The sequence below is a fragment of the Callospermophilus lateralis genome, unplaced genomic scaffold, assembly GCF_048772815.1.
Source record: "Callospermophilus lateralis isolate mCalLat2 unplaced genomic scaffold, mCalLat2.hap1 Scaffold_89, whole genome shotgun sequence".
NCBI lineage: Eukaryota > Metazoa > Chordata > Mammalia > Rodentia > Sciuridae > Callospermophilus > Callospermophilus lateralis.
Window position 1 is genome coordinate 1966544 of NW_027517018.1, and position 72089 is coordinate 2038632.

At 37.3% G+C, this 72089-nt stretch overlaps 2 pseudogenes; one reads left to right on the forward strand and one right to left on the reverse strand.

Moving 5' to 3' along the window:
- Window positions 1-14310: 14310 nt before the first annotated feature.
- On the forward strand, window positions 14311-34917 carry LOC143390076 (T-box transcription factor TBX3 pseudogene; annotated as a pseudogene).
- A 24292-nt stretch (window positions 34918-59209) lies between these two features.
- On the reverse strand, window positions 59210-62910 carry LOC143390096 (homeodomain-interacting protein kinase 3 pseudogene; annotated as a pseudogene).
- Window positions 62911-72089: the final 9179 nt, after the last annotated feature.

A 72089-nucleotide genomic window follows, 5' to 3' on the forward strand; every position in this document is an offset into this window, starting at 1 on the left:
GTCTCACCACCCTACAAGGAGGCCATTGTCAGAGGAGGGTGCCACCAACACATATCAATAAATCCTTGTTGGTGGAGTCCACATGGGTCCCTTGGGAAGAAGAATTGAAGAATCGGAGTGGTTCCTGGACCTGGCCATGCATCAAATTCACCTGGACGTTGTGCTAAAAACATGGATTTCCAAGCTTCACTCAGACTCTGCAGATTCGTAGCTCAGGAATCTCACCCCAAGTTCCACAAGAAATTTACCTTTCCTTAAATTTTTGCAAGGTTCTACAGCATAGAATCTTAATTGGAAAGAAACCCTAGAGATGACCTAATCCAACCCTCTAAAATCACACAGCAAAATTGAAGGACACACTAAGACTCAAATTCAGTTGGCTAACTCCCATGCCCAAGCCCCCAAGCTCTTTGCCCTAAGGGCGTGTCTCCAAACTGAACCCATCAGGACTCTGTTACAAGTGCCAGCAACTAAATATAAGTCTGTAGAAGCAAAAATGGTAGGACTTCAGGAATAGCTGGATCCAGGCGGGGACTAAGATGATGTCATTGGGATTCAATCTCTTTCCATCATCTTCCAGCTCTATAATCCTTTGGGTTAGGTCATGCCTACCCAGTCTTTCTCTACCAGGTGGCCTCAATGTTTCTAGGCTACATCCCGGCTACAAACAACCCTCTGTGTCCCAGCAGTAACTGCAGAAATCTTAAGACTCCCTGATTCTGCTTGAATCTCACGTTCATTCCTGAAGAGACCACTATGCTCAGAGGGATGCAACCTGGGGTACCTGGGGTACCCAGGACAGGGTAGGGCTTAACTGCAGACAGAGAGTGGAGAGGGCTGGTTCTCCCAAAGGAAATGGAGCCATTGGTTCCAGAAAGGGACAGGGTAACAGCAAAACAGCATCTCCTGACCTCACAGGGCCAGCAGTGTGCAAAGTCACCTGTAAACCCAGGCCTTATCCAGCAGTCTCCATTCCACTCACAGAAAGTCATTTTAAGACATCGACGTGACATGGAAATGAGCCCGGAAGTGGGGTGCAAAATCATCAGGAGTTTGGTTTTTTTTTAATATTTATTTTTTAGGTGTAGATGGACACAACACAATGCCTTTATTTTTATGTGGTACTGAGGATCGAGCCCGGGTCCTGCCTGTGCTAGGCGAGCGCTCCACTGCTGAGCCACAATCCCAGCCCCATCAGGATTTTTTAACAGACTGGGCTCGTGGCTCAGCAGTAGAGAGCTCACCTAGAACGTGCAAGGCCCTGGGTTCGGTCCACAGCACCACATCAAAATAAACAATACTATTGTGTCCAACTTAAAAAAAAATAAATATTTTTTTAAAATCATCATGAATTTTTAAGATGAAGCAGGTAATTCAAAGAACCCCCTAGCTTGCAGCAGCTGTAGGACCCTCAGAGGGAATCCAGTGCCGTCGCCGATCTGGGAAGCCCGTGTCCTGCACTCTGAAATGATCTGCCTGTTTAAATTGTTCATTGTTTGCCCTTTTTATAAACCCGATCCTGGTTATAACTGCCTCGGGCAGGAACTGGCCCCTCCAGCCTCCTCGGCCTTTCTTTGTGCAGAAGGTTCTGAAGACGCCGCTCACCCCTTAAGCCTCAGACACGCTGCCCAGATTGGGTCCCACTGGAGTCCAGATAGGGGGTTCATCTGTGGGCTTTGAGCCCAAGCTGGGGACAACCATTTTAGTCCTGGCACCACCCAGCTGCCAAGCACCGCAGTCCCTGGATTCCTTTTCTCTCACTTTGTCAGCTGGGCGAGAGGCCATGGATGTGAGGCCTCCCATGTCAATGAGTGCCAGATCCTATTGGAGATGACCATAGCAATATTCTGAGCAGAGAGTGGAGCTGGGTCTTAAGCATCAGGGACCACCATGGATGGTTGCACCGATTGAGCACTGCACAAAGGCCCTGACTTAAAGGAGCCCAGCCAGTCAGCACTCATTTGCTTTTCTGTGAACTTTGGTGCACAGTTGTTAGCCTGGAAGGAGAAGCACAAGAGCATCATGTGGGTTCAATGGTGAAGCTCTGGGGATCCCACATTCCCCCAAAGCAGAAAACCTGTCCATTTGCTCTTTGATCCACCACTGGCCCTTCCCTGCCTGCTTGGTGTTGTAGGAACTGTCTTCCCCGGTCCCTCCGGTAGCACAAAGTCCCACGCCGCTGATCCAGCATTGGCTACATGCTGTTCCCATCAAATTGAATATCTTGCTCCACCAGCACCATGTCACTGCTGCCCTTAGGCAGCATCTGCTCTTGGGAAGCGTGTCCACCCCCACAGGCTGGACTGTGACCCTCCTCTGCCCTCTCCCAGCTCCCCTGCCTCCCTGTCCTAACGACCACACTGTGCTATCTGATGATGGATCCTCCCGTCCAAGCCTGAGCTCTGAGACTGCAGAGGGCACAGCTTCATCTCCAATCTCTGCATCCCCAGAGTCTGGCATGGGATGGGATACAGCAGCTACAGGCCGGGTGCTCTCTGTTTCTTCAGGGATATGCACCTGTGTTCTCACTGGATAATCAAATGACTGGTGTCGATCCACAAAGGACATGCAGTGACTGGCCAAAAGTCACTCTGCTGAAAGTGGCTCTTGGTCCCCAGCCCTCTTTCCCTGGTCCCCAGCTCTTTCCAGTTGCTGAAGGCATCTTCAACTGTTTTCCTAGGACTCTGGAATGAGCCCAAACCCTCCCAGGGTGGATGACGTCACCGCCAACCTCACTAGGGAGACCTGTTCTAAAAAAACATATGTATTTCAACAATGATCAAAGGAAACAGTGAGAATAATTCTTAAGTCAGGATAACTTCCTTATTCACTCTCACCATGTGACAATTCACATGTAACCATCATGAGGGCCTCATCAGACACCCTTTATAAAATATTCAATCTTTGGTATTTTGTTATAACAACACTAAATGAACTAAGAGTCATAGTAAAGAGTAGAGAGTGACATCCTCATCCTATGACCAGTACCAAATTTCTCTTACATAGCTGCAATCAAAACTAAAGGTGACTTCAGCAGTCTCATCTTAAATGTCCATGTTTCCTTCTGCTTCAGCAGTCTGAACTCGATGATAAAATTCAAACTTTTTCAACATTTGAATCTTGACTTAAAAAACTTAAATTTCATTATGTCAATGGTCTAGTTAATAATGATCTCACAGCATTCCATAAGAGTGATTGAATCAAGAAGAAATAAGAATAATGAAATTATATTTTCAGACTGATTTGAACCTGATTGAGAATGTAAATAATCATTATGAAAGGTATATTCTAGAAATAGTATGCATGAAGAAAGTAGCCAATCATATCAACAGTCTATTGAAGATGAACTGTAAAGTGTGAGCTTGATTACCTTAATCTCATCAGTGTTCTTCAAAGACAAGCCAGATGGAAATTGTGACTTGTGGAGTAAAGTTATGTCTCTATTATTCAAAAAGAGATAGTTCATTTACACTAATGCCCCAATATTTAAAGAAGAAATTAAAGAATAAAAGAGTGGTTTTTAAAGAATTAATCTTTTACTTTCAAAATAAGAATTGATTGGATACTTGGTTATTTTTAATGGTGATAACAACATTTTACTTAATAAATGAGATCTCAGTAATAGTTAAGAGAAAAATACCATTTCTCTGTCCCAACATTTTGCTTCAATTTTTTTTCCCAAACTAATTATTATAGTCACTAGTGTATACTGAGTTACCATGTTATCACTGTCTTTCATTGTATATATTTAAAATATGTTTGAAATTTTGCAGATCTATTGGTGGAGGGTAGAATCTAATCATAGAAAATTTCTAGAATAATATTCTCATTCCTGAGAGTATAACATAAGGCACACAGCCTTGACTTGAAAACATAACTCCAAGTCCATAACCCAGGTGAGTACATTTATGTTTTCACTTTAGATTTTCACCTTATAACTCATATCTGTTATAAGATTTCTACATCTATGACAGTTTCAAAGTTTATAATAGATATAAAAATTGGATGGATTTTCATTTAACATTTTTGTTCAACATTCCCCTTTTAACATTTTTAAATTTGATATACTTACATATCTTTATGGATAAAGAGAATTTTCTAATCTTAGCATTACAAAAGTGGAAAAAGATATAGAAAGAATTGCTCAAGGTCATTGCCACAGGTGAGGTTAAATGACAAAAGAGATCTAAGGAAAGGAACATTAAGTGAATGTTAAAATTCTAAAGACTATCAATTGTGGCAAAATTTTCAAAAAAGGCATGGTTAAAATTATTTTACACTTATGAGGAGACAAGAGGAGTATATTGTATAGTTGAAAAAATATATATAAGTTGAAAAAAAGGATATGAATTCTCTGGTTTTCATTATAGTGCTTCATTGGAAACTAAGTTGCTTACAGAAAGGCTGGCACAGGGCAGACTGACTCCTCTCAGACACTGTAGATATCAGGCTGTTTTCCTACAGATATGGAAGCAAAAAAATATGAGTCCCCCAAAAAAGAGAAAAATGATATATTTATATTATCTTATAAATAACAACATAATAGTGTGTGTGTGTGTGTGTGTGTGTGTGTGTGTGTGTGTGTGTGTATATATATATTTGTAGCTGTGTATTGTTTACAACCAGGATATCTTCTGTAAAATGCATCATTAGGAGACTTCAGCATTGTGCACACATCAGGTGTACTTTTACACATGAAGATAATATATAGGTCAACCCTTTGATGTGGGCTCTTGATGTAATCAGGAGATGTGGTTGAGAGAGATGAGGCTTCTGTCAGTCTTAACACACCATACTGCTTCACAAGAAACTTTTTTTTCTAATAATTAGGAGCATATTTTAAAATAATGATGAAAGAGTAAACTATAGTAAAGAGAAAAACTATTAACGTTGTTGATGATCTCTTATTATTAGTATTAAGTATTATATGCTGTACATAAGTAAACTGTAATACTTTTATAGAACTAGACACACTGCAGTGCTCTTTGCACTAGCATCACCATAAACTCGTGAGTAATGTGTTGCCCTATGACCCTGTGATAATTATGTCACTAGATGATGGGGATTTTTCAGCTACATTATAATGTTATGAATCTTTGTCCCTGGTCGTGTAAAAATTGTTTGTATGTGAGAGAGCATTAATAGAATGAATTGAAACTCCTAATCACAATGTGTCCTATGAGTTGTCTTGGGTCCAGAAGGGATTATTCTGCTTTCACTCAATCTGAACCACCACCAGGAAAAAAATTTGGCACTGGGGGCAATCATTTTTTAAAAACCTGCATGTACAGTGCAACAGCTAATATAATAGATCCATGGGGAAAAAAGAAAGAAAAGATTCGGAATGAGTACTGTTTTCAGTATGTTCCAAGAGCTAACTGATAATCTGTTTCAAATAGAGTAATGTTATTACCTTTCATTTTATTTCTCTCTTAATACTGCTTTAAATATTGGATTTTCTTGGGATAAGGGTTCCATGTAAATGATCAAAGTGCACTTCATGAACTGAAATGATTTAAAATCAGCTTTCAGAGTAACACTTCCCAAAATGTTCCTCTGAGATTCAAATTTTCCTGACTCAAGGTATTTCTATTTAAATTCTAAAACCACTTTTAAGAGTAATAATCAAGTAAACACTATTATATTTTGGTTTATTTAATCTGCATTAATTATTTTTCATTAAATGGTAAAATTTAATTCTAGGGGAAATAATCTTGTTAATTGTTTTCATAAAGATGTGCCCTGGAGCAGCTGCATTTAATTTTTCACTAACTATGGGTTTCAGAAAGCTTTTCAATTCTGCCAAATCATTACTTGCTTATATTATTCATTGAAAATGAAAAATATCAAAATGACCTTTTATGATGAGCTTTAATTAAATGTATTTTTCCTCCCAGCTAAAAAACTTACCAGTTTGAGTGTTTACCTGTATTTAATAAATTTTAAAAAGACATGGAAAGCAAGAAGATCCACATTGGCAGAGTACTGGCCAATAAGTGGTCGACAATGTCAAGTCCTTGACTTGCTCTAGAAAAACCTGGTAGCCCTGGACTCCATGCTCACTTCCTTTACTGCTGGAAAGAAATGGTCCTGTTTTGAAAAATACTAGCACTCTTTGGTGACCAAACATTCTATTTAACACAGTTATGTACATATAAAATTGGTGCTACAAAAATTGCTGCAAGAGAGAAAGAAGGAAGGAATTATTGTACACTGAAATGAAGCAAGATACATATTCACTGGTAAAGATCGAAGTCAAGGATCCAATCAGGTGGATTACTCCAATAGTCTTAAAGTATTTGTAGTGTGCACACAGAAGACATACTGGAGAACTAGGTAAAACATTGTGTTACTAACAATTTAATTTTAGCATTTTCTTTTCACCAAACCACATGTTCTTGTAGTATTGCATCTATTATTAACTCCTTTTATTTTTACTATGGTCTAGAATTTTTTTTGTTGTTGTTGCAGAATAGATCAATCTTACTTCAGCTTACTAAATTACTATAAAGTGGACAAGATTTCCTCAAACTTTCTATTTAAAATGTCACTAAAGCTTTCATGACCATTGCAGAATGTACCTTTTCTTGGGTACATATTGCTCACATGCCTTATTTTGTGTTTCTTAATTAAGAAAAAATGTCAAGAGCTGATCTGAGTGCTTTCACTAATAAAATTCAACTGGGGACTCAAGTAATTTTACCATTCTTGTAAATGTGCATTAAGAAATTAAAGTAAAAAAATCTCCTGAAGATTCAATAACAGTGCAGCTTTGAGTTACTTCTGCATTTTAGGGACAACCCTGTATATTAAGATATAAATTAAATACTACAAAATATAAATTACATATTTAAATACCGTGTTAATAATACCATTATATCTTATGAATATCTTTATTTGCAAGGAATTTTTAGCTGGATGACAAATACAAAATGTCAAAACTAACATGTCCTTCTTCATGTAATTCAAGAATATAATAATAATTTTTGTATATGATTATATTCTTTTTATTTGATGATAAGCATCATGTGTTTGTAAGAATCAAACTATATTCTAGCAATTATTTTTAAAAATTCTGGTTATTGACTACAAGCAGATTACAAAATGATTGCATACATACATTCAAGTTTAAAAATTGATAACAATCCTATTTTTAAAATGTAATCTGGAAAATCTAAGAATCTTGTAAAATTAATAAAAATGAAATAATTTATCCAACTTCATCCTGTTCTTGTCATCCCAAAAATGTGTAATTTTGTACATAATAATAAAAACAGAATCCTTCAATTCATTGAAATAATCTATTTTTGTGGAAGAAAATTGAATGTATCAGGAAAATTGAGTTCACGTCTTGAAAGGTAAAAGTTGAAACATCAGAAGGACAAATTTAACGTTAAAAAAAACAACTAATTACTCGCATAGCATAACTGAGAATAAACCTATAGACAGAACGTTTTATGGAGGGAATGGCACACATCTACATTTAAATTTTTCTGTAAACTGTAATTTTGAAAAGTTGCTATTGTTGCAAATACTCAAAAATGATAACAGTTTCTTTTTTAAATTTGGGAGAAAAACCTAAAAATAAAAATAAAAACTTGAGAAAGCTAACCCAACTGCATTTTAAATGTATAACATAATATCACTGAAAAGAAGATGGGAAGGAAAAAACTAGCCTGAATATATATTGAACTTATTATTTTAACTATGAGAATTTGGATAAAAAAATAAATTCATTATTAAGGTTCCTCTTTAAGGGAACGTAAGCTACTAATTCTGTAACTATATTTTTCTTTAAATTTATTTATTTATTTATATTCTGTGAGTTTGTGTGTGTGTGTGTGTGTGTGTGTGTGTGTGTGTGTGTTGCTGTTGATCAGACACAGGGCCTTGGGCATCTGAGGCAAGTACACTACCAAGTGAGCTGTATATATCCATAGCCTTTCTTTAAATTTAAAATCAATAAATTGAAAACATTGTGAATCATGAGAACCAGCTCTGTCACCATTAGAGAAGGAAGCTATAATGTGGAAAGTGGAAAAGAGAATAAATCATGTGTTGAACTATATTCCAAGTTATAATTGGCAATTTAGAACACCTAGGTTCAACATACACAAATTGCTGGAAATCAGACTTAGAAACAATGTGTTTATATATGTGCATGTGATTTCCAAGCTCCATCATTTAAGTGGGCTTAAAAGCAATATAAACTCGGGAGCACTGAGCCCATAGAACCCAGATCTTGGTGTCTAAATATTAATATCTACAAAATGGAAAATGAAGAAATGCCTGAATCTAGAGAGACAATTAAAAATTAATTCTGGAATATTCTGATGTACAAATAAATAAGAACGAGTTTTTAAAAATCAGTGAAAACTAGTTATAAAACAAGAATCAACCTGAAGGGGCTCAAACTGGTAAGATCTAGAGCAATTTGAGACCCCAAAAAAAATAACAATAAGAATCCTAAAGTACAAGAAGGAAAATTAAAAAAAATCAATAAATAGTATGGATTCAAATAAAAAAGCTTCTTCTCAGCAAAGGAAACAATCAGTAATGTGAGGAAAGAGCCTGCAGATTGGGAGAAAATCCTTACCACATGCACTTCAGATAGACCATTAATCTCTAGGATATATAAAGAACTCAAAAAATTAACACCATAAAAATAACCCAATAATAAATGGGCTAAGGTATAGAACTGACACTTCACAGAAGAAGAAATACAATTGATCAACAAATATATGAAAAAGTGTTCAATATCTCTAGCCATTGGAGAAACGCAAATCAAAACTACACGAAGATTTCATCTCACTCCTGTCAGAATGGCAACCAAGAATACAGGCAACAATAAATTTTGGTTAGGATGTGGGCAAAAAGGTACACTAATACATTGTTAATGGGACTGCAAGTTGGTTCAAACATTATGGAAAGCAGTATGCAGATTCCTCAGAAAACATGGAATGGAACCACCATTTGACCCAGCTATTCAACTCCTTGTTTTATACCCATAAGACTTAAAATCAGCATACTGCAGTAATGCAGCCACATTAATGTTTATAGCAGCTCAATTCACAATAGATAAAGATGAAACCAACCTAAGTTTTTTTCAATAGATAAATGGATAAAGAAAATGTGGTATATATATTCAATGGAATATTACTCAGCTTTAAAGAAGAATGAAATTATGGCATCTGCTGGTAAATGGATGGGGTTGGAGAATATCATGCTAAGCAAAATAAGCCAATCCCAAAAAACCAAAAGCCAAATTTTTTTTCTCTAATTTGCAGATGCTAATTCACAATAAGGTTGGGGGAGCCAATAAAGAAGAATACTGTTATCTTAGATTAGGGAGAGGGAAGTAAAGAGAGGGGAGGTAAGGGGATGTGGCGATAGGAAATATAGTAGAATGAAAAAGACATTATTATTTTATGTATATATGTGCCCTCCTGACCAATATGATTCTGCAACATGTACACTCAGAAAAATGAGAAATGATATCCCATCTATGTATGATATGTCAGAGTGCATAAATGCATTCTACTGTCATGTATAACTAATTAAAACAAATTAAACAATAAAAAGGTAAAATAAATAAATAACAGTAACAATTACAATTGTTCAATAAAATAATTTAAGGATCCACACATATAAATAAAAATGGATAGATAATAGTTGGAAGATCTTCCTATCAGTAAAAATTAACTAATAAAAGTCAAAAGAGTAATATACTTGAAAAATAAGTCCAATTTCTGACAACTGTGTTAATCATCATTGATCCAAGCATCAGCCATTAATAGATGCTGAAATTAGTAAGTGAAATTTTGAAGAATAACAAGATATTTATATGATTTCAAAATATTCATGAGAATCTGAGCTAGTAACATTTATATCCAATATTCCAAAGAATATTTATTAATTTTAAAGAATAATATGGTAACTTTACACTGAAGACAACTGACATATTTTATCTCAGTAGTAAAATTTGCATTCTTAAATTTTAAGACACCAGCATTCTGTGCCTATGGATATGAGGTACTGAGTAGGACAGAACCTCTCTTATTTGCAATTCCCTTTCAAAAATGCTCAATCCGAATCTGTTCATAAAGAAACACCAGATAAACCCAAACTGAAGGACATCCTTACAAAATACTTAGGTAAAATTCAAAAATGTCAAATACCAAAATACGAAGAGATACTCAGAGAATGTTTCAGATGAAAGAAAACTAAAGATCTTTGACAAAATAATTTGATATAAGATATGGTATTTAATTTTTCTACCAAGTATTTTACTTTAGAAGTGGATAACTCTGATCTTTTACTTAAATAATAGCATAGTATCAAAGTTAAATTTCTTAAATTTGACAATGGGCAGCCATTATCTGGTATGGTTTGGATCCAGAGTTTCCCCAAAAATTACTGTAGCAAAGGCTTAGTCTGTAATATAGTAATACCCAGATGTGGGCCTTCAGAAAAGTGATTGGATCATGAGGCCTCTAAACTCATCAATGGGTTAATCTATTTAAAGCCTAATGACTACTGGGAAGAACAAGAGAAAATAGAATATAGGAGAATAGTATCTTCAAACTATAGGCAGCTAGGACACGGTTGAAGTAGAAGATAACTGGGGATGTGCCCTTGAAGTTCCTATCTTGTTCATAGCCGCTGTTTTCTGGTTGGCATGAGGTGAACAGCTTTCTCTGCCATGTCTTTCTGCAATGATGTTTTGTCCAAAACTAAGGAGCCAGCCAATAATGGACTGAAAACTCTGAAATTGCAAGCCAAAAGAAATCTTTTCTTGGTTAAGTTGTTTACATCAAGTATATTGGTTACAGTGACTAATATATCATTTAAACTATTGAGACCCTGGATAGGACAAATTTGGGAATCTTGGACATCAGAGCTCCTGGTTCTCAAGTCTTATGCTTTCTGGCTTTTTACCAATGGTCCCCTGATTTATAGACCTTCAGACTTGGACAGAATTAGACTCCCAGCTTTCCTGGATCTTCAGCTTGAAGATAAAAAATGATGGAATTACTTGACCTCTATAATTACTTGAAGTATTTTCCATATAATTATCTTCTTACATATCTGGGTATATACTATTGGTTCTGTTTCTCTGGAGGTCCCTGACTGATAGAGTTGGTATATGTTTTTAAAATTAACAACAATATTACTTAAGATTCCTCATCCTTAAAATTCATGATGATCTCAAAGAATCTTTGTAGGTATAAAATTTTCTAATTCAATAAAACATCTGGTCAGCATTAGACTTCTTGGTTTCAAAATTCACATGGGTCCTCATTCTTACAACTGTATTCCAAAGTTATCCTTATACTACACTGACTGTAATAAGGCAAGAATATTGAATTGAGGAAACTAATTTTTCTTAGTAATAAGATACATGCTGTGCCTGAATTTTATTAGATAAATTACACTTTTCTGCTGCTTTGTTAAATGTTTAGTATTGCCCTAAAATTAAAGAATTTCATTACAACTTGCTTTTTTTATTGTTCCAATTCTTATGTTAGAGGAATAACTCATGTAAGGATTGTCCTTAGCAAATAAAAATAAAAATAAAAAATACAACACAGGTGTTGTGTGTGTTTTTTAAAGGAAATTTTATCTTCCCATAATAATTCTGTTTTCACCTTTAACATACCTTGGGAGCTTGTGAATGTGCTTGGTGCAATACTGATTTCTTAAACCCTGTTTGGATATCTTCAGATTTGCTTCATGAATTTCAGGTTGTGAAGTGCTCAGAAAACAAAGCTCATTATTCTGAGTATTTCTGTTTAAGCTAAGTCAATTTTATGTGAAATTACAATTGTTGATATTAATTGGTAATTTTAAAAGAAAAAAAAGATATCTGTGCAGCTTTAACCCCTTGAGGAAAAAATTAAATAAATAGAAATATGTTATGTGATCCTGAATTTGTTGATACAGAATTCAATAATATAGGACAAATGACTGCATGCCATTGCTGCATGTTTCCTTGTGACTATATGCTTTTCCTTTTGTTTGCTGACCTTAAATTAAAAACATGTAGAGCTTTAAATTGGCTCTTTGGACAGGTAACTACAAAATTTTCTTTATTAAATCTTTGGGAGACAAAATATTGCAACCAATGAAACTGCAGCATATGAAATTTTTTAGAATAGGAAAATTCAAAATATGTATTGAAAGAGCAAACAAGCTTAGAGAAAGTAATTCATCTATTGTTAGGTATAGTAAAGGCACATTTGTCTCCATAGACAATGCAGATTACCCATGATCCAATTTGATTTGTTTTAAAGCCTAAGATAAAATTTCTTTTGCATGACGAAATTGTTTTAAAGCTCAAAATTGTAAAAGTCCTTTAGGAGAAATAGTCCAGCAGTATATTGGCTGATTTCCAATGGAGTGAAAAATGGAAGAGGATATTTCTGAAGTATTAGTGGTGCTAGTGAGGAGCAAAGGAAGTTAGGCACTGGTAGAACCCTAGAGAAAAGAACAAACAGGTCACAAATGAAAAAGTTTCACGTACGTCAGATCTGCACTGGTATGTTTATCCCTTTACTTTTTATTTTTATATTTTTAATTAACTCTGCAACAGTTTCATTTTCTCAGTACAAATAATTTTCATAAAAATGACATCTCCCTTAGGGCCTCAGTCCTTAGCACAAAGAAGAAGGTAGATTGAAATGTGCATAAAGAATTGATCATGACCAGTAGCTCTTGCACTCTATATGCTGCCAGCAGGATATTAGCTAAGATCATCCTAGTCAAATTTCATTGCTTATGTTGATTCATCTGATCTATAAACCCAGAATTTTGGTCAAATCTTCCATCAATTAAGCAGGATTGTGTCAAGACAGTACAGAGAAAAGAATCAATCCTGGTGTTGGCATATGTGTGTATGTGTGTGTGTGTGGGGGGGTGTGTGTGCAAAGGGGAGACAGAGGACAAATTGAATTATTTGAGAAATAACACCAAGACTAGTGTTTCACCAAATTGGGCTTTACAGCCCTGACAAGCTACAATTTAAAACTGATTTGTAAGCCTTCCTCAAGAGCATAGAAAGCTCTTTAAATCTATTCTGTCAACAAATCCTTCAATGATACTTCATTTATGCACCTAGTACTTAATTCTTCACACCACCCTGGCAATAAAATTCTTTTAAAGGTATTTTTTAACAACATAAAATCACAATTATGAGAGAAATCAATTAGGCTGGAGTTATTCATGAACATAAGTATTCAAATAAAAGAAAGCCCACATCATTTCATGATGTAGACAAGTGGGTTCTGTTACAGAACATTTTTGCTTTTGTTCAGTTAAATTTGGTTTTTCTTTCATAGTAAAAAATCTATTGTTTCTAATGAAAAGATAGGAAAAAGAATCAGATATAAGTTTTGTATTTGTTAAATAATCAAAAAAAACGGAAAAGCCAACAAGTCTATGCTAATGTTTTCATATAACTAAGAAGTGTTTCCTTCCTTTTCTATAATTATTATTTTAAAAGCTATTAATTAATTATGTCAAGATAACTGATTTTTTTGCCACAGAGTAGGATAGAAAATATAGCACAATTGCTGTTAAGTGATTCAAGCAACAATAGCCAGTCCATAGCCTGTTTTAAAGACAGATTTAGATAGAGAAATCAGATTTTAGTTTCTGAACTGACCACTGATTATTATTGCTAAGTCTCTTTGCTTTTCAACGTCCAGATTCCCATCTCTGAAACAGAAGAGACTCAAGCAATTGAATCTCTAAAGTTTTTAATAACAAAAGTTTAATTTTCAAACTCTGAAGAAAAAGATTCAGATTTTTAATGCTTTATTGTATAAGTGTATAACCAATATTGAAAATTAAAGATTTTTTTTCAAAATGGTGATACTTTCTTCAGTACCTAGATGACAACTTCAGCTGCTTTATAAACTTGCCAACCTAACTACAAAGCAACTTCCAACAATAAGATCCAAACCAAAAAAAAAAAAAAAAAAAAAGAAAAGAAAAAGAAAATCAACGTAAGAACAGAAATCATAAAAAAGTTTACATTTCCAAGAGAACTGAAAGAGATGGCATGATATTAAAAGAATATATATGAACTAAACATAGTGTGAAAGGAAAAAAATATAGGATATTAACAACCAAATAAAAGAAAAACTAAGGGACAGTAGAGAACCCCAGGTATATAAAGAGTAAAATTTTTTCAAACTGGAGAATGCTTTGTTTTTTTTATAAGCTTATAAGTTTGACCACAGGGAATAATGCAAATGCCTGATCAATTTTAGGGGCATTTAAAATTTTATTTTTTTAGCGGGGCAGCGCATGGCAGCGCAGCGGCCGCCATCTTCTGTCCTGGCGGCAGCGGCGGTGCAGGCGCGGGGTCAGCGCTGCGGCGGCGCCCCTTGCTCGGCCCGGCGGCGGGCGTGGACCAGGCAGGAGCCCGGGGGCCACCCGCCCCTTCGCCGCCCGCGCGCCCGCCAGCTGGGTGCGGAGCGCAGACACCGCCGGGAGCGCCGGACCCGCCCGAGGCCGCCCGCGCTCCCCGGGCGGCGCAGATGGGATAGGCGGCGAAGATGTTTAGCTTCCAAGGGGACTTCAAAACGAGGCCCAAGGTGTCGCTCAGCGGGCGAGCAGGAAGGAAGAAAAGGCTTCTCTTTCACATCGCACTCAGGAAGAAAGAAGGAAAAGAGAGGAAGAAACGCGAAGATTAAAAAATGCAATAATTATTCAGTCATTTATTCGAGGCTACAGAGACAGAAAACAGCAATATTCCCTCCAGAGAAGTGCGTTCGATCACTGCGCACACTCGGCACAGTCTGGTGGCACTTTCTCCATCACTGGTGCCCCCAATCTTACCCTCCTGGTAAGGCAGCTTGTGTTTTTTTTACAAACAAAGCAAAGATGCAAAACGATTGATATGGCTGTATCAGAACTTAATTAAACACAGCTCCCTGTTTGTCAAGCAACTGGACGGATCTGAGAGACCGACATGCTTATTTCAGATAAAGAGGGTCATGAGCCTCTGTTGCAGGTAAACTGTCCCTGTCAGCAACCTGACCAGTGCTGGGCACCTTAAATTTGATTTTCATTTTATTTTGGATGGAAGGACTTTGGAATAGTCTATGTATTGCTCTAGGTAATTCTGGCCTGTAAGACTTACAAGTTAAAACACAGATACAACTATCTTCCAGATAGTATTTCTTGCAAAGATTCCCTGGGATTATCTTGTGAAGTGATAAGCCTTTGAGTTGCCAGTGAATGGACTGGCCAACTCAGAGGATTCCTGGTGGGAGGTGATTCCTTTCTGTAAGGGTTTCTACCACATTCAGTTTGGAAGCCACCTCTTGAGAAATGGGCTTCATCAGGCTCTCTGTCATTTATGAATGAACTCAGTAGGTTTGGGGATTACCAGAAAAAGGTGTGGACTTGCCTTTTCTCTTTGAAGAGCTGGAAAATGAGAAAGAAGTAGAGCTACTGATTTACAAGATCAAAAGTGAGTGACTTATGGGTTGAGTGTATGGCTCAGTGGTAGCATGTGCTCAGTGGGCACAGGCCCTGGGCTGGACCCCAGGGTCAGTACAGTGCTGAAGGTCAGAGGACCTGGACTTGGTACTGCCCTGTGACTGTCTTGCTTGGCATTGGAGTTACTGGATCCACTGTTAGTTGTAAACTGAGGAGGGGTGGGGTGGGGCCTGCCTCCTGGGACTTCCATCTCCACTGGATGTCCAGATGATGGGAGTGCTCTCTTCGTGGCCCGATCTTGGTCTCCTCCAGCCTCAGAAGATACTTCACACACTCATATTCCAGATGTCACCATGGGCTGTTAGTATCTCTAGATTGGCATCTTGTGCAAATTCTAAAAATTCAGGTTTTCTGTGTCAATTTCATGTGATACTAACATTCAGCTTGTAAGTAACTACTTATCCACTTAAATTAGTAAATTTATTTTGAAAATAAAAATCAATTTTTCAAAGCTAAAAAAATATTTTTAAATAAAATGAGGGAACTTATTGAATGCCTTTGTTGAAAAAATATGTAATTAAAGGGATTTTTGTTGTTTCTTATTGTTCTACATTTTCTTGTCAATCTGACATACTGTGGTCATTTTCAAGTAAAAGATCTTATATTTAAATTCATTTAGAAACAACTATCTAGATGAATTAAAATGAGAAAATATGGTTTGTATAAAGATTTAGAATATAGACACAATATTGGGAGAAACCAGAGCACAGGGACCTATTTGATATGCTCCTGGGTTCAATTCCTCACTCTGAAAATTACAGAAAAAAATGCAATCAAGCGGAATAACACTTTGTAGTTCATTTGACAGAGCTGAATAGATAACTAAATGAAGTAAGATTTTCTTTTACATTGTGTAGCATTATATTTATTAAGAGTAAAAAAATTCCCCTTATGATTTTGAAAAAAATAACCTATTATATCAGAGTGATATAATTTTTTCAAAAAAGCTTTCCTTATTGTGAAAATGTATTATTTTAAATGGAATCATTCCTATCCACATGCCCTCCAGTGGAATCCAGGGATCATGAGAAAGAAAGAAAAACCCTCCCTTAGCAGAATCCTGCCTACTGCAGAAATAATCTCAGAGAACCAGTCCATCAGAACAACCTGCCCTACATATAAGAATATTTTTACCTTCAGTTGACTACAGAATTGCCAAATATGAAACTACGACTGTAAGATTAGCTTTACATATTTACTGCTGCCACTTGCCAATCAGAGTTTTCCAGCTTCTGCAAGAAACAAAAGTGCCAAAGAACTCGACTTCAAAATAACTTGCATAGATTTCTCTGCCCTGATCTGACCTTTGTCCTTTCTTCTCCAAACTTCCCAGCAACCATTCTGCCCTAGGTATATATGTCACAGATTGCATTCATATTCTTTATTCTCAAATTTAAAAAAAATGTTCTTATTGAAAATTCATCTCTATTTTTAAAATTTTTGACACTGTCACTAAGTTAATTAAATAAAAACCTTAAATCACTTGTTGAATCTCAATTGCAAAATTATGTCTTAATCCTTTCATATGATGCAAGTATGATAAATGTCATTTAGTTTCATTGTCTTAAAGGACTGTTAAATATAAATTCATGGAGGGACAAATGAAAGTAAGTTTCTAAAAATAAATATTATGAGAGTACTGATTTTTATCAATCCATATCTCTAATATATTTTGATTAAGATTATAGGAAGAAAAAGTAGGTTCTCAGTTTATAAGTAAAAGCAATTAAATAGCTAATTTACCTTCTGTTCAAGAATATTTTAATTGCATACTCTCAATTTTTTTCTATAGAACATAAAACATTCCCATAATTTTTAAGAAAATAATTTAGGTGCTTTTTTCAACTTTTTTTTTTTGTTGTAAGTAATATCATGATATAATTATAGGTGTTAAAATAAGTTTCTTTATTCTAGGAGACTCCAAATGATTTGTATATTTCCACTCCATTCCTGAGCCACTGGTTTCCAGGTGTATCAGGGTATTACCTTGAGTACAAGGCAGCCTCATATTCTGAAATATATATATATATATATATATATATATATATATATATATATATATATATATATTTATTTTAATCATGGGCTAAATCAAGCAGTAAATCACAAAACAGAATTGCTGAAAGAAATGGGGCAATTTTATGGAAATGGAAGGAGACCCTCAATGTTACACAAAATTACATATAAGAGGTTGTGAGGGGAAATGACGGGGGGGACAAGGGAGAGAATTGAACAACAGCAGATGAGGTAGAGAGGAAAGATGGGAGGGGAGGAGAGGGGGGATAGTAGGGGATAGGAAAGGTAGCAGAATACAACAGTCACTAATATGACATTATGTAAAAATGTGAATGTGTATCTGATGTGATTTTGCAATTTGTATTTGGGGTAAAAATGTGAGTTCATAACCCACTTGAATCAAATGTATGAAAGATGGTATGTCATGAGCTTTGTAATGTTTTGAACAACCAATAAAAAAAGAAATGGGGCAAAGGCATAATTCTTAAAAATATATTTTTCTATTATGGAAAAATAAGTGAAAAAATATAATAATTTCTATATTGGCTACAAGAACCTAACCTCTTAGAAAATACACTGCTGAAATGTGACTAACATCTTTGATGATATCACAAATATTTACTGAATATGTACTTAGTGGTGGAGATAGGAATATAATAACCAACTTCAGGATTCACAAAAAATAAAGTTACAAAGCCTGGCAATTGCATAGAATTGGAGAACAAAGCAACTTTTTTAAATACTTGAAAAATTTACCTTATTAAAATAGGAGCTAAGAATTTTCTAATAAAAAGCAATTAGAGCAAATAACTAGGAAACCTGTAATCAAGAAGTAATGACATGTACTTTTCAAGGGCACAGTAACAACAACAAAAAAAAAGAAACAGAAGTTTAGGTGGAAAATAAATCCATAAGTGTTCAAAGGATTGAGAAGAGTATTCTAGAAAAAGTGGTAACTGAGAAAGTGGATTAAAACATGTTTGGACCTACTTGAAACAAAAACAGAATAGGCAGGCAATTATCCACAGAAGGAAGAAACCTAAGTGAAAGAATGGGAAAAAAGACTGAATTCTGCACAAATAAATGGTAGAGAAAGTATCTCTTTAGACCATGGGAAATGTTTAGATATATGAATATTTGAACGAGACAAGCTTTAGATAATCATCTTCCTTATGTTTAACAGTGAATTCATTAATTCATATCTAATAAATAACTAATAATGTGCTATTTAATTCAATACAAATAACGTCTGTCTTCTGTTTCATGATGGCACCCATCTTATTTTCTATAGTTGTTCTTACAGTACAGTGATTTATGAAATTCACTTCATGTCTGTGTATTGAGTTCTCTCATATCTTGTGGTGTCTCATACTGTCAACACAGAAATGTCCAGACTGTGTTGGCCTTGATAGTTTAGAGCAGAGGTTAGGATGGTAGAAGATAGCACAACACTTACTGTTCAGAGTCACATAATTGTGGAATGTGTTTTTGTGAGTTCATGTCTTCATCTTTGAGAAATTAGTTTGTAGAAACAAATTTGAAATTTGAAAAAAAATCTGATAATATAGTTCAGTTATTGATTAAGAAAACATAATTGTCAGAGAAATAAGCTTTGGTTTCTGAATTATAGGAGTGATTACAATTTTTAATGCAAGACCTATGCTAATCTCCAGATGGTCAAGAGTTTGCACTACGCTGTCTATATGTACTATATAAATAAACCTCTTTAACTTTGTCTAATATGTCTTTATTACATAAATTGAAAATATTTATAAAAACAAGGATCTTTTCCTTCATTAGAAGAAATTCAGTACTGAAGAAAGAGAAATCCAGATTATCAAAAGTTAGAAGGAATGCTAGCCATTATTTCCTTTTTATACCCCCAAACACCCTGATGAAATAAAAAAAAATGTTTTTATGCACTCATAGTGATATTAAATAACAAAAGTTACATAGAGAGATGTCTACTCTCTGCTAAAAGTATGGAAGATAATATATGTCAATATATTTCCTCATTGACATATAATTATATATCAACATCCATGTATTATCTTCTATACAATATCTATAATAATATAGTAAGAACTAAGAAAACAGAAACTTTAAATATTTTATGCAACATGTTGCTCAATAGATATTCATTGAAATATACATATAAACCAAATAATTTGTTGTACATAATTGTTAATGTCTTTTTTTTAAAAGAGAGAGAGAAGAAAGACAGAGAAAATTTTTTATTATTTATTTTTCAGTTTTCAGTGGACACAACATCATTATTTTATTTTTATATGGTGCTGAGGATCAAACCCAGCGCCCCGCACAAGTCAGGCAAGCATGTTACCACTTGAACCACATACCCAGCCCTGTTAATGTCTTATATATGAATTTGCATAGGTTTTTTAGGAGCAGCAAATGAATTATGAGTGTTTTCACTACCCCCAAAACAGAGGTGCCATCTCCCTTTGGAATTTCTTTGTGCAAAAGGCCCCAGTCAAAAATTGCCCCAATGTATGGTGACACCTTATTCAAAGGGAAATTCCTTTGCTGGCCAAGGAATTTCCTTAGTTCAAATGTTGGGCTCAAACATCTGTGGCCCATGAGGTAGAGTAAAATTACAGTTGTAAGGTGATAAAAGCTAATTGGGCTGCTTTTACCCTCAGCTTCTTTTTTATTCATCTTGAAGAAGCATTCTCACAATAAATCCCTCTCATGTTTAACCCTATATAATACACATGCAGAGTTTGCTCATGGTATGGTCACGTTTTCTCCACAAAGGCAGGCTGAACCACCAAATCCTGTATTTTTCTCTACTTTTGCATCTGTTCATTTCCGAAAAATAAACGGATTTTTTTTTTCAAATTTCAAGTTTGTTTCTACAAAAGAATTTCTCAAAGATGAAGGCATTAACTCCCAAAAACCACATTCCCCTCATTCACCAGTTTGTATAGTCCTGAAAAGACTGTTGTGCAAGATGTGACATAATTGCCAATTACAAATGTGAAAAATATTAGTAATATTGATTATAATGGTGATAATTTTATATGTGTGTATCTATATATTATACTTGTATATCAGAACACTATACAGACCATTTGTGGTCTCAGAGCAGCTAAAAATAAATAAATAAATAAAACTTAAGGTGATATTGATTCCTAAGTAATCATTTTGAAAAGAATTTACAGTATAAAATATAGCATAATTATTAATAATATAATATCCATCTTTAGAAATGCCTATATGATAGGTATTACAGTGCCCTGTATTTGTTTCCTATTACCATTATAAAAAAATCACCATAGCATGTTTATCTTAAACCTTTGATGGTAAGAATCCCAAAATGAATTTTATAGTGATCAAGGCAAGATGTAGGCAGAGCCAAATTCTTTCTGAGGACAGAAGTAGAAGCTCTTTCTTAGCCATTTCCGCTTTCAGGTGCTCTCTACATTTCTTGGGTTTATGCCCTTTCTTCCATCTTGAAAAAATATAACTCTGATCTTTGCCTTTGTAGTCACATTTTCTTTTCTCTATCTTGACCAGCTCACATTTTTTTCCTCCCGATCTCAAGATCCTTACCTTAATCACGTCTGCAAATTCCCTTTTTCATGGGATATAGTCATCCATTATAGGGATTAGAATGTGAGCATCTGGGTGACAACATTAGTTTATCTACCACAGTCTTTAAGATGTATTACTCCAATTACATACTTAAAAATAAAATGAAATGGAATTTATTCTCCTCATTTTACATTGGAGCTAATGTAGGCACAAATCTAAAAAATGACTGACTCTCTCTATTTCATCTACAATCTCATCTTTTCACTTGAAAAATCTGTTGATTCCAGTCTTTCCTACTGGGAAATTAGGAACACACACACACACAAAAAAAAAATCTACATTTCAGACTTCCCATTTGTTTTCAAAGGTGTGTATTAGGGTGATGAAACTAATGGTCAGCGCTACTCTCTGTATGGTCATCTCTCCAATGGCTCCAACAGCAACATCTCTGAACTTGCAAAAATTCTGGAGAAGCAGGTGGGCTATAGCAACTGTTGAAACAGGGACTTTCTAAAGCTCAGACTCTCTTCCTTCAGTAGAGACTTCTGAGTTTCTCTTTTTGGTGACATATTTTTAAAGTCTCCCCTGTCTCTCATCTTCTCTCTAGACATTTCTGTGGAAAAAGCACTTTAAATTTGCTGTTTTAGTAACTACACTGAAATGTTTTTCTTTGAATAGTTCCTGCTGAGTCCTCTGGTGGTGGCCACAGGGCAACACAACCTTTCAAAAACCTATCCAGTGTGCGTGAATTGTATACTATCCGACAGCACTTCACAAATCAGCCCTTGGTTCCATTCAACTATGACATTAAGTGGAATATAGCTATTAAAAGACTTGGATTCTTGGGTAAGCATTAACTTGGGTAAGCATTATTCTCCCATGACTTGCTCTTGCCACAACAATGCGCAAGCATAATAATGGAAAACAAAATCTAGGTTAGACTAGTCTATGCCATTATTACCTAAAACCAACATTCTAGTTCAATACTAAAAGTAATATAAAGTGTGTGTGTGTGTGTGTGTGTGTGTGTGTGTGTGAGAGAGAGAGAGAGAGAGAGAGAGAGAGTATTTACATTAAACACACACATATACCTAAATGCATGTGCATACATGCACACACACACACACACACACACATTATTGGATGAAAGCTAGCTTGATACAATTAACCTCAACTGAATTAAATCTATGTGGACCACTGCTTTTATCTCAGCCTGGTTATATGGTCCTCTTCTGGAATGTTCCTCCCTCCCGCCCTTTCTTTAGGGCTACGCAACTGCCTTTACCAAACTCTATGGATGCACTTGTTCAATATTGTCTGGTTTGGTTAATCTGCCTGATTGAAATTACACTATAAGCAACTTGAGAGGACAGTTCATACATTGTTCATCTACATACCATATATAATTTCTGAAATATGATAGAAGTTAAAAAATAATCGGCTGACTGTAACAGGCATTCAGTCACACTGTAGATACCTGAGGTCAAGGCCAAATGTGAAGCCTACCGGGGAAATCTGATAAGGCATCCAGGCTTGCTCTGTGTCCTCACCCCATTATTGGACTCAGTCCTTCATCCCATGAGTGGATAGATTTTTTTTATTGCCACTCATTTGTATCCGATTCTAGCATCTACTTTCCACTCTTGTTTTCTATCTCAGAAATAAAATTGCTCATGGAAATCTAGAGCTGTTCAGGTTTGGGACTAGAAATTGAATAAGATGGTTTAAAAAATGGTAGACTATTATGAAGCAATTCAGAAAATAAGTTAAATGAATAAATAAGCATTTATTTTCAGAGTCCCTATAGAAATACTTTTGACAAGAAAAAGAAAACATAAACACAAACAACAAACAAAAAGACAAAATGAATGTATACTGCTACAGAAGCAAGAAGGCAAGCAAGAAGCCAACCTACATCTGCATTCGTTTTGTTTGATAGAATTGCAACTTGAGAACCCTGCTGGCCAAATGAGGCCTCACACAGATCCCATTATGTAATTCACTGATTACTTGGTTCAACCCACTTGAGGCACTAAAATCTTGGCCGTGATATTAGGTTGGTTGGTTAGTCAGGTAGCTTTCTTTAATAATACCTCAAGGGGTTGAAGCTTTTGGAAAGAACAGAACTATTTCTAGCTTAATTGTCATATAAAGTTTTCCGAAAAGCACAGCAGCCACTGACCTTAGGCGGCTTCCTGTGACACACTTTTTGACATCCCTCCCGAGTGTAATAACATACCCTGAACTTGCCGTTTAACAGCTTAAACCCACAGTAGACAGTCCTGTCACTACTGTCATTTTACTTTTCCTGCAAAGAGAAAAATAAAGGTCAGGAGTGTCCCTCAGACTTCTGAACCCCCATTTTTTTCTGTCTGAGTCAACCTCCATTAGCTTCTTTTTTTTCTCACAGAATGGAGATTCTTAGCTCAGAGCAATTCAAACATTTGTCTTCCTCAAAGCCTTGAAATCCCCTCACCTTCATGTTTTCTCCTTCCTTCAAACTATCAAACAATTCCACATGTAATCTTTCTCAAGTTCGTGTTTGTTATATTTTCCTCCCACAAGTTCCATAAAGCAAAGAACATGTATGTATCTTACTGTTTATTGTGCATGGGGACACCTCTATCTTGTTCCTATTCACTTACCAAACTGGTGGTTCTAAGAATCCTATGGTATGTAAAGTCACCTCAATGCAATGTGTGATACTATAGCCTCCTACAGAAGGTGATGAATTCAGGAGAACCACACATCATTTCAACAGTATTTTCACATTTTTTAAAATTCCTAGGAAGGTTAGTCAGAAATTGTGAAAAATGCTAAAATTCCATGAGAACTTGACTTACCGTCATTGCTTTCTGCCTTTTGCAAAACCCAAAACCTACTTTACCCCTCTGGCTGGAATTATTTTCTTTAAAAGAGTCTCATCTGGAGGCTCTTTCCAATCAGCCATAGCCAAATTGGCCAAGTGTTCTGCCAAAGAGTGAAGGCATTCTCATCTGTGCACAGGTAATTCCTTTAAAAACTCATGCCAAAATGAATCGTAGTGATTCCCTGCTCAAATATGTTGGCCTATTTTTCTCAAAATAAATCATTAGAATAGAAAAGAATTGTAGAATAGGGGAGAGAAATGGATTTCAAAGATATGTTTGGTCAGATTTGAAACACTGAATTTAATGGTGCCCCACATTTCCTATAGATAAATTAAAAAAAAAAAACATGTATTAAAGCATCAAATAGGTGTAAGGAATAATGACATAATTCTACCTGCCTACTTCCTTATTGTGAACATGTGAAGTCTTTTAAAAATAGGAGCTATGAAACTATATAAAATTGATTTAGCCTTAATAGAAAGGTGATCTTTGCATCTACCAATTGTATGATCAGGAATTATAAAACAGTATGGGAGGAGAAGATACAATAATCTTCATTTACTTCACAGACTTAAAATGTCTGATGAAGAATTAAATTTGATCTTATGTTTGGCTACCCTCCAAATATAAAATAAATGTAATCTTACTCCCTATTTTTTACATGTCTTCCTTGCTAGAAGATTGTCCCACACAGGGAGTGGTGGCTCATGTCTCTCACCTCAGGGATCGGGAGTCTGAGGCAGGAGATTGAAAGTTCCAGGTTCTCCTGGGCAATTTACTGAGACCCTGCTTCATATTAAAATTGAAAAAGGCCTGAAATATAGCTCAGTGGTAAAGCACACATGGGTTCAATTCCCAGTACCAAAATAATAATAATAATAATAATAATAAATAAATAAAGTTGTCCCATCAGCCTTCTTAGCAGATATCCCTCATTTTTTCCTTCTATCTTTGTTGTATTGGCTATTAGAAATTGGAAACATTGCAGGCATATAGTGAGTATCATATGCTATAGTAAACTTTATATGTTGTGGAATTCTTAGAATAATTGAAAAAATTATCACCTTGATATATCTAGGTACTGATTCTCATTCAATATCTGTGTGGTTTTGTCTGAAGATAAGCCATTGTAATGGTTAAACATGCTGACATCGAACAGTGTAGTACCTGACATATAATAGACAGACTTTGAACTCAGCTTCACACTTTGCACAATAATTTTTATTCTACTTCACCAATAGGCCAGCTGATGATTTCAGTCATGATTCTTAAATCCCATCTCCCCTGGCCCATCATTAAGATATCTTCTTGTATAACTTGAATTTTTGGGTAGCAGGATGGTAAAATATAAGGAGGGAGTTAAATTAAGCATCCAGAAGTAGTATAATAGTCCTCTAAGTTCAAAGAGTATACTTGAGGTTTCTACTCCAAGAAAAATGTTTTTGAGACTTATCACAACACTATAGGGATTGAGTTCAGAAATATTTAAAAAGCACAAAGTTACATGGCAGACAGATAATAACACCTAACTAGGAAGATTGGTTGTTTTTGGGTAAATCATCCAATGTCATTTACAGACATTCATCCTATTATTTATTAAGGTACTAACTTTTACAGGAGTCATTAAGCTTTTGAGTGTTCAGATGTATAAGACATATTTATATGAATTGTTCTTTTTTTATATTCCCAATTTCATTCCTCAAATACCCTCTAAAAGCTATTACATTTTATTGAATTAATTATTGAGCAGTCAAGCTCCATCTTTTTACCATCTTACATTCTAAGGGCATGCTATATTGTCTTAACCATCTTATGTTTTATCCACTTTGTATGCATAGCTTATTATATTTATGAATTTACATTTGCATATGCGATCAATTACAAACCACCAGCACAGAATGCAATATGATATTTTAATTCAATTTCACTTTCAATTGGTTCCACGTTAAATATTAATTCAGTTTAATGTGAGTGCACAATAGTGTAATTACATCAAGCAAGAACAGATGATCTATTTTTTGAACATGTAGAAGATATATATACATGTCTACTTTCTTACTATAAAAAAATACTGAAAGCTGTCATGCATTGAATGCTCTTTTTTGTGTTTCTCTAAGTCACTTCATCAAGGAATAAATTGCGATAGTTTCAAATAAATTTTCACAGAAACATTTGGTCACTTTCCCCCCATAAATTCAAAAATCAAGCCTCTGAGATTATTCTGGGCAGAGGTTGAAAATTGCTTGCAAATCTGGCCTGGAAATTGTCTCTGGATGTGTTTGGTTTATCTGACACACAAAAAAGGGCCTGACATTTTAATATTCGATTACTTGCATAAAAGTATAAAGCAGACATCTTGCACCTGGCCCACACTCCTGCCTGGCAAAAGTTGGCTGGATTTAGGCAGCCAGAGACTGACCCCATTTTAACAGAGGACATATAGGCAGTTTGCTACAGCCCTACTGCATTTCCTAATATGGTGCTTGCGTGATAGCATTTATAATATACTGTATCCTGCCTCATGGGACGATTTGTGTTTGCTTTACTTAAACTTTAATATCCATATTGTTAAAAACACAAAATGCAGAATATTTAAGGAAGAAGAATTGTGCCATTGCTAGCTGAGATGCTATACTAGAACCATGACAAGCAGAGGGACTCTTCTAAAATCTGTGCCCTTTATCTGTTCCTATGATTATCAAGTAAAAGTACCACGCATTTTAGTCAGCTTTGCAACACTGAGCAACATACCCTACAAAAAAAAAACATAGAGGAGGAAATGTTTATTTTGTAATATGGCTTCAGAAATTCAGACCATGATGGCTGTCTTCATAACTTGGGCCTGAGGTGAGAGAGAAAAATATTATAGCATAAGGGCATGGCAGAGGAAAGCAGCTTAGGACATAAGTTCTAGGACAAGAAGAGACAGAGAGAGAGAGCTTCACTCACCCAGGACAAAATATTAACCACAAAGTCACACCACCAGTGACCTACTTCCTCCAGCCACACCCTACCTGCCTTCATAACTGCCAAATTAATCCCTCAGTGTTTTAATCCACTGATTAAGTCACATATTCAGAATTTAATAGTTTCACCTCCAAAAATTCTTGCATTGTCTCACACATGAGCATGTGGGGAACATCTCATATCCAAACCACAACAACATGTTTGTTCTTCAGAATGCTTCACTGTGTCTCAACCCACCACACTTCCCCTACTTTTTTCAATTCAGTTTAATGAGGAACACTGTATTTACAAAACACATTGTATCATTGAGCCAATACTATGTAATACAGCTAAGGGAATTTAAAAGAAATGTTTATTTTTAGCGTCTAGGAGATTGCAGTAGGATGGTAACATAAAACAGGAAATATTTTACATCAGGAAATGCTTGATAATTTTACTGTGTTTTTCCTCAACTCATTACATATGGAAGTGATTTCAGAGAAACTTGTGCATGTTGAGTTTTTCAATAAACAGCTATGAATCTGCAAGTCCATCAGACTGCCTGTGTGAGCTTCATTCCTTTTGTTGAAGAGGTGTCTAGCCTAGGTTTTAAGAGCACAGAGTATGAAAAGAGGGGACCTGGGTTGGGCTCCAGTGGTGCTATTAGTTTTGAGCCCTGGTGTAAGGCACCTATTGCCTCTGGACCTCACCATCAGACCTCTTAAATTCAGACAACTATAACAGCATCTCCCTAATAGGATTGTTCAACAGATTAAATAAGCTAATATTGTAGAAAACTCAGAAGAGGGGCTGACATATAATTAGTATTAGGTAAGATCTTATTAAAAAAAAACCAAAGTATCAATAAATTCCTCAGTACATCCAAATAGGTGATCAGCCTTAAATTTTTATCTTTGATTTCAGGTTCTGACTTGATAACATCAAAATATGTTAAATGTGTAGCAAATAAATTAAAATTGATCTTATTTATTTATTTATTAATCCTTACTGGTATTTGAACTCAGGGGCACTTGACCACTGAGACATATCTGCAGCCATATTTTGTATTTCATTTAGAGAGAGGGTCTCACTTAGTTACTTAGTACCTCTCCATTGTTGAGGTTCGCTTTGAACTCATTATCCTCCTGTTTAGCCTCCTGAGCTGCTAGTATTACAGCAGGCATCAATATGTTTGGTTTTTAGTTGATTTAATTTTTAAGATATCATTAATACTACTGTATACCATTTTTAATTATCAAAAATATAAACTTATACATGGAAATTCATTGTCTAAAATTACATCCCTTAAAGTTTCTATTCAATTTTTAAAATATAAACAGTGCAGCTTATAATTTCCTACATAGCATAAGTTCAGAAATTGGGAGTTTCTTGAAAAACTTATGCTGAAAATATAATGTTGTTAATCAGGAAGCAAAATATCTTATCTGTCTCATCAGTGGTTGTCATAGCTCTTTTCTAAAATAATTCTACTGTGAACTTTATCAACATTTTAAAAAGTTACTAATTATGTTGTGTTCTTTCTGGGGACTCAACTTCAAATAAAGTGTTACTTCTTTAAAACTGTTCTCATATACTTTGTAGTTAATATGGTTTTGATATCCTCAGATATTAAAAATATTCTTCCTAGACAATTTTAATTTGCTGCTAATCTAGGGTGATAAAATATCCAAAAATGTTGAAATGCCTTACAAAAACCAGTGACCTAATTTTATATGGAAATATAATTTTAAACTAGTGTAGTTCTGATCTAGATTGTATTTTTCCTGCAAAAATTGATTTTGAAATGAACACCATGAATCCTTAAGAATTATTTACAAAGAGGACTTGGTTCAAAATTTATAAATGAATACATGATGGAGTAGGAAAATAATACAGACTGTATCTGTCTTAATGCCTTTATTTAAAGGAAAAGAACTTTAAAAAAACATTGTAAGTTGTCTGAAGTTTATTCAACAAGGCAGTGAACAACTTAAAATGGATGTAAATAAGTCTACTGCCTAGTTTGTCATTAAAAATATTTAATGTATAGTAAAATGTTAAACAATTCTCTAGTCTAGAAACTAGAACAGTATTTGGATACTATGCATAGCAATATTTTATTTACTACTTTGTAAAAACACTGGAAATCATTAACATTGATGACCTTTTAACAGAAAAACACTAATCATAAAAAATTATTGTCAGATTAAAGAGTTATATTGGCCCATAGATTCATAATATTTTCTGCAGTTATTTTTAATATTAAAGATTTTACACTCAAATATCTCAGTAAATGAATCTCAAATATTTTTAATTGAGGGACAGTTTTATTCTTTCAAAACACTCTAAATTTAGCTTTCTATCTCATTAAATACACCATCATTTTCATATCTTCCACCATATCTCAAGATTTTTAAAGTAGTGATACACACACACACACACACACATACACACAAGCAGACTCATTGTTTAAAGGACACATTAGTCATACAGAAATTAAGTGCAACATGAAGGAAAAAGAGATGCTTTTCATTACAAATAGTCTTTGATATATCAAAATTTAATGAAAAGTTATGAAATATAGGGAACCATAAAAAAATTAAGTTAGTTTATTATCCATCCACCACTGATAGCACTATAAATATTTTGCCAATTATTCTCACAGCATATTTATCATCTATGTGTATTCCTGTATATGTCTCTGTGTGTGTTATATATTAACAGAGGATGACATAGTAAAATCTCAATGCATGACAGTTGACTTCTTTGTTCAAGGAGGATATGTGTACTTTTTAAGACTTGAAATACTTTCTGGAGGATAAATATACTTTTTCTACAATTTTAAAGGGAGTTTCATAGTTACTTATGTCTGTTCTACATTTAAACAATTTGATAAAGTGTTTATAATGTTTTACATTTAAAATAATGGATTTGTTTATATTAATTTACATCCAGATACAACTGGCCACATTTTATGAATTTATAATTTTGGTCTAATCATTCATTTTGTTAGATATTCACAGGACTGTTCTCTAGGTGATGAGGAACCTACCCAGTCCTCCCTCCCCTTCTTACTTGCAGTTCTAAAATTGATAGTAGAGTTGTTGGAAATGCAATATCCTGTGATGAGGAGGCTGGGGACAGCACACTGGGTTCTGTTGCAGTAATCTCATTCCTAAAAAGTGCACAGACTTCAACACTTTGTCTCAGCATTTTATGTTGTCTAAGGGCATAAAATCCAGGCGAACAACTTAATGAGGTCTCTCTGCTGTGATACAAGTGGGCCATCTATAGATGAGGCTCTTCCTGTATGAGTCAGCTTTCCTTAGCCTCAGGAACCAGTTTAAGATGAATTTTAAGCTTTTGTTGTTGCTTAAATGTAGCTGTAAGCACTAAATCTACTTCATGTAACTTGTTGTGAGCATGGGTCTTTTGTCTTTGCAGAGAAGTTGGTAACCATTTCAGTTAATCTGCTAAAGGACATCAGGAGACTGCTTTTTATTCATGCATTTAATAAATATTTTAGTGTATGCAGTTTGTGAAAGTAATTTTCCTAGATGGTGAAATTAAAAAGAGATTAAAACAAACAAACAAACAAATCAATAAACAAACACTGCCAGAGCAACAGTTAACACTTCCCCATCATAATTTACATTCTGATAAATATATATGATGAACAACAAGATAAGTTAATATATGATATGGCATTCAGGGTTGATTACTACTATGAATAAAAATAAGGTAGAATAAACAAGAATTATCAAAAAACATTGTTTCTGAGGTAGTTTATGAAAGATTTTCCAATGAGGCAACATTTGATCAGAGATGTCAATGAAGAGATGAAATTAGCAATATTTCTACCATGAATCCTATAGTGCCATAGAAGGCAATGGTGGTAATAGCCACATAAGTGAGAAGCAGATGGTTTTTCAGTGAAGTCTTCGGGAAAGAACCCAGCTGTGGCTTACATATTGCTTGCCATTTTGTGAAATACTGGTCAAGGGACTAAAGTAAGGCAGGCCTAGATTCCTCACTCATAGAAAGCATGGTATGAGATGCTATGAAATAAGACTATCTTACAGTACTACATTTGTGATAATTTGTTACACAGCAATTGTAAGCTAATATACATCTTATCACCTGAATGTGGTGAGTTGACAAAACATATACCTAAAAATGTAGAAGTGGCTTTGGAATTGGGCTATGAGCAAAGTCTAGAAAATGACTGAGGATCATTATGTAGAAATACTAAATTTACTTGAATGAACCATTAATAAGTGTATGGTGGGTTGAGGTCTCAAAAATCATGTGAGGTACACTTTTTGTACAGTGACAGAAAGCTTAGTAAAATTGCCTCCTGCAGTTATATGGAAAAGTAGTGGATTTCTAAGCAAAATATGGAAGGTGCATTTGATTTTTTTCTCAATACAGCAAAATGTGAAAAATAAAAAGATCACTTGGATTAATAGAAAGAAAAGCAGAAAAAGTACAGGTCTTGATGGTTTTCAAAGTATTTTGCCTCTCAGGTGGCAAAAGAATTACAATTCAGAAATGTCTTCTAAAATCATTGCATAGTAAAACCTAAGGGTGTATATATAAAAAGTCTTTCACCAGAACTTCAGAAATATCAAAAGGTCAGTGTATTCAGTTACACTAAGGGTCCTTACAGAGATCAATAAGGTTCCTGGCAGGTCCTCTAAATCAATCCCAAGATGGAGGGGCTTGGATTTAAGCCCTCTGAGCAGAAGATGAAAGGGAATTACATCAAAATTTTTATGACTGCATTTTTATTATTTTTAATAATGAATTACACCCCACTGAAATCCCTAGCAGATCCAAAAATTTCTTGAGAAAATGATTTTAGCAGACATATTGCCAGCTTACACCAAAAGAGACAGAATGATCATAGACTACTCAGAAACAATCAGAAGCTACCTTAACTGAGAAAGGATGACTGACAGAATGAAACCAAGACACAAGATGGCAGAGTGGAAAGTTGTGGAGAATTTATGTAAACCTTGAAATCTAATAAAGAATGTCCAACATTTACCCAGCTAGACTTCTGGACTGTTATTAAACAGGGACTCCCTGTTTTTCCCTCCCATTTCCCACTTCTTCAACTGGAACATAATACCTCATGTTCAATGCTTGCCCTGCCATTGAACAGCACTTTGTTTGATGACTTGTCTCTCTTGCTTAGAAATCAGTTTTGTTTGGGAGTTATACTTTAATAAATATACTCATAAATCTAATTTGCTCCAGTTTGACTTACGTGATGAAATTTAGATGAAGCAAATGAAATGAGGCTTGGGAGAATCTTAGGATTTAGTGGCTGGATTTTGCATGTGGGAAGAATTGGATAGATCTATGCTAATGAAGCAGGACTTAGGATCTGGGTCCTTGCCCTTCCTGCCTCTCTTTCCCACCATCTGCAACAGTTAGAAAAATCACTGGGCTATACTATTAGTAACTCCTTTAATCTGGCAAGTTTAACTTTCTTTTCAGAGAGTCTCAGGTTTTCAAGATTTAAACAAAAAGAAAGAAAAAATGCATGACAATCTGGTTCTTGCTTTTAGTAGAAATAGTTAGCTTGATTACTAACAGCAGCTACAGTATTGTTAGTCTTTAAAGTTTCAAAACCTAACTGTTGTTTCAACAACTAAAACAAATATATAATGAGTGCTGAACTTGAAAAGGGATTGCATAGAGTAAATATGCATGCTGGGAATTGTCATTATCATCATTGTGGTTTCATGATAAAGCCCACAAATTACTTATTTTGGAAATTTGACTTTGATCTGAAGCATACTGAAATAAGATTTGGAAGAACCTTGGGAGACAGTGGCTGCATTTTGCCTGTAGGAAGAGTGTGAATAGATAGGGCAATCATCTCAGTGTGAAAAATAAACACAGGTTGGGATGAGTCTCCATTAAAGCCATTTAGAAGCCAGAAAATATCATCTCATTATAATGATGTATGTCATTGCAAAATCTTTCTCTTTAAATGACTTACCATTTCCCTGAAGAACCTAACACTTTGTCAAGTAAAGAAAGATGGTGGTCAAGGAGGAAACTAATTCATGGGGTCCATATGAGGGATAAAAAAATAAAAGAGCTAAAATATCCTGAAGAAACAGAATGTATTAGAATGAGAAATGAATGAATCAAACAGTAAAGGTGAGTAGGAGCCCTTCTTGATCTGTGATGTAAAATTAGGGAACAATTAGAGTAGAGCATCACAGCTTCACTGAGAGTCAATTTGGGGTGGTGCGCTGCAGGGTTTTTCTCTTGTGTGTGAAATGATCATTCAGTAGAATGGTGTGTCTGACCTCAACTGTGAGGCAAGCAAACAGAACAAAACAACATGCGACTGTGTACACCCCATGCATGGGGTCTGTTATTTAATGTGGATTTGTTATGCAATTCAAAAATGCCTCAGTAAAAATTTTTTGGTTCTAAAAATTTGAAAACAACACCCCAAGGCTGCACAGACAGATCCTCATGCTTCTCCTTCCAAATAAACAACAAAGGCAAACTAAGGGTTGCAGTTGCCTACTCTGAGCAGGCTTTTTAAATTTTTTCTGGGCAGGACACTTGAAACATATTTTTAAGATTTTTTTTCCATTTTATTTTTAATGACAAACTGCACTGTGACTGGAGCAGAAAGGGAGAAATAAACCTTTCGAACTATAAACTCTTTTTGTGCCATAAAGAATCATTCAACTGCAAAAAGGAATAAAAAATACTTAATTTTAAAAATATCATAATTATATTGAAAGGTGTTGGACTAGATCTGTGTCCCAGCGAGGCCGAGAGCAAGGAAGAGCACGGCCCCGAGGCCTGCAACTCGGCCAAGATCACCACCACCACGTCGGAGGAGCCGTGTCGCGACAAGGGCAGCCCGGCCATCAAGGCTCACCTCTTTGCGGCGGAGCCAGGCGGCCGTCCCCGGGACAGCGGGCGACTGGACAAGGCGTCGCAGGACTCGCGTCACAGTCCGGCCACCATTTCCTCCAGCACTCGCGGTCTGGGCGCCGACGAGCGCCGGAGTCCTGGCCGCGAGGGCGCGGCCACGGCCAAGGTCGAGGAGGCGCGCGCCCTGCCAGGCAAGGAGGCGTTCGCGCCGCTCACGGTGCAGACCGACGTGGCCGCGCACCTGGCCCAGGGCCCCCTGCCCGGCCTGGGCTTTGCGCCGGGCCTGGCCGGCCAGCAGTTCTTCAACGGGCACCCACTGTTCCTGCATCCTGGCCAGTTCGCCATGGGGGGCGCCTTCTCCAGCATGGCCGCGGGCATGGGGCCCCTGCTGGCCACCGTTTCCGGGGCTTCTACTGGCGTCTCGGGCCTGGATTCCTCGGCCATGGCCTCTGCTGCCGCTGCGCAGGGACTGTCTGGGGCATCCGCGGCCACCCTGCCCTTCCACCTCCAGCAGCACGTCCAGGCCTCTCAGGGCCTGGCCATGTCGCCTTTCGGAAGCCTCTTCCCTTACCCCTACACGTACATGGCCACAGCAGCTGCCGCCTCCTCGGCTGCGGCCTCCAGCTCCGTGCACCGCCACCCATTCCTCAGCCTGAACAGCATGCGCCTGCGGCTGCGCTACAGCCCCTACTCCACCCTGGTGCCGGTCCCTGACAGCGGCAGCCTGCTGGCCACGGCGCTGCCTTCCATGGCGCCGGCCACGGGGCCCCTGGACTGCAAGGCCGCCGCCCTGGCTTCCAGCCCTGCCTCGGTGGCCGTGGACTTGGGCTCGGAACTGAACAGCCTTTCCTCCACGCTCTCTTCCAGCTCTGTGTCCTTGTCGCCCAAACTCTGCTCCGAGAAGGAGGCGGCCACCAGCGAACTTCAGAGTATCCAGCTATTGGTCAGTGGCTTGGAAGCCAAGCCCGACAGGTCCCGCAGCGCGTCCCCCTAGACCCCCTCCAGAAAAGTCTCTTCATTCCAGTTCAGTCAAATCTGCAGCGCACTTTGTTGGATGTAAACGAAACCACGGGCCGTGGGGTTACTCCCTTCCTTTTGCAGTGGTGTCTGGGAAGGGGCACCGGGCTCCCTTGAGAGAATGTCCGAGAGACAGACCCTGTCCTCTTGGCAAGGTTTATAGATCTCGGATCTGTCTCAGATTCGGGGGGCTCAGAAACCACTGTTGCATCGAGCCACCTGGTGGAAGCATCTGTGTCCTGAGACTGCCATCCAGGCTGGTCTGGAAGCTGTGGCCCAGGAAGAGGTAGCTGAGCCCTCCTGGGGGGAGAGGTGTTGAGAGGCATTTCCCTCAATGTGGATTTATATGATCTATTTTTTTTTCCTTTCACCGTGTCAAGTGGAAACGAATAAAATTTTTAAAAATCGGGGGCAAATGCATACATTAAACATGATTATTTGTGAAGAGTGAAAAACTTCATAGTGACTTGCATATTGGTTCTCAATAAATTACTGAGCAGCCTTGTTTGGGGAGGGAGGTCCCTGCCATTCTTGTTTAGTCTATATTAAGGAAATCTGTGTATTTTTAATATTCTTGTGATGTTTTAAGAGCCGCTATAGGTCTCTTCTTGCATGTTCCACAGTAGTATATTTGTGGTTTTTATTTTGAACGCTTGCTTTTAGAGAAAACAACACAACCCCATCCCCTCTCAACCTGTGCTCTCAAGTCTGCAACCCCAAGGAAGTGGGGGGTGGGGGGGACACAGAAGAGGGGTGGGGGAAATAAAAACTGAATTTATTTTATCTGAGCTCTGTAGCTGGATTGATGTCCCTCTTCGTCAGTTTGTTCTTTCCTGTATACGCAATAACAAGGTTTAAAAAAAAATAAAGAAGAAGCGAGACTATTAGACAAAGTATTTATGTAATTATTTGATAACTCATGTAAATAGGTGGAATATGAAAATGCTTGGAAAATTAAACTTTAATTTATTGACATTGTACATAGCTCTGTGTAAATATGATTGCAATTGTCAGGTTTTGTTCTTGTTTTCTTTTAGTCGATTTTATTTCCAGGTCACAGAATTGCTGTTCACACTTAGAAAACAGACTTTCTGCACCTACAACTACACACTTTCAAAAGAGTTATCTGCAAAATTTATTTTTCTTTTTTAATGTCAAGAGTTGGGATGGGGGGGACTGTTTCCTATTTTAGCCAAATTTTGGGAGGAGTTAGCACTTCCCAGCTCCACTTGAAATTCCTGAAAATATAACACCCTGAGAGTGGTCCTGGGATTGGTGTGGGCTGGGGGGAGTGCAGAGACTGTGGTTTGACTTCCCAACTTTCCTTTCATATTTGTATCTGCTAGTCTCTGATTTCCTCCAAATGAATTGGAATTTTAACTACTGTTGTCAATCTTGATGGCATTTTGAATTGGTGCCTATAGAGAGAGTCTCAGTTCAAAAGTCAGGTGCTAAGGGATGGTTTAAAGACAAAAATCCATGAAGGTATATTTTGTGTTATAGTTGGCGAGTTCTTTGGTTTTCTGTATTTTTTTCCTCTTTAAAACATCACTGAAATTTCAATAAATTTTTATTAAAATGTTAAAAAAAAGAAAGGTGTTGGACTGGATTTAATCCTTTCCATTCCCAAATATTGGACTCAGTTCAGTTTCAAAAGCAATTAAAAATGTGGCAAATCCTTGGTCAATTTTTTTACCCTTAAAAAGGGTCAGTTCTGAAGTTGTTGTTACATTTTAATGGGTTCAGACTCAGTTTATGCAAGAGACAATCAAATGTTTGCTTTTAAAAGCCCTATAAAAATGTAAGAGCTTTTAACCTTTTGAATGCATTAATAAAATGCTAATAACATCATGGCCGAGATCACATTTGGAGGTCCCCAAAACTCCAAATGACTGTTGTGAAAAGAAAACAGAATTTTAATCAAATGATCTGTTATTTTAATGGCCACTTACAAAACAGGAGATTTATTGAGAAGCATAAAGTTTGTTTGCATGAGTGGAGGGAAAGCTTTTAAGAATTACCTTCTCCTGGTTCCCTCCACTCCCAGTTGCCTGCAACATAATACAACCAAGTATTTGCCAATGTGACTGAGTCTGCAGTCTTATTTCTCACAGAAAATAAAAAGAGAGGCTGGAGAGTGAAGATGGTGGTGCCAATTTGTCTGCCCAAGCTCTGAGTTTTGGATGCAGATTTTTTTCTGTCTTTCTTTCAGCTGAGAAGGATTTAGTGCAAATGTTTCTCCCTTCAGGGTGAGATATCCAATATCCATCCTGAGACCAGTCATCAGGCCAAACTTGCATGCAAAACTGCACAGGAGGGAAAAATTAAGTCTTCGGGTAACATTCTTGTCAAAATTTGCCACAGATCGCTAGTTTCCACTGGGCAATTATGGCTCTTTTTACCATTTCTGATTTTAAAACACATTGATTTTTTAAAAGTTATTCCTGATAACTTGAGAACCTTCGATCCTTTCCCCTTCCCCCAACTCTTCTTCCTCCCCTTTGAATCTCTGTTCCTCATTTCTTTCTATCCTGTCTAGAAGTGCTATCCAGTGACCCCTGGTTCTGATTAAAGTTTCTCAGGTGACCCCTGAATGCATTTTATTGCATGGCTGGTCATAAAATCTGCTTAAACAGCTGACTTATCCAAACTCCTGACTCTTCTGTGGATAGACCCACAGTCAATCCCCCCTCAGACAGAGAAGCCACACCAAGTAAACCAGGGAAAGACAGAGAAGGCTGGAAGGCAGTCCTGGCCAGAACCAGAGAGCCTCCGGCGGGTGAGACAGAATGGTTTGGAAAGAAAGCTGACACCTGCAAGTGTCCAGAGGAAGCTGATTTAATACTGTGTAGGGGGGGACACCAAGAGTAGAAACACAGGTAAAACAAGAAACAAAACCCTAAATCATATGTTGCAACACTGAAATAGCTTGCAAGGTAATATAAGATACTACAGTGTGACTCTTGATTCTCCCAAAGGTGTTAAAGGCTTGGTCACCAGAGTGGCACTATTGGGAATTAGGGCCTAGTGCAGGTCTTTAGGTCCATACCCTTGGAAGGGGATTATAGGACCTGGGCCCCCTCCTTACCCTCTCTCTTGCTTCCTGTTCATGAGGTGAGCAGCTTTGCTTTGCTTCATGCTCCTGTCCTAAGAGGTCCTGTCTCACCCCAGGACCCAAGCAACTACGGCCTGGAATGTCAAAAATTGCAAGTCACAACAAAACTTTTCTATTTGTAAGTTGATCATCTCAGGTATTTTGTTATAGTGATGGAAAACACAAGGAGAAGGTGAGGCATCACTAACTCAGGTGAGTGTAAGATGATCCCCAGGAAGACATTTACTCAGATCTTGGAAGCAGAGAGGTTGCTGGAAGCCTTACCAAATTTCTGTATTTACTACATTTGGATAAAAATACATATAATTTTTTTTACACGATTCAGAAAACAATTTACTGTTAGCTTCAACTTAGCTGTTTGTTTTCATGAGCTGCTGGGTGCTGAAGGGAAACAAATCTGTAACATTCACCACCCTCCATGGACAGATTGCAGGGGCAGGGAAGAAGTGGTAACACTTGTCAGAATGGCCAGAGAAGTCAGCCTTGAAAAGGAGCATGGTGCTATTCGTAACCCAAGAGTACCAAGCCCTGGGCTCTCCCTGAAACTAAGACTCTAAGACTGTGTGTGTGTGTGTGTGTGTGTGTGTGTGTGTGTGTGTGAAGTCCAGTTTAACATTTGAAAGTAAGAAGTGTTTTAAATTTCATTCCCACTCACAAAGTATGAAAATAAATAAGTAGGGCCAGTTTTGATCCCTGAGCCAGAGTTGGACACAGTGAATGCTGGCTGAGGGGAGTCCACTTCAGCCTGGTTTTGACCTGCATTGTCCTGATGATTAGTGATGTGGAGCGATTTTTCACACACTTGTTGTCTATTTATAGCTTGTTTTAGAGAAACATCTCATTAGGTCTATTACCAATTTCAAAAATTGGATTATTACTGTTATTTTGCTGTTTGATTTCTTATAGATTCTGGATATCAACATTTGTCAGAGGTATGGTGTGCCAATATTTCCTGCCATTCTGTAAGTTTGTTTCTTAACTTTGTCATTTGCTTCTTTCACTGTCCAGGAGCTTTTTAGTTTGAAGGAATCTCATTCTTCTCTTTTTATTTGTGTTGCCTGTCATTTTGGGGTCTTGTCCAAAATATCCTTGCCTGTTTCAGTGTCTCAAAGTGTCCCACTTGTTTTCTTCGAGTACCTTCACAGTTTTAGGTCTCACATTGGGTCTTGGATTTATGCTGGGTTGAATTTTGTAACTAATGACAGCTATGGGTCTAGTTTCATGCCTCTGCTCTCTGAAGAGACTGCCCGTTCTGCAGCATGAGTGTGTGGCAACCTTATTGAAGATCAGCTGGCTACAGAGACTTGTGCTTACTTCTAGAATCTCCATTCTGTTCTCTTTGTCCTGTGTCTGCTTGTTTATGCCCATACCATGCTGTTTTAATTACTATTGTTTTTTAACATCTTTAGGGTATTTGTGGTCACACATGAATTCTTTCCTGCTTCTGGAAGAATGTCATTGGTATTTTAATGGGCATGGCCTTGAATCTACAGGTCACAATAATGTTTATGCATATTCATGAATATGGGGTGTCTTCCAGGTTTTCTCTCTTCTTTCTTTAATGTTTTCTAGCTTTTTCTCTCCTGAGGCATTCTGGCTATTCTCAGTCTTTTGTGGTTCCATATAAATTTTAAGATTTTTTTTTTGTATTTTGATAGGAATTGCATTTTAGCTGTAGATCAATTTGGGTACTATGGTCATTTAAACAATATTGATTCTTCTGATTCGAGAACATGGGATATGTCTTGTGTGTGTGTGTGTGTGTGTGTGTGTGTGTGTGTGTGTGTGTCCTCTACAATCTCTTTAATCAGTGATTTATATAATTTTCATTGTAGAGCTCTTTTACTTCCTTAGATAAATTTATTTCTAAATATTCTATTTTTTAGCAATTGTGAATGGAATTGCTGGCTCAATTTACTTTTAACAATTTAATTAATAGTATATAGTGAACTCTTTTTGTATGTTGATTTTGTATTCTGAAACTGTACTGAATTCATTTGTCAGTTCTAATGGCTTTTCAATGGAGTATTTAGGATTTTCGATAGATGAAATCATGTCATCTGTAAACATGGATAATTTTAATTTTCCTTTCCAATTTCTTTCTTTTTCTTATCTCATTGCTCTTGCTAAGATTTCCAGTACTATATTAAATAAGAGTGATGAAAGTGGACATCCTTCCTTGTCCTGTACCTACCCTTAGAGGAAACACTTTTAGATCTTTGCACATCTTATAATCGAAACAATTGTGCATTCTGTTATTTTCCATTCTAAAAATTGTTGCCTCTCTCTTTTTTTCTTTCTTTTATCTATCACTTGAGCTACATGGTGAAATCTGACTCCTCTTTGGAATGTAGTCATAGATGTCTCTAGCCAGTTCAGTTTTTGTTTGTTGGTTTTAGTTCCTATTTGCATCTTGTTTTAGTCACCCTTTTCATTGCTGTGACCAAAAGACCTGACAAGAACAATATAGAGAAGGAAAAGTTTATTTTGTTCAGAATTTCAGAGATTCAGTCTGTGGTTGGACTACTCCTTAGCTCTGGGCCCAAGGTGAGGCTGGACCTCCTCATCAGAGCTTGTGGCAAAGGAAGGCAGCTCAGAACATGACAGTTGGAGAGCAGAGAAAATGCTCCATGTACCAAGGACAAATATAAATCCCAAAGGCACATCCCCAGTTACCTCTTCTTCAGCCACACTTTACCTGTCCACAATTACTGCCCAGTTAATCCATATCTGAGGGATTAATCCTCTGATTAGGTTATACCTCTTATAATCTAATCATTTTTCCTCTGAAGATTCTCACATTGTCTTACACATGAGCTTTTGGGGGACACCTCATGTCTAACCACAACTCCTAGTGACTTCCCCTGCACTGTGTAGCCCCAGCCAACAGTTAGCCAGAAGAAATGCTCAAGCATCTCAAGACATAGTCTCCTGACCTCCATAAGTGAATCTGCAGGTAAGAGAGCACATTCATCCACTTCCAAGTCTTTCTCAGGCTGTACTTTTCACCAGCCCTTTTCTAGCTTCCTTAAGCACATGAACAGCCTCACAGTCAGCCAGGTGTGCAGAGATCATTGACCTCTCTTCGGTCTGACTAGAGTGTGTGCAGTTTCAGCAAGGAATAAGTTTGTGCCAACCACAAGTGGAGCCCCAGGCTAAAAGAGACAAGCTGTTGGCCCTCCTCTGCCCTCTGGCCTCCCACAAGTCACTGATAATGATGATACCATTGCAGTGGGCACCACACACACCTCCACACTGGTGGAAAGAGTGCTACTTCCTACTCACTGCATGCCAGCTCTCACAGAGCATCATGCTGGCAGATGTCGGGGAGCAGGTAGTGTGAAGCCCTAGGCCAGAAGCAACTGAACTTAGCTTTTTCTAGAACAATCATTCTCTGATTGCTACATGCCTTTGGTTGGTTTCCAGAAGCCAAAAATTACCATTTCTGTTAATTTCCCCAGTTTTAGGTGGCTTTTTGAGAGCAGATTTGCCAAATCCCACAATTGGCCAAAGCTAGAAGTTAATTCTCTTTACACAAAATGTCTTTAAATTTACCCATATAATTGCCATTCCTGGTGCTCTTCTTCTTTTGTATGAATCCAAATGTCCATCTGGAATAATTCCTTAAATTGCAGGTCTGGTGTGACAAATTCTTTTAGTTTTTTTTTTTATATATCTGAAAATATCTTCATTGAACTTTTGGTTTTGAAAAATATTTTTACTGAATAAAGGATTCAATGGTTGGCAGTTTTTTTTTTCCTTTTTAAAAAATACTTCAAAGATTTGCTCTAGTGTTTTCTCACTTTCATTACTTCTGATGAAAATGTAATACAGTCAGCCCTGCAATGCCAGTGCTGGGGAGGCAGAGGCAGGAGACTGAAGCTTGAGACCAGCCTCAGGGACTTAGCAAGACCCTGTCTCAAAGTTTAAAAAGAAAGAAAGAAGAAGAAAAAATAATATCTTCTCTTTTTCCTTTGTATGTAATGTGTCTTGTTTGGCATGTATGTGTGTGTGTTTGTGTGTTGCTGTGGACTGAATCCAGGCCTCTGCTCTGCTAGGGCTAGCATTCTACCACTGAGCTACATCTCCAGCCCTTTCTATGTTGCATTTTGATAGAGGGGTTTTCTAGGTTGCCCAGGCCAGTCTCTAACTTGCAGTCTTCCTGCCATAGCTTCTCGAGTCACTGAACTTACAGGCATGCACAATCAGACCAAGCTTATTTGGCTATTTTAAATAAATTTTTCTTTTCTTTTATTTTTTTTTAGAGAGAGAGAGAGAGAGAATTTTAGTATTTATCTTTTTTAAGTTTTTGACAGACACAACATCATTTTTTGTATGTGGTGCTAAGGATCGAACCTGGGCTGCACGCATGCCAGACGGGCGCGCTACCGCTTGAGCCACATCCCCAGCCCCAAATAAATTTTTTTTATTCATATTTTTAAGAAATTTAAGTTTGATAGTTCTTGGTGTAGTTCTTTTCATATTTTTTTTTAATTCTTTGAGATTCTTAGATATGTAAGTTTTATACTTTTCATCACATTTGAAATTGTTTTGGCCATTATTTTGGCATTACTTTTTCAGTGTTTTTACTGTTTCTTTCCTACTTTGAAGATTAGAATTGTGTTTATACCTGGCTTTTTGAATTGTTTGTTGAGAGAATTTAATAATATTGTTTTGTTTTTCTTTTTTCAAAAACACAAATCCTGAATCTCATGTAGTATCTTTCCATTTCAGAATGTTGGTGATTTGCTAAATTTTTGACTTGAATACTGTGTGAGCCAAATCAAACAGGTCTGCAAGGGGAATTCATCCTGTAGGGTCAGAGGTTAGGATTTATGCCGTAGATGGTTCTTGGATTATAGGTGGACACTTCTATGTTTTGTGTCTTGGAAGGCTACTGTCATGCTTTCTCCTTGGAGGCATAGGCATGACCTCTACTTATTTCTGGGTCATCCAGGCTACCAAGGAGAGCATAGGGTTTATATGAGACATTTAAGCACGTTTAGGAAATGAAGACAGAAAACCCTTTATCACTAGCAGAGACTAATGGATCACTGGTCTCTGTGAATATAAACAGTGCTTCAGTAAAGGGATCTGCAATGTGACAATTGAAAATTAGGAAGGATGAAGCATGAGGACATTAAAATAAAATTCCCTGAAGTTGATTTTAATGGAGGTAAATTAAATGTACACTTAGGTGCTCTCTGTAAGACCAGAATATTTTCAACATTTCAGCTATCCAAATTTTCCACCAAAATAATTAGTTGGACCATGGATCCCGATTAATGAGGAAGAGAGGAAGTTTTGTCCCAACCTGTTCATCGGAAGTATGCATAGTGTGACATTCATCTAAATGCAAAGCCTTGTCTACTAAGGCAGAGTCTGAGAATGAGCTCAAAACAGTAGATTTTATTTTTTCTCTATTTCTATGCTTCTTTAAGAAAAGAAAACAATGAAATAATTGTTCTATATTTTATAAAGCGTGCACTATATTATAATACTGAAGAAATAATTGAGATGATTTATAGGATTTCAAAATAAGGCACAAAAGGGGGAAATAAGTTTCGAATTACAAATCTACTTAATCCTTGATTTGTCTCTGACAGTCTGTTCACCCTGCTATCGTCTGTTACTGGAGCCCTATTCCTAAGTATGCCCTGCTTTTAGTTTTCCTAGATGGTATAAAGATACATGGGATTAAGTAGACAGCAGTAGGCACACCATGTAACAACTATGAACACCATATCCTCTCAAGAGTATACAGAGAGAACAATTTTCTGGGTCCAAATATTAACATCTGGAGTCCAAGGCTTCTTTTTTATATTATTATTCTGAAAACAACAATAAAGTGTCATTCTATTGAGTCAGCAACTATCTTGTGTGTATCATTCAAACCATGTCATTCTCCCTTCTCCCTCCCTCTCCCACTCTCTCTTTTTTTTTTTTTTTGAGTGTGTGTGTGTGGTACTAGGGATGGAACTCAGGGCATTTTACATGCTAGGCAGGTGCTCTACTACTGAGCTACATTCCCAGCCTCATATTTACCCCTCATCTCAAAAGTTTTTGTTCATTAAGTTTCTCAGAGTTCAAAAACATGAACTTCAAAACATACTATTAACACAATACTAAGAGTATGGGGAGCACTTTTGCAGGATAGGATCACAGTGTGTGCAATACCACAGCCAACATGGCTTGTCACTCACAGAGTGCGGTGCTGTTCAGAATAAACAAATGAGACATGATCATTTCTCCCTGGAAATTCCAGGCTCTTGTGTGCCCCAAGAATACCATAGATGGCAGTTTCTCCAGCACTGTCACAGTGCCCTGCTTCCAAAGAATGTGACAACCATGGAGGGCACAGCTGTGCCATCATCACAAGTTTAAATTTTACACTGGTGGTATCATAGCCATGGAATATAGTCTCTTAAAAATATCACAGCTGAGTTTTCAGATTGCATAAATTGTTAATAAGAAGTGAGCTCCATGGGATTGGCTGGGACTGCTGACATTCAAGGACACATGATGAGGGAGTCTGCTTTGTTGAGGCCTCAGCTGCACACAATGTGTGGGACTATAATACCCATTGCCTCACTTGGCCTCACGACAGTCCTTGAGCTGAGCAATATTGTCCTTACCCCATAGATGAGCAACTGAGGATCTGAAGAGGTTAAGTTGCTTCCCAACACACCTGTTAAGTGACAGCTGAAGGAGGCTCACCAGGTCCCACTGACTCCAAAGCATGTGCTTTTTCCATTACAACTGGAATGTTTGGAATTCAGATTAAATTTCATCTGGGCCTGAATTAGAGACCTGCTCTGGGCATCTCTCAGAAGCCAAATAAAACAGAGGATAATTAAAACAGCTGATTCAACTCCTAACGAGGCACAGCACACCTTAGTAGCAAGGAGCAGACCCCACTGTTGGACTCAAAGCCACAGCACCACCAGGAGGTCTGTTCCCATATGTTCTGCTCACAGATGCTGGGGTCACTGAGCCTCAGTCATGAGGTTGTACATGAACTAATTTTCCACTCAGGTGTTTGGTGGCCAAACACCTTCTGAGGAAGAGCAGACCACACATTTTATGTGTGCAGAAGGACGTGAGGTGAGAAGTGGAGTGAGACCAGGTAGGAGTTGAAGGAAGCCTGTCTCACCTTCTGCTTGTGTCAAACCCTCGACACAGTATTGAAAAAAGGGAAAAGATTCTCATGTTCCCTCCTTTGGGTAGTGCAGACACAAAGGGCTGCAGTTTGTGGTCGTGTCCTTGATTTGAAAGATGTCTGCCTGAAGATAATCATGCTGTTATACTGTGTTCTAGAGTAAGTTGATGATCTGAGTCACTTTAAAGTGAAGCACTGGCAATAGGTCTTCCGTGAGTCACTTATTTTAACAATTTTGATAACACTGTACATGCAAAGTACAGTTTGAGAACTTAAGAGATTTCTTCCTCTCCTGAAATTTGCCCTTTGAGCATCACTAAGTTTGAAGCATAAATCATGGAATTGACTAAAATTGATACTAGACAGAAAGCTGTACACAAACCTAGAGGACAACAGTGAATTATTCTGTGTCACTGGCTTTCCCATTCCACTGAATTCCGGAAGCATCCTGTAACTAGATCTAGAAGGCACCACAGATGGCAAGGGTTAAAGGACAAGAGCCAAATTCCTGCCCATAGTTGGTAAAGCGTGAAGTTTCATTTTTAAAAAAGCAACATTTTTCAAGGCTTCTGAAAAATCACTCTCCTCTTAAGGAGGCAGCACCAAGGACTGTCACAAGGAGAAAATTCCGTGGACTTGGCAGCCACGCTGTGCAGTGAGAGATGGAGGGTCTGGCTCTGCACCAAGGAGGCCAAAGTGATCACTGTGACATTCTGCAAGCACCAATGGATCCTTTGTCCTAGCGCTCGCTCTTCTGGGAGATTTGCCAGAAGATTCACGTGTGCACATATGTGCACACACAGCAACACGATGATTCAGGAAATTCAGTCATATGGGAAGATCAAAAGCACAGTAGGCAATTTCTGTGACTCTGGCATTGTTCAGCAATCCTTCAATGTCCACATACAAATATGAAGGCCACTGAAAGAGTATGCAGATGGAAGAAAACAAGAAACTTGAAAAAGCGTACCAAGGCAGCTTATTTTTCTCCCCTTGTCCTTCCACCTACCACGAGCTGTCCTGGTGCATTGTCAATCATTCTATCGCACCCCTTTGAAGTATGACTCTGTCCCTGATTCCCACAGAGTGTGTGCCAGCCTGGACTGATCTCACCTCTTTGAGCCTTCTGCCCTCCAGTGCACTCACAAGTGTTTGGACATATACTGGTGACTGGAGGGAATACGATCCCAGACCCAAGTGGAGTTGGCTACTAGACCACGCCATGTGTCTGGCACTGAACAAGAATGAATTGCCAACTGAAAATCAACCAGGTGACCTCAGTTTTCTTGGGGGAAGTAAAAAGAACAGCCATGTGTTTAATGAGAGAATAATGAAAAGATAACCCCTCTCCACACAAAGATCATTCAGCTGAAAATTGGGCCATATTTGGAGTTAGAAAAAGATGTTTAGTGGGTAGCCTTAGCAGAAGGGCCTCATAAGGTGGTCCTGCTACTGTGGTCTTTACAGATAAATTTTAAGGACATGTGGAGTCAGGGAGGAAGTGAATATTCAATTTAGAACATTTTAAAAAATATATTTAATATCTGCTTCTCTCATCATGTGTGTGGATTTTACAGGTTTTGTTGTGAATAGCTTCTCATCACATGTTGAAGAGGGAGATAATCATAATTAAACCTTATGTTATGCAGAACAGAAAGAAATGACTTGGCAAAGGTCATGTGGCAACGTGGTGTCCTAGGCAGCCAGGGAACTGACGATCTGGATGTGGTTGTGAGCTGTGCACTCCAGTGTGCCGGTCAGGAAGCCAGGCTAAGACTTCCCCAGTCACTGCTTGCACTTCCTCTAGGCATGGGTGTGGGGCATGATCATGGTGTCACCAAGAGGAAGTTGAACGTGGGTGGTAACAACATGAGCAAACTTAATGGAAGACATTTACAAATTACTGTTACTAATATGAAGATAGGAATGGGATGGGGAAGGATGAACTGCCCTTCAGTCCTGGTTTAGCATTGAACAGATACAAAACTGACGCCTAGCCAACAACCAATCCTTTGCAAAAGTGTTGAGTCAGGTAAGGGTGGGTGCTCTTTCAGGATATCCTCCAGGGACTTACTTCTCAGGCTTCTCTTGTGGTCCACATGGCTGTGTGGTAAGCCCATACTTAGAACCTAGCATACTGCTTAGCAGCAGGAGTTAAATATTCAAATAATTTTGGAAATAAAATATGAAATCCATAATTTCTGCACAATGAATGAGACATTTTCAGATCTTACCCAAATTTAGAGGTATTTTTTCCTACCAGAATTAAAGAATACAAACCCATCTCCACCCACAATACAGAAGAGAGTTAAGACTGAAAACTCAGATGAAACAGAAAAGCTGTAGAATCAGTATCCTCCAGAATCTCCTTATGAGTGTAGTTGCATAAAAATAAAAACAAGAAAATCCGAAAAAAAAAATCCTGCATTTACTGTATGAACTTTGAAATATTTAAAACAGAGAAACAAAGTACTTTCTGTAGTAGTACAGTTCTGAGGCACATGGATATACACATTTAAACATAAGGTACAGAACAAGAACTTCACTAGGGTTAGGAAAAGTGTACCAAAGGAAAAACACAACCCAAAGTACATAGGATAGACACATCTCCCCTGGCCAGATCTGTACAAGTGTCTTCCCCAGTTCCCCATGAAGGAGGATTAAACGTTAATGTTCTGTGTAGTTTTTATGTTTGTTTCTATTATATAAAAGAATTTATTGCAAAATATTCCAAGCATATAAAAAGTTGTATAGGATCACCAGTTGTATTTCAGCACCTTGTGTTAGACCTAATTCTTTGTCAGAAAGAAGACAGAGCAGGAAAATGGACAGCCTGCAAAGGAAATTCTCCTCCCCCACAATTGAATTTCCTCCCCTTTCTGCACAGTATAACCTGAAATGATGTGGGTTTGTTTGATTGTTTGTTGTTGGTACTGGGGACTGAACCCAGGGGTGCTTTACCCCTAAGCCATATTCTCCAGCACTTTTTATGTTTTATTTTGAGATAGGTCTCATTAAGTTGCTGAGGCTGGCCTCTAACCCCAAATCACTGGGATTATAGGTGGGCACCACCACATTATATTCATATTTTATTATATGTGAAAGTATCCAAATCATTATGTAGTAATTGTTTGTTCATTTTAAAACTCTGCCTAAATGGTTCATTTTTACATTTTTTAAAATTTGTTTTTAGCCTTGCGCAGTTTCCAACAGTTAGCCAAGGTGGGTTATATGTATCTAGTTTAATCACTGTAAACACTGAAATTATCTTGTATGTGTGTTTGGAGGCAGGTAATACCTTTAAAAATGGTGCACTACTATTATTTTTAGTCTTTGTTGTACATTTTATTTTACTGTTTTATTTTGAATTTCCTTGATTATAGTGAGATTGATTTTCTTTTCTGTGATATTCCTGATCATGTTCTTTGCCCATTTTTCCTCTAGGTTGTTTGACTTCATGAAATTAATTTGAAGGAGTTTTTTTTTTTTACATATTCTAGATACCAATTCTTTGACAATTATTTGCCTTGCAAATAACTTCTTTTTAGCTCATCTGTGTCTTAATTTCTGGTCTGCTGTATTTAATGGTAAGGCCCAGCTCTATTTCTTGAATCAGCCCTATTCTCCATACATAGGTGAAGATCAAAAAAAGCAGTACAGCACCTTCACTTGACCTTTCCCATCAACCCTATTCCAGTTTGTGCTGACACACATTGCTTCTGACCCATGGCTCCATTTCCTTTCTTTAGCTTCACATATGATGTTTTGTTTGACATTTGAACTTAAATTTTATATATATATATATATATATATATATATATATATATATATATATATACATTTACATTCTGTCTTCTTAAAAATTTTGTCAAGCACTCAATCTGTGTCATCTCTGAGATTTTTGAGGTCTTAAGTAGCTCGCTTCCCATGCTCTGTAACCGTGGTAAACCAGGTCCCGTGGTCTAGATTGGAGCTTCCTATCAAATGCTCAGGGTTCCTCCCTGATTTTTCTTTGGTTGTACATCTGTGTCTTAAACCATCATGCTCATGTGTTCTATTGCTTCTTTAGCATCTCTTTCCTTACTCTCCATTAGCCTAAAAGAGTTTAAGCTTCATAAGAAGAAGAAATCTTTTTTTTTTCCACCATGGTATTCTTGATATTTTTTGAATGAATGAACAAATCCAGATAATATGCTTTTTGCATAACATCTGATCTTTGGTAATCTAACTCTAGCACAAGTCTTTCCAGTTGAAGTTCAATGCCATCCTTGTACCATAATACACAGTGAGTCAATCTTAATCATTTTTGTTCTTATTTCATTCTCATAAAACCCTGATAAGTTTACTAAACACATTCTTTGTTGAGCTTCCATAAATATGTTGATTCTATATCCCCTTTTGATTCAGGTGAGTTTGTGGTGCTCCCTGGCCTTGAGGTTAGGCGCTGCAGTTTCCACCTTGTTAGTTGGAACAATTGTTCATGGTGTCTGAACCATCATATAAGAAGTTCAGCTATCCTGAGGCCACCATGGTGTGAGGAAACTCAAGCCATATGTGGAAGTCACATGGTCACATGTAGGAGCTCTAGGTGACAGCCCCAGCTGAGTCCTGCTTTTGATTTATCTTAGACCAATTGCCAGACATGTAAAGAGTCTCAAATGATTATGACCTTCAGCTGTCAAGTCATACCCAGCCATTTAAGTGTCTTCAGCTGAGGCCACATATGCAGCAGAGCAGAAGCAGGCCATATTTTCTGTGCTTTGCTGAAAGTCAAAATGTACTTGGACAAGGGGCATGTCATACTGATGCTGAAGGCCAAAATTCTGCTATTTATAGTGGACAAATTGAATCAACCATATCATTAATTAAGAATTATAACCAAGTTTATGATTGTTGGGATTAACTATGAATGAAAATTCAACCCAAAATGTGAACTATCCAAAGAAAAAATATTGCTTTCAATATTTTTTGGCTATTATCACATGTTAGGACAAATAGGAAGAAACATTTTTAAATAGAAGACTCTAGCAAATATGTTTTGAAGATTTCCTATTTGAAGAAATTACTATGGAAGTACACTTCATCAAGTTGCCCAACATAACAAGACCCTTTGGCCCAATAGCATCTGGGAGCTTATATAATGAAGACCCAAAACCTCATTAAAATGCAAGGACCTACTGTTGATCAACATCAGAATACCTGGTGAAGATTCTTAATATAGAAATGATGAAGAGTCAGTACAAATGAACCAATATCCAGGACATATTCATGCTTGTCCCTAAGTCCTCCTCTAACACCAGTGGGACACTATTGGCCCATGCTATAAATATCTCTTAGAGGCATTTTGTTCTAGTAGTTGTTCTCTTTGAAACTCTCTTCTCCTTGGGAATCTGTGATTCCTGCCAACTATCTAGCTTTATATTCTTCTCTATGGGTAGACATGTGTAACTTGATGGCCTATGGATGTTCTAGCATTTCTGAAAATTGAATTTAATTTTAGACAGTAAGATATATGAGAACTTTTTCTGATTTATTCAACATTGTCTATCCACACTTAATAGATTGCCTAATGTAGGGAGGCAGTCACTATTGACTGAAGAGATGAGTGAATGAATAGATGAGTGGATAAAGTAATTTCAAAACCATCTCCCTCCCAGCAGCACTCCCCGTGGTTTTGGAATGCAGTTGTCATCTCCATTTCCCCAAGTCAGGACCCTCAGTGACCTCTTAGACCTTCTATGAGCCCCAACACACTCAATTGTTCATCAGTCTTTCTGTTCTACTTTTGGACTGTCTGTCCCTTTTCTCCATTGCCATGACCATTACCCTAGTTTATCACCACCTCCTTTGTCTTGCACATAGCTATCAGAGGGGTAAACACGAGCTGTCTATATCACATCCTACCCAGCACTGCCAGCTAGCTGCAGGACCTAAGACTAATCACACGGGCCTTGCTGTGAGTTGTGGCACTTCAATGCATTGTCCTAGGTAAATGGTTTAGAATAGAGGCTTGGTGACAGTGACCGTTATTATCACTCAGTGCTTTTGTTTTCAGAACCCACTATTCTTCAGTGAATCCACTTTTCCCATAGGTAAACAGAAGCAAGTCCACACAGAAGGGTCCAGTTGCCAGCATGCAAGGCCTTTCCCATCTGATGGCTCACTGGTCCAGAGTCATTTCCTATTCTTCTCCTTCTGAATTCTAGTGATGCTGAATCCCTTTGCATTCTCTGTACCTGCCATCCTTCTTCGTACAGTCGCATACACTGTTGTCATCTCTTTGCAAACTCCTCTTATCGTTTAGATCTCAGCTGTAACACTGTGTTCACTGCTGAACCTTTCCTGACACCTCTAAGTAATGCTAGGTTCTTCCCTGAAAATGTCCCTTAACTTTGTGCCTATGCCACTTACAGCAACTGCTTCAAGTGGTATAATCTTCCTGTATTATTAATTGTTAAGGTAGCATTTCTCTATATTAATGAAATTGTATACTCATTTTAGAAGTAGTAGTTATTCTCTTTTCTGGCATATAGTATGCTATGCTTAATAATTATTTGTTGAATAAATAAGTCATGCTGTCATTAAATCATTAGGAATGACCTTTATTATTGATAGGTGAATAATATTTTGAACAAAGGAAAACCTTGCCATCACTATTCATGACTCTGCTGACAGCCAATAGTCTCTATGTTTTGTTATATAGTTTACCTTCATATATTGCAGGATTCAAATTTCTGACAGATCACTTTTCTTATTTCTGAAGAATTTCTTCTAACATTTTTTTGCAAACCAGATCTACTGACTGCAAATTTCCCCAATTTTTGTGTGAGAAAATTTTTATTTCCTTTTACTTTTGAAAGATAATCTCATACCATTTTTAAAAACTAGATTAATAGGAGGAATGTCAAGAAAGTAGAGGAAGGCAATCGGGGAGGGAGGAGGAGGTTAAGGGGACATACTGAGGATTGAAATGGAGCCAATGATGTTATATGCATTTATGAGTATGAAAAAATGAACCCTGTAACTATGTAAAACTGCAATGTACCAATAAAACACAAACTAAAAAAAGAATTCTAAAATGGGTTTTTCCCCCAACCATTAAATACACTTCACTCTTCTCTTAGTAATGGTTTCTGGGAAGTCCAATGTAATTCTTACTTTTGCTATTCTTTAGGTAGAATTTTTCCCCTCTAGTTTCTTTCAAGATTTCTTCTGTATCTTTGATTTTCTCCAGTTTGAATACTATATGTGCTGGTCTACATTTTGGTTTTGATCTTTCTTGATATTCTCTGCACTTTCTTGATCTTTGGTTTGGTATCTGTCATTAATTAATGAGCATATTGTTGAGCATATTTTTAATGAGCATATTCTTGAGCTGTGAGTTTCCCAAGTACTTTTCAAGCTTTTCCCCCTTAGGTGAGTGAGAAATCCTCAGTCATGATTGCCTCAAATATTTATTCTGTCCCTTCTTCTACTCTCTTTCTACGATTCCCATTATGTACTTGCTATACATGTTGTAGTTTGTCCATGGTTTTTGGATATTCTGTTGTCTTTTCCATTCCTTTTTCTCTGTATATTTTAGAAGTTCTACTGACATTTCTTCAAATTCACAGATTATTTCTTCAGTTGTGCTCATTTTTTTGAAGAACCAATCATAGGGATTCTCTACTCTTGCTAGTGTTTTTGATTTCTAGATCTCCTTTTGATTCTTAATATACACACCTACACCTAAATCACCTATCTGTCCTTGCATGTTATCCACTGAAAATGCATTAAAAATCTTTCTTGATTACAGATTCTTGCATATTAGTCATAGTTGTTTTAAATTTTCAGTCTAATAAGTTCAACCTCCCTGATGAGAGTCTGGTTTTGATGCTTGCTCTGTTTCTTCAAACTATGTTTTCTGACCTTTAGTATACTTTTACAACTTTTTGTTGAGATCAAAACATAATATACTGAATAATGAAACATGGGTAAATAAGTATCTTGTGAAATTTTTATGTTCCTCAGACTTGGAGTTAGGCTGTGCTTCATTTTGATGTACTTGTAGGTATTATGGGTCAAAATTTCCTTTGGTATCCTTGTATCTGTTCTCTGTTTTCTTTTTGTTTCCCTAGAGGTTTCTTCTTAGATGGAGTCTAAGACCTGTAATTCTGTGGGTTGTATTCCCTAGTTGTCTTCCACGGATTGTATTGATGCAATGGTAAGGTGTGGGGAGAAAGGTACTTTCCTATGGTGTCCTGTTATTAGGTCTGTGGTTTTTAATGAGCATGTTCTTGAGCTGTAATTTTCCCAAGTTCTTTTCAAGCTTTTTCCCCTTAGGTGAGTGAGAAATGCTAGAGGGGACTGGAGTCAGATATTTCCCTTCTCCCAGGTCAGTTAGGTTTTGGTAAAACCCCAGCTGTTTAGACTCAGGTAAAATGATTTCTCTGAGAGCAGGCCTTGTTAATGCTCTGGTTGAATTTAAATGGCAAATTTTATCCTTTCCTGCTGGAAACATAAGGGTTTTATCAGATTTTCCCCTACCCTGTTAGGGCTCTTGGAGGTAAACTTACTAAAGCATAGGTGCTCCCCTAAGACTGGGCTCCTCTGGAGTTTTTAACTCGCAAACTTGTCCACAGAGATCCTCAGCAATCTGTCAGTCATAGTGTAAAACTTCCTGTGTTGGTACCAGTTCTTTAGAAGCTTTGATTCCTGCACTTTGGCTCTTCTAACTTGTGATTCTCTGTCATTCCGGCCTTTCCAATTTGGGGCAGGGGTTTGCCACATGACCCCAATTTTCTGATGGATACAAGAAGAATTGCTTATTTTCATTTTGTTCACATTTTTTCCCTTCTTTTCATGATAAAATTGACATTTTCCAAGTTCCCTACATGCTGAGCTAGAAAACAGAAATCTAGTTTGTGATATCAAAAATTATAAACCATGCTCATGTAGTTGCTAATAGTTTGTTCTCTAAGATAATAGTGACCATTTATTTGTTCAACCGTGCCTAAATGACATGGTTGCTGAGAGATGGGTAAATAAAATCCCAATGTCATCTATAATCTGTGTTGAGTGTTGGTAACACTCTGTCAGATAAGTATTGTCTTTTAGCAGCCTTACTTATATTCATCGTGATGTGAGAACAGAAATTCTGAAATCAGTAGCTGCTTAATAGCCTAAAAGAATTCTTATTCTGGTAAGCTAAATTCCACAGGATGACTTTTTTCCTGGTAAATGATAGGGCAGCTCAGGAATGCCTGCCTTTTGGAAGAAAGTAATCCCAAAAAAGCTGGAGTCCTTCCTTAAAAAAATATTTTTGATAAATACATCTTTCATTAGTCAACTACAACACAGACCATGTCATACAGTTCTCTGGATAGCAACTTCAATTTTTTAATATATGTTTTTTTTTCTTTTTTACCACAAATCTGGATGTTTGAATAGAATAGAGTGCTTTCTATTGTGTTAATCTTTGCTAATGCTCCAACAAGGACATCACCAATATACAAACTGCATACAAAATCTAGAAAGCAGTGTCGCAGTGAGGTACTGGGAAATCCCCGAGGTGCCAGAGTCTGAAATGAAGTGTGATTTTACTCATAATATTATCATAAAACAACAATAGCTGTTCATCATTTTAATGAACTCAGATTGTACTGAGTTTTTCTACCCAGCAGGATAAGGAAGAATTTTTGATTGGATGTGTGTTCGTGGATGGTATGACTCTGGTGTTGACTGTCAGTCAATGCATGAAGGTCTAACTGGTTTGAGACCACTTGAACCTCAATCATGTGCGTGGAATTCTATTTTTTTTTATATTAACTTATCCTGTATTAGGAGGGAAATTAGCAAAAATAGACCAAAGTTCTGCCTAGTGTTTCTTAAAAGCCCAAATTTAGGAGAATTCATTGGTTATGGAGTTTGCTGAGAAGGTAGAAAGAACATTTGATAATATGCACACAATGGAAATGATTTCCATTATATTGCTGTCCCCTTGAGCTAGGACAATGGAAAGAGAAGTCAGAGATCTGTGAACTCTTGGAACGGAAGAGACCTATATCCTGGTTCTTAGGGGCCACAAGAATGTTCTGGAACCTGCAAGAGGAAATGGCTGAGCAGTCTTCAGCAGGCAGCCTCAGCAAGAAAGGATTCTATGCTATGCACATGACAGGAACAGGAGGAACCTGTTGGTATTGAAAAGGCCTTGTGCACAGCAGACATTCTAATGGACAGGAATGTGGCAGAAAGAGCAAAGTCAAGATGCCCATCCCCCAACCTTCACCCTATAGAAGAGCTAAGAACTGTGGTATAACCCAGGATGGAGAAGTTCAGAAAAACTGATGCCTATGGTTTTCTTCTTGTGAGCCAGAGGTTTAAAACTAAATTGATTTGGTGGTGCCTATGGGGTTTACAACATTTCTTTTATAGGAAATTTATATATATTTTCACTTTTATTGGATCCTTATGCTCTTCTTTAAAACCAAATATAAAACAAACCTATCATTCAAATGATTTGAGAGAATGTTTATCTAAGTCTCTTTTAACAGAAATTGTAATCTTCACAAAATTAATAGTCATAGAACATGGAAATCTTCAGCATCTTATTCTTTTTTTGCTGCAAAATCTACTGTAGATTAGACCCCCATCTAATGAACTGAATATAAAACTGCAGAAACCCACAGGAACAAGGAAAATAATGACAAATAAGGAGCTCAGAGGAATACTATGACCCCTAAGATACCTAAGTCCTTCTGTTGGAACTTTTTTTTTGCAATATATATATTTTAATTCAAAGTGAATCAACAGTAATACACCATAAATTCTTATTTTTGACACTCACCAAAATAGTCACCTGGAAAACCCGCTTTTTGTGACAAAGTACAGAAGGCTTGGTCACATTTAAATCACTGAGAACTAGAGAGAAATACTATCGCAAACTGTAATAGACATTACATCCATAAAAATTTTCCCAGTCCTTATTGTAATATTGCACAGTGCAATTGCTACATGGCAAACTAGTGTAGCATAGAAGTCAAAGCAAAAACAAACAAATCAAAGAAAGAAAGCCACAAGTCTAAAATTGTTAAACAGTTAACAGTTCAAACTTGGTAATCAAATCTATATCATTGGGTTCATTTAAACAAATCTTCCTACACCTTGCAGTGTATGATTTAACTTTCACTTAACACAAACCAAGTTTAAAATTAGTAGTAGAGATTTAAAAAATGAAAAGTTTTTGCTAACATAGTAATGTTTAATTAAACACCCTGAAAGAAAAAAAACATTAATATCAGGATATTTGATAAAAAAAATAATTTGCAAATTAAAATAGTATGCAAATATGCAACCTGGAAATCATGCAGTGTTTTATTTAAGAAAGCATTAAACCAAAGAAAACTGTTAAAAATGGTTTTAAATAGGGTATAAATCCAGATTCCGTGTCAATATGCTAAATTTAGACTTTAGCAGGATTTTGAAAAGTTTAAACACTTTAAAAAGCCCATGATTGCATTAAGAGCAGTGTGAGTTAAATGCGATATGCCTTTAACAATATTATTACTGTAGTATGAAAATGTCGACCTTTACCATTTAGTCAATTGTTTACAAGACTACCTCGGCCTTGGAACTTAAATAACAGAATATACACCATTTCAGGGTAGCAAACACAGCCCTGAACAAAAAGAAAACTGCACTGGTTTTGTACCTGTGAGATATGATCAATCTTTTGCACTTGGTGTTTCTGAAACATCCGTTGCCAGCATTGATTCTTTTCTAAGAAGTGAGCAGATACCAGTAATCTGCTGGACCATATAAATTAAATTAGAAGGCTGTGGAGGGCAGCAAATTTACTTAAATAGTGACTCCATAAACATGTCATCTGTAAATAATCTTTTAAATTAATCTTAGTCTACTCCTTTTTAAGTGTATTATATATATATATATATATATATATATATATATATATATATATATATATATAAAATGCATAGAATTGATTACTAAAAACACTGAAACTTGTGGGGAAAATTAAGTCCTTCATTTTCAGTGTGACTAAAAATGTACTGCTGGTTTTTATTTTATGATCTAATACTGTAATTTTTAAAATCAATTTCAGGTACATTTATTTCATTGATGATTATTAAATAAAACACTGCTTGTATTAATGGAGTAAAGAAAAGTTTATCCATTATTAGCTTATCATCAATGCTGTCCTAGAGCTGTCCTAGTGGTATGCAATTCATTTATTAAACAAACGCTGTAAATCCAAAACATTTGGAGAGTTTTACACTCAAATGCTTCGTACTGTTTATTCCAGTAAATGTTATAAGATTATATTCCAGATTTTTAAGGAAAAAAAGTTAAGTCAAGCCTGCAAGATACAGCTTTCTCAAGTGTCTACAATGCCAGTATGAAAATAAAAAATTAAGTTACATTGATACATCCAAGTTTTTTATATGCAGTGATGAACACAAACATTAATAGAGATAAAATACTGATGCAAATAACACACCCCAAAATAACATATGCAATTATTTTCCATCATTTACAATACAGTAGTTACAATGACACTTCAAACAGAAAAGCAAAGTAAAAAAATCAAAACCCCAACTTCTATTTCATGTAATTAGACTTATACAGAAATTAGAAGGCTAAATAACAACTAGTTAATCACCTAATTTCACAGCTATCTGAAGTGGCAATCGTTATATAGCAGCTTATCTATGATACATTCAAGATAAATGATACAATTTATTACTTGTCTGTAAGCTAAAACACAGCCTCAGTTTAATACCTTTCCTTAAATTCCACCTCTACACTACAATATACTTGAGGTCTATGCAAAAAGTAGCTACCTTTTATATAGGAAATGGATGATTAAGTCTTTGGTGCTGTAAAAGCAACTTCATTTAAACATCACCACCATCACCACCAAGGGGGAAAAGGGGGGGAGGGGACCCAAGACACACTTCCTAGGAAAAAAAGCATGTAATTTCTGTCCCTGACTGAATGTATTAAATAAGCAACACCACCAACAAGCAAAACAAGTACTACAATGTAAAAATACTATAAAAAATAACCAAAAAACTCAAAAACCCTCTCACATGCATAAATGAAAATTGCACACAAAGAACTCACATCTTTTCAAGCTTCAATAGTAAATATTCTGCTACTATTTATTAAATACTGCATGGTTTGTCCAAGCTAAGATGAAACCACATCATGAATCAATGAGCATTTTGCATTTTCTTTCATTATCTACTCAATGTCATGCCTACTGCACCTCTAAACATTTTATTAAGTCCAATTATACAGCAAACACTTCCAAAATAAACTTAGATTGTATTGCAGTTTCACTTAACAGTATATAAAATGCTGTGCTGTGACAGTTATCAACTATCCATTAGATACTGTATCAATTTTTCTTAAGCACTACTAACTGCTTGCTTTTCTTGAAGCTAGATCATTCTGAAAAAATCAGACAGCAGAATTCAGCTATAGCAAACATGGTGCCCCCTTAATAAGGAAAAAACAGCTACTATCTGAAATCATACCACACAAAACCAAAAATGAACACTACTCTATCAAAAGAAAACTAAAGAGTAGGTCTGAATTTTAAGTGCTGCAGTCCTCAACATTTATAGATAGGTAATAACATTAACAACCTCAAATATTTAAGGCACTATGTGTGGGAACGGTTTACAATGCACCTGAGATTATTAGAACAACATTAAGAGCAAAGTCTAGGCAACGTTTTGCCCATGCAAAAGACACATGCAAATGTAAAGAACAATAGCTCAATTTCTCAGGTTAGGTGACCCAACATTTATATACTAAGACACAGATAATACAATTCACTTGTATGCTGTAATTCTGACATATGTGCATCTGTTGCTCTAAGTCTGTACACAGAATGGCTTCCCAAATGTGGACGTGTCTTGCACTAGTTAGAAGGCAATTTTATAAAAAATAGCAGGAGCAAAACTTGACTTCTGCTCCCATAAGTCACCTGTCTAGAGTTACTACATAAGAAGATAACATGACCAAAGACAAGTTATACCAAATATGCAAAACACATTAAAAGTGAGATTTTTTAAAGCTCAATGTTGTTTAAATTGCACCCAAGTCTACATGATTCAAAAATAATTTTCTTGTGCCATGGCTAATTTTTATTAAATACCATGTTTTTATTTTTAATCATATGTTTGTATCATTGAGCTTCCTCAATATACTTTTTTTTTCACATATATGGATACTGACTGAGTTTTGTTGGACTCAATGGAAATCCAGTATATGCAGGTGATGCTGCAATGTAAGAATGTGGTGGGAAGATTGGTTTGTATTGAGTCTGATGAATGGTTGGGGATGGTAACAGATGGGGATTTATGCCCACTGGGACTTGGTGAACTATGCCACTGGGATGGGAGATATTATAAGTTGGATGCTGTAACATAGGTCTTGAGGTACATGGAGAGGCTAAGAGGTGAGCCACTGGTGCAGCACTACTGAGGGTAGCTGACGATGGGTATGGAAGCAGAGTAGGCTGTCCTCCAAGGTGCGTATTTCCAGCCAGGTGGGCATGTACTGCTGTATGGTTAGAACTTTCATGAGAAAGAGTGAATGGATTACTGGTAACACTAGTAGGGATATAAGCTTGCTGTCTTCGATGCCCAAAATTTCCATTCCACTCTTGATGCCCAGATCCAAAGTGTTGAACTTGGCTCAAGTTCAAATGCTGCTGCTGGAATGCTGATGTCAATTTTTGCTGACGATTACCCACTGTGGAAGCCTGGTTTAATCTTCCAGGGGCAGATCGTCCTTTTATTAATGGCTGGCATGTAGAATCTGTGTTTGCCATATGCTCATCGGCATTTAATCCATTTTCTATTGCCATTGGTGGCACCACAACAGTACAAACAGCTGGCTTGGTTTCTATGTCAGCAGAAGTTGCCATGTCTGTGTTTTGATGAGTGTCCTCCACAAAACTGCTCTCTGCAAATGGACTGTCATGCCCTGAAGAGTCTGATGTTGGAGAGCCATCAACAATATCACAACCACTTTCTTGTTCTTCATCTGACATACTGTTCGGTCTCTTGCAAGGGGATGGGCTGGACTGCCCTGAGGAGCTGGTGCTCAGAGTACTATCAGGACTACTTAATGAACACATCCGATCAATATTCAAAGTGCTCTGACAAGCTTCACAATCTAGATTACCTTTACATTCTCTGAGCGAATGTCTTGGTGAAGTCTCTTCCTCATCAGTGTCACTGCTGATAGTGATCACACTCACTGCAGGACTCCGGGAATCGGCGATGATGATGGTTTGCCGCTGCTTTTCTGAAACTGATGAATCAGAGTCCTGTCTGACAGACGCTTCACAGCAATCTCTTGCCTCTACTTCTGAGTTATGATTGTCCTGTGTTTCTACACAACTTACTTCCTCAACATCTTTTCCATTTATTATCTTTGGAGAAATAAATGCTGAATGTGGGATACTGGTATTCTGCAATGAATTACTCCTGTTCTGACACAGTTTATTTTTCTTGGTAGTGGCAGGCTGAGGCCAGACAACAAGTGCAATGCCCACACTAATTGGCTGAGGGGCTGATAAAGTTATCTGATTTGTTAGAAGAGGCTGTGGCATCACTGAGTTGTAATGATTGCTGTGTGAAATCATTTTCCCCCAGTATCCAAGCCTTTGTGAAGCAGCCACACCCTCAGAAGTTAGTGTAGCAGTAGCAGGAGCCATGGGTGTTACCTGCTGCCAGGCAGGTACCAGCATCTGCTGTGTTCTACCAGACCATGTCTGAGAGAGAACTCCTGGTCGGATCTGTAGAGGCTGCACAGCTGGGGCCTGAGTTACAAGTGGAACTGTATTGTCCACCCTTATTGAATAACTGGTGGGTTTACCCTGTGCTGCAGGAATACCTTGAATAGCTGGGGGACAGATAATCAGTGTCTGCTGAAAAGCATCACCACGACCAAACTGTGCAGTTCCCGCCTGCAGGGTTATCCCGTGGTGTACAACAGAGTGAGCAGACGTGGTTAATGCCTGACTTCTTAATGTTCCAATTTTAGTAAAATTTGCTGTCAGAGTAGCAGTGCCACTTGAAGCAACTGGTCTTAAAAGTGAAGTTTTGTTGTGATGATTTGGGTCACATGAATTTGGGTGGGACTTACAAATATCCATAATATGAAAACAAGACTTCACATGGTTGCTATGAGGAAAATCTAAAAGATGTTTCATATTAACAAAAGGATGGTTCAACGTCTCAACTGGAGTAATTCTTAAATCTGCATCAATCAGCAACATTTTCTTCAATAGGCTAACAAATTCTCTTCTATCCGCTTTCTCAGCCAAAAGATCACTTCCTTCCAAATTTATCACTATGTTCACATGCGCTATATCATCTAGACTGTTTAATATGTACTTTCTGGCTTCTTTAGACTTCATTCCTGTCTCAGCTTCATGTTCTTCCAGTGTCTTTAATCTCCAACCAGAATGAGACATATCTGTTTCTCTGCAAAAAAATCTTGTGGACTTCGTACCCACATTTAATAACTGTTCTCCTGGTAAACCTTGAGTCTGAGAAATATATCGAATCTGATCATACTCCAAGGTTCCCAGATAGAGCGGCCATCCAAGGAATAATTCTGCAATCACACATCCCAATGACCACATGTCTATGGCTTCACAAAATGGCAACCCCAATATTATCTCTGGAGCTCTGTAGTACTGAGATTGTAGATACATTGAACAAACAGTCTTTGAAACATGACTGGCTGACCCAAAGTCTATTACTTTAACCTTGTATGGCTGCCGAACAGGATCCACCAACATAATATTCTCTGGTTTGAGGTCAGCATAAATTAAACCAAGACTTTTCAATTTTTTCAGTGCAGTGGCCACTTGTTGAAGAATGGGCCAAATCACTTTTAGTGGCATAGGACTGAATTTATTTTGTTTCAGAAAGTCATACAAATTTTGTTCCAGCATCTCAAAGACTAAGCAAGTATGGTTATGGTGCTGAAAGCATTCATAAGCTCTTACAAAGTTATATTCATCAGCATTTTCAGTACTGAGCCTTGCTAATATGCTCACTTCTATTTGACCTTGACGTGCATAAGAAGGGTGATTCTTCAAAATTTTAATTGCTACAATTTCATTTGTCCCTCTTTTCCAGCATTTAACTACCTGGTCAAAAGTGCCTTGGCCAAGAAAATCAAGGACTTCATACGTATTTTTCATGGAGCATAAGACTTCATGCTGTACTAATTGATAGTCACCTTCTCCAGTGGTACAATTCTGTTTTGATCCTGTGATCGTTGTCACAACTGTCACCGGATTTCCCATGTTGGTTTGCAACATTGCAGGAAGTATGGACAATTCATCGACAATCTGCATTGCGCTGCTGTGATTATCCAACTCCTCACTCTTGCGCTTCAATCCACATCGCTGGGGGCCTTCTAGGAAATGTAACCTGTTTTGCCACGCCCCAATCTGAGGTGCCTCTGCTCGAGCTTGCTGAGCTTGAGCTGCTATATCCTTTGTAGCACCTGCAGTATTTTTTAAAACAACACTAGTCTGCAATGAAAAGTTCTGTCCTCGGGGGTCTATTAAATGGTATCTTTGACTGAAAAGCACTACCCTTTGTGGGAGGATGAGAATTTCCAAAGTTTCTACCATTCACATAGGTCCGTGGATAGCTTCTTTCCTGGAAAACACAACTGCTTGGCTCTACCTTGAGTTTCTTCACACTACAAAAGGCACTTGACTGAGTTTGATAATTATATGGTGGGTAGACCAAGACTTGTGAGGCCATACCTTCCTAGAGGCCCGCGCTCTCCCCTCTTCGGGCGGCCGCAGCCCTGAGCATGTCCGGGGTGGGTCGTGGGGCCGGGCCGGGAACTGGGAGCCAGGCACTTCAGCAAGCGGCACCACCCAGCCCAGGCTCAGCCCCTCTCCGCGGCCGCTGCCATCTTGTCCTGGCGGCTGAGAGGAAACCGCGAAACACCCTCCCCCGACCGCGGCTGCTTCTGCTGCTCTGGCTGAACGCCGGGCCCGTCTCCCTCATCTTCCTTCCCGGGGATCTGGGGTGGGAACAGCTAGACTGGGGCCAGGGAGAGTGAGAAGCCGGCCGGCCGACCTCCGGCAACTGGGCCTACGAATGGCGCAGGATGCGGGGCCCACGGCGGTTGGGCCCCATTCCTGAAGTCCCCAGGGCTGCGAGAGGAGGAAAAGGAAGACAGCCGGAGAGGCGGCGACAGCGAGGCCCGCAGCTCGGTCTCGGGGCGCCGCGCTGCCGGCAGTAGTCACCAAGGCAGCTGCTGCCGGCCGCCCCAACCTCGGGCCCCTCCTCCGCGCCTGCCGATCTCGGCCGCCACCTCCTGTTGGACCTTTTTGACTCCTAGGAATTCAGAATGTTTCCAACAAGGATTTCAGTTTGCCATAGACTTCAACTATACCATGCAGCTGTGACCCTTCACTTAGTAGATCCACATGCTAATATGAATCAAATAGCAAGGCATAGACGTTCATCACGGGTGCCTTTGAGAGTAATTTTATAGCATAGCCAAGACAACAGCTTTCATTCTGTCCACAAGACGATGAGAGACTGCTTGTGAATTTTATCAGTTTCATTTTATTTATTTTTAACTGACAAGAAAGAATATATATTTATGGTATGCAAGATGTTATACATATGTGAGTATATGTGTATATACACACACATACACGTGTACACACAAAGTGGAATGACTAAATCAAGGTAAGTTAAATTATGTGAATTACTTCACATCCTTTTTTTTTTTAGTAGTGTGAACTTAAAATCTATTCTCAGCAATTTTCAAATCTCCATTATATTTTTCTTATAGTCACCATGGTGATAGCTACCATGAATTTAATTCACTGAAATCTTGTGTCCTTCAACCGACAAATTCCAGATATTTTCACTGCCCTAGTCTCCAGTAGTAACCCTTCACTAGGTATATACCATATGTTTTTATCCACCCATCAACGATAGACACTTAGTTTGATTCCATGTTGTAGCTATTGTGAATAATGCTATAAATAGCAGGAGAATGCAGATAACTCTTTGATATACTGATCTCACACAACTGGAATATATACCTGGGAGGGAGTTACATGATAGTTATACTTTTAATTTTTTCAGGAGCCTCTATACTATTTTCCCTAATATGCGCACTGCCCCCAATCTATATAAGTGTTCTAATTTGCCCAGTTTAACTGGGCTGACATCAAGGCCAAAGAAGGACATTTCCAAACAGGGGTGGTGAGCAGAGATTTGGTCAATGCAGTTTTATGAATGAAATATAAATGAATTGTTAATATGAAAATTTGGAGGCCCTTATTTCACACCCAGAAGAAACAAACACGGTGCACCTGCTTCTGTAATCCTTACATAAGTGAAGGAAGAGCTGTGACTTAGAATTTTGGGGGTTTCTTTGGCTTCTGTCTGTCCCCAAAGAAAACGCACACACACACACACACACACACACACACACACACACCTGTTAAAGCACTTGCTTTCTGCTCCAGAGATGGGTAAGTATGGAATAGAATCCCTGGGTGCCCTCAGACATTGCCTAACAACTAAAAAGTGGCAAACACAGCAGGTCTCCGGGTTCCCAGCAAGGAGGCAATAGTTCATTAAGAAAGCATCTTGTGGACTGGGGCTGTGGCTCAGTGGTAGAGCACTTGCCTTGCACCTGTGAGGCCCTGGGTTCCATCCTCAGCACCACATAAAAATAAATAAATAAAGCTATTGTGCCCAACTACAATAAATTATTCTGTAAAAGAAAGAAAGCATCTTGCACCTGCAGTGATGGCTCTTCTGTGCTCATCTGTGTGTCAGAGGTTGTCCTTGCATGACTCTGTGAGTGTGATGCTGTGGAGAAAGAAAGCATGATGCTTTCCCAAATCCCAGAGAAAGGTTCTGCAATTCCACTGAGTCAGGCCAGTTTTCCAAGGCTTGGTCCCATCAAGACCAAGAGTGCCTCCAGCTTAGAGGTGGAGAGCAGAGATTAGGTCAGTGGATTTTAAAAAAATGAAACAAACCAAAATTTTGGAGATTACAAATCATGCAAAATTTAAACCCCTCCAAAGGGTCATACAACTGTAGTACAGTATGGCATTTGGCTGAGGTAAGGGAAGTCAATGAATTTTAACCATTGCTAACTCTTAGAGTTATTTATTCTCTCCTTTGCAAATTATTAAATTACTATTAGTAGTAGTATTAAATTCTGTAAATTCTATTTTTATACATCTGCTCCTTTGTGTTCCTTAGCTTTTGTGATGGTTTGTATGTGAGGTGTCCCCAAAGCTCATGTGTGAGACAATGCAAGAAGGTTCAGAGGAAAACTGATTGGGTAATGACAGCTTGACCCAAACTGTGAACTAATCCCAACGGGATTAACTGGGTGGTAACTGGAGGCCTGAAGATGTGATTGGAGGAGTGGGCATTGGGGCGCATGCCTTTGGAGTGTATATTTTGTATCTGGTTAGAGGAGTCTCTGCTTCCTGATCCTTATGGGAGCTGCTGCCCTGTACCATACTCTTCCACCATGATGTTCAGCCCCACCTGAAGCCCCAAGGAATGGAGCCAGCTGTGTATGGACTCAGATCTCTGAAATCATGAGCCCCTAAATAAACTCTTCCTTCTTGACAGTTGTTCTGAGCAGGTCTTTCAGTCAGAGCAGTGAAAACAGCTGACTAAGACAGCTTTGGTTTCCAGCTACTCATAGGGAGTTGATTTGTCATTTTTCCTGGTTCATTGGTAAGGCATTTAAAACCATATTTAAAGCATCAGATTTGTCTGGGAACAGCTTTGCTTACATTTGAAGGTGGGATAGTGTGCGTGTTTGCTTGCACAATATAGGTATATTTGGTACTGTTTATTATTACTACTTTGTTAAGTATTTATTATTATATTCTTCACTCTTATCTTTTTTTGCAAACACAAAACATTTTGAAGTTGAAATATTTTTGTTTTCTGTTCTGTTTTCTGTCCCGTCCTGTTATTTTCCTTTTTCCTTCTATAAAGGCAAACACTATCATGAATTTGGTGTTAATCTGGCAATTCTGTATTTTTAAACTTTTACAAGTTCACAAACCCAGGAACAATATTCAGTATTGCCTTGTGTTTTTTAAACCACCATACAAATGTTACCATACTGATATATACTCATGCACATTTTATTCAATGCTATTTTTAAAAACTCTGCTAATAGACCTATAGATCAATGAGTGTAGAGATGTACACATATTGACATACAGCAATCATTTACTTTTAGCTGCAGTATAGTATTCTATCTTATGACTAAGACAGTTATTTAAATTGTATACTTATTAATAGTTCTTTTGCCCTGTTTTTCTGCCTTTAGTTATGATTTTGGTTTAAATATCTCATTCATTGGTATTACAATGCTGGATTTTTTTCCTTTAAATCTTTTCTGACTAACTATGGATAATGAACTTTATCTGTATGTACTACTGTGTGTGCTGATATGCTTAGCTTAATGTTTTATATTAACTATGTACCCTCACATTTTCTTATTTCTATTGATTTTATTGCATTTTCTAAATTTTTTATTTTCCCTTGGTGGATTTGAAATTATATTCTATTTATATTCTTTTGGTGGTTACCCTCAAATTTGTAACTAAAACTTAATTTAACCAAATTTAAGAAAGTCTAAAATTAACCATTTTCTTTATCTTCATCACAAAGGCCTTAGAATTATTTCACTCCATGCTTTTATTTTCCATGTTATTTTGTCTAGATTTTGGTCAAATTTGATTTTTAAATAAGCCATTTTAGCAACTGTTTTTATAATTCCTTATAAAAAATTACAAACATCACAAATGAATAAGCTACCTTGAAGAAAAAGTCATTGAATACACAAATGGAAATTTTTTTACATTCAAAATGATAATAAATTAATCTTAAAGAGAGTAAATATATTCAAAGTATTAAAAATAAAAGAAATAATAAAAGACATTAGGGAAAAACAGAAGAGTATGAACAAGTCATTTAATGTTGATAGTCATTAAAATAAAATGATTACATAGATGGGTGGAACAGCAGACCAGATCCTGCTAAAGAAATTGCAAATAAATTGGAAAATAGATCTGAGAAAGTCATTCAAAATACAACAAAGAGATTTTAGAAGATATGAAGGATGATGCACTCACCAATTCCAATACATTTATAAATGCAGAATTTTATCATGCTTTTATTTCATTATTTGAGATTAACATGTAATTTTTCCCTTTCATTCCAAAGTGGTGAATCACATTGGTTGATTTTTGAATATTTAATCGAACTTGCATTCCTAAAATAAACTCAACTACAGTGTTAAGTATTAGACTTTGTATATAATTTTATTAGATTTGCTAGTATTTTGTTTAGAAGTTTCATGTGTTTATTTATAAAAATTAGCCTGCAATTTTTTTGTGATTTCATTTTTTTGTAATGTCTCCTTTTGAAACTGTTGTAAAGATTATATTGGTCTCATAAAATAAGTTGAGAAGCATTTCCTCTTTCTTTATTCTTCCTTAGAATTTTTATAATGTTACTATTATTTTTTAAATCATTGTAATTATTGACCCTTACTGCCATCTGAACTTGAGGGTCTTTTGTGGGGAAAATTACACATTCAATTTCTTGAAAAGATATAAAAATTACTTATATGTTTTAATTATTTGTGTCAATTTTGATAATTTTTATGTGCACATTTCTTCTGAATTTTCAAATTTATTAGAATAAAATCATTGATGATACTCTCTAAGGATTTATTTGAGGACTGGGGCAATGAGAGAGTGCTTGCCTTTGAGGAGAAAGGCCCTGTGTTCTCCTTATCCTGCCAGAATGGGAAGGAGGGAGGGAGGGAGGAAGTGAGCAAGGAGGAAAGAGATATGGATAAATCTACAGGTTGATATCAATGTTCCCTTATTGCCCAATATCAGTGATTTATTCTTCTCTTATTCTTTCTCAGACTCTCTAAGAATTTATTGCTTCTCTTGGTCTAATTGAAGTACCTACTTTTAACTTCACAAATGTTCTCCATTATACCTTTTTCCCCTACAATATTAATTTTCAACTCTTCCCTTTATTGTTTTCTTTCTTCAATTTTCTTAGTGTTCAATCTGCAGAATTTTGAGATTTTTGAAATGGATATTTGGATCACAGTTTTTTAGTCCTTTTCTCCTACTATATCTCAAGACTATAAAATCCTCATTAAGTACTCACTTAACTGCATTCTGTAAGTTGGGTATATGGAATTTTCACTGTCATGTAGTTCACAATGTTTCTAATTTACATCTTAATTTCTTCCTTGACCAATGGTTAATGGAACTGAACAGCTTAATTTCCAAGCATTCATTTTTTTTTATTGAAGCTTAGCTTAATTCCATTTGAATTCTAGCTTAATGACTTAATTGACTAGTGTCAATACTTTAGAAACTTGTTTATGACTCAGCCTATGGTCTCATTAACATTGTGGGTAAGTTCACCTATGAGTTTGGAAGAACATACAATCTGCCACTATTGACTTCAGTGTTCTGCGTTTGTCAGTTGGGTCAAGTGTTTTCCAGGTATCTATTTTTTTTATTTTTTTTTATTTGTCAATGGACTTTTATTTTATTTATTTGTATGTGGTGCTGAGAATCAAACCCAGTGCCTCATAGATGCTAGGCAAGTGCTCTACCACTGAGCCACAACCCCAGCCCCAAGATATCCATCTTTTTAACAAATTTCTGTTTTTCTTTTCTTGCCTCATATGGAGATAGGTATATTAAATATCCTTTATGATTGTATATTTTTCCTTTTGGTTTATCCAATTTCTGAGGTTTATTTTTGGAAGCCTCATTAATAGATACATATAAAGTTAAAATATATTTTCCTATAACATTGATTTTACTGTCCTTACTAAATATTCTTCTTCATCTCTAACATACTTCTTATTTTTAAGGCTATGTTATGGGATGCTAATATCTTTTCGCTACTGCTTGCATGAAGTGTTCTTTTCATTTATTTGCTCTTCACTTCTCTTTGACTCTCCTAGCAGCCTACAGTGGCAGAGCACTTAAGGCCTTTGTATTGGTATAGTCAGACTATTTGTTTTTAATAAAATTATTAATATATAGTACTGTGTTGCTTAAACACAGGGGTGTCTTCTGAGAAGTGCAACATTAGGTGATTCATCATTGTGCAAACATCCATGCACGTACTTACACAAATCTAGATGGCATGGGTAGATCATTTGATGTGGGCTCGTGATGCAATCAAGATGAGCTGTGTGAGGCAGTGTGTTGAGCACAGCATACCATCTTACAGTAAGCTTTTATATTGTTTATAAGTAGGTGTATACTCCAAGAAACAATGAAAAGCACATGACATGTTAGATATGAAAACCAGTATGGTAGTAACAATTATTAAGTACATGTACTATACATAATCAGATTGTACTTTTATAAAGTGGGCAGTGAGTTCATTTGCAGTGAGTTCATTTACAGTGAGTTTGTGTGTGCTGGGGGAGGCAGTTCCTGTGCTTTCCTGCAGAGTGGGCAGTGGATTCCTAAAATACAAAGGCACGTGTCACACAAGAGAGGTATATAGTGACTTAGAGCATAGAAGTAGTAGGTTTGTGATCTACAGAGTATTTAAAATAATATATTATTTCATTTTTTTAAAATCAAGTTTCTCAACTCTACTATTTAAATCCTTGTTTGAGGTGATAAATAGCAAGATAAAAATAGTAGGAAAAGATAATTGGAGGTAATGAGAGTACAAAGGGTCTTGAAGGCAACCTTGCCTTTTACACTTAGTTACATACACACTATCTCAGTGCCTCCCTTTGAGGCAGACAAAAAAAAAAGTCTCCAAAATTTTGTTACCATTATTTATTGTGTGGAAACACTTGATAAAAGACAGATGGAAGTATATTTAACAAGAAAAATAGGAAAAAAGGAGGGTAAAAATATGTACTTAACCTAACAGGTTAATTAGAAATGCAACTACAACCAGCCTGGCTATTTACTCATGAGCTAGCATTTTAGGACAAGTGGAGAACAGGGAGAGGAAGGGAGGGGTCTGCTTTGAAAATTAGAAATTTGTGGCAGGATTTGGGGGAGGAAAGCAGGTAGAGAAGTAGCCTGTGTTGGGCTCCAGATTTATGGGAGCAATAAGCCAAGGAAGGTTATCCAGAGTGACTCACCCACTGGATATGCCATAAATAAGCAGTAAAGTCAGCCCAAGACCGCACAGTGTTCAAACCAGCCAAACCTACTCAGGCCAAAAGCATTTTATAATTGTCTTGTAAGATTCTGTCTTACTTCTGCCAAGCCTATAAACAGAGATCCAGGATCCAAAACTTGGGGATCTTGAGGTTTATTTTTGGAAGTCTCATTAATAGATACATACAAAGTTAAAATATGTCTCCCTATAACATTGATTTTACTGTCCTTACTAAATATCCTTCTTTATCTCTAACATGCCAGCCTGGGATCTCTACTAAGATATCTTCTATAGGGCCAAGAATCTAGACAGCATGCAGATTCTTTAATTCTCAGAGTAAGACACAAAAATTCCACCAGGAATAAACTCTCTTCCTGCAGGAGATTGAGGGATCAGAAATTGTTTCCCTGTGGCTTTATGTGCTGCTGCTTGCCTAGAACCATTCCCAGTTTTAAGCCTCTTAGTTACCTGCATATGCCCATCCTTAAAGGATTTTCCTAAAATCCTTTCCAGAACTATTAAGAATTGAGCCACATATTCTTCTAGTCCAAAAGAACCTATAACCTGGCCCACCTGAGTATGAGGGAAAGAACAGAGGAAGGGAACTAACAGCTGCTGAGTACTGACTATGATGAAGCACTTTCCTTTGCTTTCCTTTTTAATCCTCCCAACAGCCATTTGTGGTACATTTTAATTAACCTGGTGAGTAAGGCTTGGTTTCCTCTGGGCAAAGAAGGTATGGTACCTACCCTCAAACCTCTTCTGAGGGCATTTGGCAACATCCTTTTACCACTAATTGATGTGTGCTTATATAACATAAGCATACCTAATGTCATACCTCTATACTCACGTGTAGTATGGTTCATTCTCCTGCTCCAATATTACTTAATCTTCAGTTCCAATTTCATAAGCACTTGTCGATCATTTTGTTGCAGGGGCAGGGTGATAGCTAGACAAAATAGGTAGACCTCAGTGATTAGCTGATAAGCTGGAGGTGGTGTTAAGAGAGAAAAATTTGGGATAAATCCTTGGTTTTCTACTAAGAATGAGGAGGAGAGTGGGGAGAAGATGGAAAATCTACTCTAGGCCGGCCAAAAGACAGTGGTCCAAGAAACAAGGGCATAAGGTATAGGAGGAGAATTTTGAAAAGAGAGTGCTCGACCCTGTCTATTACAGGGGAGGTATTTAGTGGAATAATGCCTTAGGAATGCTTACTACATTGCCAATATGCAGCCACTGGGGCCTTTAGCTAAAGCTGTCACAATAGTGTTTGCAAAGCCAGTGTCCAGTGGTTAGAGAGCAGATGGGTACACTGAAACTGCATTAGGTTCCAATTGAATTAGCTGGGCGTACCATACTGTGATAGAACTATCACTCACTCCTTGGAAATGTGATTATTCCTGTTTGCTTTCAGTATTGAAAAAAATCCAAAATAATGTGATATGGCTATTGGATGGAGTTGGGCAGGGGTGGAAAACATTTGGCCATGCGTATAGAAAGAATGCTTCCAGAAAGCAACTAAGGCTGCTGGAGGGTGTGGGTGCAGAGTGCTCTGCTCTGCTGAAAGGGGTCCCCTGCCCTCTTTTCCTTTTTTTTTCTTTTGGCCTTTCTCTCTCTCTCTCTCTCTCTCTCTCTCTCTCTCTCTCTCTCTCTCTCTCTCTCTCTCCACTCCCTCCTCTTTCTTCCCCAGTTGGCTCCTCTCCCCCCCTCTCACCCACAGCATTTGGTGTTGATTCCAGCGGGAAGAG